The sequence below is a fragment of the Gossypium raimondii genome, chromosome 10 (assembly GCF_025698545.1).
Source record: "Gossypium raimondii isolate GPD5lz chromosome 10, ASM2569854v1, whole genome shotgun sequence".
Classification (NCBI taxonomy): Eukaryota; Viridiplantae; Streptophyta; class Magnoliopsida; order Malvales; family Malvaceae; genus Gossypium; species Gossypium raimondii.
In genome coordinates, this window is record NC_068574.1 from 53,962,193 (window position 1) to 54,034,281 (window position 72,089).

Sequence of the window (72,089 nt, forward strand, 5' to 3'; positions counted from 1 at the left end):
CCGGGACTCTAAAAACGTAAAGAACATTAAAAACGAGGCTTAGAATCACTTACTATGGAGCTTGGAAGCTTGAAAACCCTAACAATGGCTCCCCCTTGCTCATTTCGTCCCAATGAAGAAGATGAGCCCAATTTGCCATCTTTTTCCCTTTTAATTCATTTTAATTACTAGATTACCAAATTGCCCCTAACTTAAAAATTTCCTATTTCACTTATCTCATGCCCATTTTTATCTACCAACTTAACCAATGGTCTAATTACCATATAAGGACCTCCAATTTAAAGTTTCATAACAATTGAACACCTCTAACATGTAGAACTCAACTTTTGCACTTTTACAATTTAGTCCTTTTGACTAAATTGAGTGCCCAAACATCGAAATTTTCGAACGAAATTTTCACAAAATCATTCCGTGAAATCGTACACCATAAAAATATAAGAAAAATAAATTTTTCCTTGTCGGATTTGTGGTCCCAAAACCACTATTCCGACTAGGCCCAAAATCGGGCTGTTACATTGAGTCCATTCCAAGATTACATTGTCGTAGGCTTTATCCAAAGTATTGCACTTAGCTGTCCATGATGCTAAATATTCATATAACACCCAAAACTCGACCGAGAAGGTTCGACTCGAATCTGGCAAGCTACATTAGGAACCGAAGTGACCCTTTGTTAACTCCTAACCTATTCTCCAAAACACTACTTAATAACAACAAATAATGTGTTAAGTTAAAACACAACAGCGAAAATAATTCACACAGGTAAACATGCGAGCTTGCAAGATAAACAAAGGAAAGATTCGCATGTCAAACAATAGATAACTTAAGGGTTCGCATAAATCGTGCACTTAGAGTACATACAATCAAACATGATAATATAAATACTTAAAAGTTATTTTAACGTTTGCACTGTTATAGTATGCCCAAAGACCAATCATGAGATGATTGTAATTTCATACTTATTTTACATTGTTTATTAATATAAGGCATTGCCATTATTATTTTAATTTCTTTTTCTGTATTTAAATAAGCTGAATTGTAATAAAGTCCTAAGAAAAATATTATTATTCTTAAAAGGTCATTAGTCAGGTATTATTGTGGGCTTGGACAACAATAATGCATTAAGACTAATGTGTAGTTGATTCATGACAAAGTGTTGTCATTGACATAAGGATATCAAAACCAATACATGAGTATGTGCCAGAGAACAACATATTGGACTAACCCGCCATGAGTATGTTTCTTGGATTATTATGTAATAGTCACCATATTACTCATAGTGATAACTATGTATTCGATTCTCAAACTAGAGATCATCATTATCCCAATATTGTGAGTCGTATATTTTGATATAGTCAAACGTCTTCCGTAACAGGTTTACTAAAAAGAATGATGTTGAATATGCCATAATCTATGTAGTGGGATATGGTTGATTAATATATGATTTGTCCTTCCTACATAATGGGAGCAATATCTTAAGTCACTTGATTGAGTAAGACTAGAAATGCATGACCATGCTCGAATAAGTTGATATGAGATATCATACTTATTTGTTTATTGTAATCTACTCGAGATATCAAGAAACATGAGATTGGATTATGCAAGTGTAACTATTCCATGATTTGTGTCCGATCTAGATATAAAGGACAAAATGATGTAATACATGAAACGTTTATCAAGAAATGTTATGTCAAATTACAACTTTTTGTAACTTAGGTAGCAATGATGCATTGCTAGATGCCACTCTTTGCTTGTATTATTAGAAATGTTCTAGTATTACTACTAACGTTACAAGAACCTATAGGGTCACACCCTATGGTTAAAAAGAACAAAATCGAAACACGGTTGGTATTGTCTTTACCTATCACATGAATTAAATTAATTATTGAATTAATTTAATACGACAATTAAATATTAAACGAATTAAATGTACAAGCTTGTTGTACACAAATAGATAACGTAGTTAAAATTAATATATGAATTTGATTCATATAATTTTTTTACAGAATATAGTTTACTAAAATTATTATAATAAATTATTATAATTATGACCATGGTCAAACACTAAAACATGGTAGTTATAATTCTTTTTGGAAAGAATATAACATTTTTAATACTTTCCATATACCAAAATCCTAAATTAAGGTTAAGAGTGTTTTTAAAGAAAATAAGTGAAAAAGGTTTAACAACTGTTTTGAGAGATTTTTCTCTGGAAAAGTTACATGAGAGCTTTTTCCGTTTGTTTTAATAGAGGGTGGACTACGTAGAGGCTGAGATGTTTTCGTTGTGGCTTGGAATCAACATCAAATCAGCTAGATCCTTTTATCTTTTTAAGGTATATCTTGAACCTTGTTTCAACCCATTTCGTTCCTCGTACATGGATCCATGATTGAGGATCGTCAAAATAATTTTTCACTACGCCACGGGGTGTACCAATGGTCCCAACACGCACACATCAAATAACCTAAGTTCGCATAACATATACAGTATGAGTTTTCACAAAATATGGGCTCGCAATCAATAAGAGTTTGCACTTTAAACACGTACAATAAGGTTCGCTTAACAGACTAGCATATGAGTTCGTAGTACAATCTAAAACATAAATTTGCATAAAACCTAAGCTCTCGTAATTATAACAGATTACATACAAACAGGCTTCGCAACTAACGATCGTTCATGCATGGGTTTCTTAAACAGAGAATTCATACAAGGGTTCACATACTTGTATTGAGTTCACTAAATTGTAAGATATTCCTACAGAAGGTTTCACATGCATATAGGCATCGCTAATATACAGGGGTCGCAGAGAAATGAGACTTCGTAAATAAACTAGTACACATTTGACTTTGGTAAAATTAAAAGAAAACAACATGGTACACATGCATAGAGAGAATAAACATCAAACTTCATTTATGCTAAAAAGAAATTAATAACAAATGTTTAACTGGATGGTTCACAAAATAAATTAGACTTGTAAGAAATTATTTCCAATAACAGAGTCAAATTATAATAAGACTAAACCCACATAAACAAAATGCCATCGCCTAATTTCTAGGTTCACCAATATCTATTCAGGGAAGAGCCTCGCCAAGTCATCTACCTCGCCACTGCCATCCGCGACCTATTTACCTGCGAAGTAAGAGAGGAGTTGGAGAGTTTATTACGAACTCAGTGAATAATCAAGAATCAACGAAGTATGCTTTTATAAACAAAGTTTTTAAATAGAAAGGAGACATATTAGTTTGAAAATCATTTCACATGCTGAGTTTGCGGGTGAGGTGAGAGATCTAGTTTGTAGTTTTCATTAGAAACGATAAGTTTGTAAAAACAGTTTCGCATGTACACACTGAAAATCACACTTAGAAACTTAGCCTGTGCTTGTTTGAAAACAAATATTATATAGCATAAAACATGCTCGCATAATTGTCTTATTAGATTAGCTGAGGAACATAAGATATGTTCTCGCACTTGTCTTAACACACTTATCTTATCTGTCTGTTGGATATGCGGATCTCCTTACAACACATCAGAATGACTCATAGAGTCTTTATAACATGTCCCATTATTGTAGCGTGGAGCTTTGCACTCTCTTGTACACCAATATATCCCAATGAATGAAGCTAAGCTCGACATTCCCTTACACTACACCAAAACAGACTTTTAGCGGCACTTTTAGCGGCGTTTGGATAAAAAATGCCGGTAAAAATCGAGCATTAGCGGTGCTTTAAGAAAATCGCCCTAAAGATCGAGCATTAGCGGCGTTTTTCAAAAAATGCCGCTAAAAATGAGCATTAGCGGCTTTTTTTTTAAAAACGCCGCAAAAAACCAAAGCCCAATGGCGTCGTTTTCTTACCTTTGGGGGCTTTAGCGGTGTTTTCGTAAAAGCGCCGCTAATGCTGGGGTTTTTAGCGACGTCTTTGGAAAATCGCCGCTAATTCTGGTGTCTTTAGCGGCGTTTTTGATAAAGCGCCGCTAATGTTGGGGTCTTTAGCGGCGTTTTTGAAAAAGCGCCGCTAAAAATATTTTATTTATTTATATTAATTAAAATACAAATGAAATAATTTTGGTTCAAAATGACAATAGTGGCGTTTTTTTAGAAAACGCCGCAAAAATCATTTAACTTTATAAAATCCCGCCATTTTACCCCAATTTTTCCCCCTGAAATCCCTAATCTTCAGACTTTTCTTCACTCCCGTTTTCTTCAGACTTTTCATATCCAGCTTCCTTCTCATTATCTCTCTCTCTCTCGGTTTCATTTCAATATTTCCCCTCATTCTTTTTCGTGAGGGGGAGAAAACCAAAGATTTTGTCTGCCGTTTCTTTTTTTTTTGGTGATATTGAAATCCCCTGTTTTCGATATTTGTTTGAAATCTATTGTTGTCGGCCTGTCTGTTTCTTTTTGGTTTTTTATTTGTCTACTTTCGTGAGGGATAATCCCTAAGCTTTCTATTGCAAAACTCACAGTTTCACTCTTTGTTTGAAATCTATTGTTGTGGGTCTGTCTGTTTCTTTTTGGTTGCTTTGTCGAAGACTGATTTCAGGTATGAATCTTTACTTGCGTTTGCGTTTTCATTTCTGTCTTTCTCTTTGTCTTTTGCCTTTTCATTTCTATTTTTAGTTTTAGACCTATGTTTTTTTTTACTTCTAATTCAGTTGGTTTACTTTATGATTATTAGTTTTCAGGTTTAGGCATCTGAGCTTTTGGAGCCGTTCTACCTTAACTCTTTGGATTGTAAGTACAATCAGATGAACATTTGAACTTTTTTTCATATAATTGGAGGCCCGACTTCTACGAAAAACTTGAGTATTTCAAGAAAATGAAAATCCGAGTCCCTTCTGTAAAGAAGTCCAGCAACCATTGAATTTATAGCATAGGATTCTTTTTCTTTAGGTGACATTTTATGTTTATGAATTCTGATTCGATTCTTTATTTATAGGTCTGTTTCTTTAGACAATTCTTTGGGTCAGTCACAAAGGTTGATTACCTGACATTGAGGCATGGATTTATCATGGTAAGCTAAGCCATGGATTTCTATGGAGTTTTATGCTATTTTATTTTTCCTATTTTCTTGTTTCTAATTGAAACTTCAATCTGCAATACTTTCAGGCACATTTGGCACCTGAAAACGAAACAAAATTCGATTTCCAGAAATACATCAAGAGATCATTAGAGGATGATTTTAAAGTTGTTGTAGGGATCAGGTTGGTAGTCTCAAGCTAACCAAGAGTTCTTCAGTTTTATTAGTTAAAACTTTACGATGCTAAGTTAATGATTGTGTTTGCAGTCCAATCATCTGGTTCATTGCTGTCTTGTTCTTGCTTGCCTATACACATGGTAAGTATCTCATCATATTCATAAAGAATTGAGTTCAATAGTGTCATCATATGAACATAGTGATGGATATTTTTGAGCTTACTAATGATTAATGATCAATTTGCTCTTCATCAACAGGATGGTATTCATATTTATGGCTACCTTTTATCCCCTTAATTGTAAGTACAATAGCATGTTTGATTCATTTGTACATGTATTTCTGGTTTGGGATTATGAGCAAATTGTTTGATATGCAAATTTGTACATGTAGTTCTTTCCTTTCTGTGGCGTGTTTCATATGCAATTGTTTGATCACCTTATCTAATAAGTCATTTTTTCATCAAATTTCAGTATGAATTTACGATAAGATCTTGCTACCATGAACATATTGAACAGTTTGAATAAATGCTTATTTTTGCAAAAAAAAACAAAAAAAAACTGTGGATATAATTTATCCATGTATTTTCTACTTTAGCATGGCCTTGCTGTCATTACTTTCATAACAACTAATTTACTTGTATTCCATTCATTAGTTTATTTTTCATAGAATGTTTTAGTACTTTCTTCCCTAGTTCTAGGTTACTACAGATTGTTCTTTGAAGCTCATTGCTAAAGCATAATTGTTGGATCTTTTTCAGCTGTGGATTTCTTCAATCAGGTGAATCTGCTCTATGGTACCCTCACTAAGTTTTGTACTCCTGAGAATTGCCCTACAATGACTGTAGGACCTAAGTAAGAGATATAAACTAGATTCCTTTTGCCCTTTTCAATAAATTAGGCGTACAATTCCTAAATATTATTGTTTTCCCTCGTGACCTCTGTCGTGTTTGGATCCATTGATGGTATTGAAACCTTTTCTCTCAAACAATGCATGTGTTCAGTCTCTAAGGATCTAGATAAATCGAAACTCCCTCAACTTGAATTTAGGCTCTTTATCTCTTTGAGCTAGATGATACTGTATTAATTTATTTTTGTTAAAGTTATATATATCTGCCTTTTTTTTTTGAATTTTGATGTCAAAATATATCATATAATCTTGGCTGATTAGTGGGATAAGAGTTTGACTTTATATCATGTTTTCTTTGATTTGATAGTCCTAGGTTATGATGAGATGATGTTTATTATTTTTATTATTATTATGATTTGCCTTTGTCTTTTGTAATAATTTGATTTTTGCCATATTTTAAATGTCAGTAGAAAGACATCAAATATGTTAAAGCTAAAGCTATTATATTATTGATATTTAAATATCTTTTGCTTTAATTATGAAATTTTCAAACTTAGTAAATATGAGATTCGTATTGATAGCTTAGAATATTTGTCTTGTAAAGAAGAGTTTATGTATTTGTATTCATATTTAAATATTTTTCTTGTAAAGCAGTGCTTCGTGTGACAACAAACATCGCTCGGGAAGGTCTCGTTATTGGTTCCTAATGGTGAGTTTTATATTGACCATATATCAGTTTGTAGCTTTCTGTGCTTAAGAAATAAATTCAGTTAGTTACAGATTATATGTTGTTCTTTGAATCTGATCAATGAAGTTAATATAAACCATGCTAAGCAGTGGAATAAATTCAGCTAGCCTTGTGCAGACCCTTTAACCTTCTTTTTCTTTTTTACTTTGTTGTTTAATACAGTTTATAGGACTAATGGTTTTGGGTTTGACGCAGTTTTTGCACTTGCAAAGCTTATGAATGTCAGTGAAGATGAGTGTCAACTTTCTGCTATAGCTTGGTATGGCCTTTTTTACTTATAGAGATGCAAGAATTTTAGTTGTAATTCAATTGATGATTTATTGATTTTTTAAAAATATTTTGTAGGCAAGGTTCAGGTAGTGCTTGTCGGAGTTTGTTTGGTGGATTCGTTAAGTGGATTATGGGAAAAGTAAGTTCTTTCTGTATGTGTTGAGCGGTTCATTTCTGCATGTATTTAACAGTTCATCTTTCATCAGGAAGGGTAGTACCTTTGAGTAACCAATTCTTATATTTTCTTCTTTTTTAATACCTCTAGGAGGATGATGGAAGTGATAGTCTTGCAGTTCAACTAGTAGATGAAAAACACTAGGAAGATCTCTTCATCATTATTGCTGTGGTGAGTATTTTCTCCAATCCTCATGTTTTACATTTTTCCAACTATAGGTTTATAGTTGCTACTCTGCAGGAGATAATTTTTCCCCACAAGAACATGAAATATACTTACGATTAGATTTTGCAAGATTCTGTCTCAATTAATCTGCATCCTTTCTCGTGGTTTGGTATTATTGATTGCTAAGAGATTGACTTGCAGGAGAGGTGCAGAGGGATAGAGCTGCAGAGCTTTTGGGTTTGGGTGCATGCAATTTTCGCCACGACACTCAATCAAACTTGGAAATGAGTTTGGTGTTCACAAACTATGACCCTGGGGAGAGATTAGGAGGATGGGAGCAAGAACAATAGGTGCCTTTTTCTTGCCATCGTTTGCTAGGAATATTTTCTCATGGATGAGCTTCATGCAACCTAATTTTATCCATTATCAAGGCATTTCCAACACTTACCCTTGGAAAAATTAACCAGCCTTTCTGCTAATTTTCCCAGAGAAAACATGAAAACATGTAGATGAGAAAACTTCCAAGCAAGTTCATCCTCATATTATGCATTTTGGTCTACTTTTTTAAACTAGTGCAATTTTCCTCACTTGTGTAGATTTCGTAATACATAAAACTATTTAAGGTTGTTTAAAGTTGTACTGACTCATGCCTACTCATTGACATTTTGAAATGTAATTAGGAAGTTGTTCCAAAACGCACAATACAGATGGAAGAAGCCATACAAGTTTCTCATATGTATTATTTATTTTAGTTTTGATTCTAATTTGTTATTTTTACTTTAATATTTACGACAACTTGAGTTTTAACTTTTGTATTTTAATTGTGTTATTAATTTATTATTTTAAATTCTAAAACTAAATTCATTAATTTTTATATTTAGTTTTAAAGTTAAAATTTTCATAGAAAATTTAATTTAAATAATATTTTTTTATTTATGCTTAAAAGTATATTTAAAGTTTAAATTTAGAAAATAAAAACATAATATAATATTTATCATAAAAATAAATATAATTTGATTAAAATAAATTTGTTTAAAAGTTATATTTTTAGCAGCGTTTTTGTGAGAAGCGCCGCTAAAGGTTTGATCTATAGCGGCATTTTTAACAAAAAGCGTCGCTAAAGGTCATATTCTTTAGTGGCGTTTATGGGAAAAGCGCCGCTAAAGGTCATGGTCTTTAGCAGCGTTTGTGGGAAAAGCGCCGCTAAAGGTCATGGTCTTTAGCGGCGTTTGTGGGAAAAGCGCCGCTAAAGGTCATGGTCTTTTGGTATACCAATTTATGCAACATAAGGGCTTGCAAAGGAGCATGCATAGAAACTTATCATAGAGAGCTCGCATAGGGAGCTTACTCGAAAATACTTGTATAGAGCTTGCACAATAGCTCATGAAAACACAATTTATAAAACCATACTTTAAAAACATTCTTAAAAACATAGGCTCACATAAGAGCTCGCATAAAACATATATTTAAAAACACAACCTGAAAACAAATTATTGAAATTAAAAATAGGATTTCATCGAATAAGCTTACTTTTGGAACTTAGTTTTGAAAACAAAGTCCTTGGAAAACATAACAATTAGCACACTTAAGGCAATTCTTAACCACTCACTGAAAACTAAGAATTAAACAAGCTTGGCTTTGCCTTTATCCTTGCTGGTAGATAGTTTGGCTAGTTCACAACATACATAAACATACACATAAATTACTTAAACAGACAAAACTTACAGAATTTCACACATGCAAGTGAACCTAGCTTTTGGGACATTCACAGCTGATAGGACAAAGACTTACCCTGGGAGCTGCGAACTTGATTCAGAATAAAGTCTTGACGACAAAATATCAATGAAAGAATTTCATGGAATTAAGGGTCGTATTTATAGACTTAAGTGTCATGGTAATATTAGGAGACTCTACTTGACTTAGGAAATACATTACTTTCACATAAAGTATTCCTAGATACACTATATATTTATTTCCTAATTTGAGTCTGACTCTATCTTTGACTGGTGAACCCTCAGTTCACAACTCAACTGGCAAACCCCAGTTTGCCAAATAAACAGATGAACACCAGTTCACCAACACACTGGCGAACCTACCTTGCAATGAATCTGGCAAACCCTCTTACCGCCTCTTTTGGCGTACACTACTACTGGCGAACCTCTTGCTGATACTCTTTTGGTGAACCCTAGCTCGCCGAAGTACTGGCGAACCCACCTGATAATGTGAGATAATGTGTGATAGTTATATAAGGGGCACAGTCTAAGGGGTGTAGTCAATATTGGACCTCAACCCAACTCATTCAATGACATCCCAAACCCAAAGCTTGTTAATGATAATGTTGGTGACTTCATTTAAGCCGAAGCCCAAGTCTAGAAAGAAGTAGATGCTGAAGGTGTAAGTGCTACTGAGCCCAAGCTTAAGGATGGATCGATTGTTCCTAGTTGAGGGAGTTATAGTAATCGTGCATACAAGCCCTTAAAATGTTATCAAACGTTAGGTGTCTGCATTTGTAGGCATGAATTTATGGAATATGCTTATGAACTGCTGGATTTGAATTACCCTTTATTCCATCACAATGTTAACCTCATACTTTGCCAACTCTTCCTGACGAAAGATGTTGTGTAGAGCCAAACCAAGGAGTACAACATTAGGGAGTCGATGGACTTCGAGGTCATGAAGTCCAATTGTTATGTTTGTGTGTGTAAATGCATAAATTATCAAAAGAATTTCATGTGATTGGTTCGGGTAGCCTATATCAAAAGCAAACATATGTGGGCCATTAAAAAATATAATATCCCTCGATACTTGTTTCAGTCTTGATTGTGGAGATCCGAAATTGATTCCAATATTCGGTCTTGTACAAGAAAGCACAAAACACGAGATAGAAGGCCATGAAGCATTGTACGAGGACTGGGAAAAATCATACAATCAACTACATAGACAGGTGTCTATGGCTCAAGAATATGCTCTCTAGACGATATTCAACATTGAAATGGTTCCAGCGTATGACAACACAAATTTAGTCCGGGGGACACACTTCTTCCAATCGTCCAGTTTGGAGATTCAGGTAATTTGTTCAAGGGTTTAGACATTGCAAACCCATTGTCCGAATAGACGGTACATTCTTATATAGGAGGTACAAAGAGAAGTTATTGATGGTCGTTTACTAGGATGGGACAAGAAAAACAGTTTCGCTTGCGTTTGCTCTAGAAGAGTAGGAGATGGAGGAGGCCTGGGCATTCTTCCTACAACGTTTGCACATGTACGTGTCTTTGAACATAGATTATGTCTGATATGTTATCGAGGGACGAGGCTTGTACCAATGGTGCGAATGTAAAAATTCTCCAAACCCAAATTAATATACCTATCATACAAAATCCAGGCCCAAACAAAATTCCACTCAAAATTATAGTACTCCCTGAACCCAAAATCATTAACATTAAGAAAAATGAAATCTATTAATATTCCTTTTTTTTTTTGGGTTAAGCCAGTTAATTGATTGACTTAAACTTGTTTGATTATCATGTTTTTTTTAAATGGTTCAGTTACTGGTTTTCTTTCATACAATTTATGAAGTTTTTTTCAAAATTCTGAATCCTCAACTAATTAATTTCATTTAAGGTAGACATTATGTGGTTAGTTCCACTTAGCTTTTAGAAGTTTGTAACCAAATATAGCAAAATAGTAAAATATGACAAGTTATATAGCTTGCAAGATGCAAACTAAGTTGCATCGTGTCCATCTAACTAGCACTAACAATAAAATAAAATTCTAAAAAATTAATTTGTAGAAAAATAGTGAAAACAAAAATTAAATTTATTCAATTTCATTCCCAAAACCCCAAACTTTTTCATCAAATGCAACGCAAGATGTTCTCCCGATAGGCTTCTCCAATGGCAATCCAGCTGACCAACCACCATTTCTCACCATTTCTTGTTGAAAACTGAAGCAGCTGACCAAAAACTCCAAGCTATTTCTTTGTTTGCGAATCAAGATCCTTATGATCCCTCATCCCCTTCTTCCACAATTTCTTCAATTTTCTCATCTTTGCTTTTTCAACCTTGAACAACACTTGAAGATGAACCATGCTTGAAGATTACTACCATGAAAATGGGAAACTCTTTGTCATTGAAAAAGAATAAAATATACATTTTGAGATTTTATTCGTTCGAAGTGTCCCATATTTTTTTTAACGGTGTTATATTTTGGGCCAAAACATGTGACGGAATAAAACTTTAGAGACTATTTATGACAAAAAAAAAATCTTTAATAGTTAATTTGAGAATTAATTAATTAATAAAGCATATGTATAAACATAAACAAAAATGCATTTAAAGGAAGACACAAAAGGAAAAGATAAAAGAAACAAAATTAAATTCTACTCGTGTACATCGATCAACATTATATTTTGGTGGCCATGAAATATTAATTTACTTTATATTATTTTTGTACTATTTTTAACTTATTTAAGGATTCGGAAGGGACTATTAAAAAAATATGAAAAGTTTTTTCTTTTAATTTAAGTTAGTTTTTATTTTTAAAAAAATTAATAAATTTTGCTATGCCAAAAGGGAAAAGGGATCCATATTAGTTAAAAGACAAAATTTGGAGGTAAAACATTTTTATTAGTTTTGCATTATGTATAAGTTATTAATTTAATTTTTGTATTTTAATTTGGTCAATTTAGTTATTGTATTTTTTTAACTGATTAATTTTAGTTTATATGCTTTTGAATTTTAAAATTTAGTTTTAACTTGAACGATAATGATTAAATTCGTTTGGTTAAATTTTACTAGTTAAGTTTTGTACTATCGTAAAGTTATAAATTTAGTCTATTTTCTCTAATTTGGTCGACATTCCTAGTTTCTATACTTTTTAAATTTTAAAATTTTAATATTAATGCAAATGATATCCTTAAATTCATTAAATCTCTTCTTTGTGAATGATACGTGATATTATAAATGTGATAATATATATGTTTGCCACACAACTTAACAAATACAATTTGGTTAGGAGTGAAATTTTAAAATTTAAAATTTAAAAATAGAAAGACTAAAAATACAAAAGATTAAACTAATAACTTATGTGGGCAAAATATTTTTTATCCAATTAATAAAAGGAAAAAGAAATAAAAAAGTAGATTAAAAAATCTATATTTGAAGAAGAAGGGAAAGTAGGAACAGCTGCTGTAAAAGTGAATAGGAGAGAAAAGTCTGAAGTACATTGATTGAAAGGCATGACATTCGAACAAGTATAAAATCTTACTAAAATATCAAGAATGTTGAGTTGTCTACCAAAATGATGAAATCTATTAATATTTCTTATTTTGAGGGAATCCACACACTACTTCTAACCTACGACAAGGGAAAAGTCAATATGATAGAAAAGTCTCAACTATGATAAGGATATCCCAGACTCTACACAATTCTGTCTTTACCCAAAATATCTATTTCATGCTTTTATGAAATGAGGGTTTTTTTATTATTATTTTAAATGTTTAAAATGAAAGTTTTTTTATATAATTTATCTTATTTTTATATCACTAATAAATTTATTTTTAAATATATAGTTTATTGTGACAATATCTGAGCTTTATGTAAACAAAACAAAAGATAAGAGGTAAACGACTTGAAGACAAAAAGAGAAAATTTTATTTAGCGACGGTATCAACCTCCAGGTTAGTTGTCTCCCGCTTATTTCCACTCCCATCAACCCTTTCTTTCTTTCTTCTCATTTACTACATACATCTTTTCTCTTTTCAGTTTGAAAATCTATTTTGTGAGTATCTTTGCTGTCTTTACAAATTGTAATAGATAGATGACGGTGCCTGTTGTTCGCTAAAATTTCACCTGCCACCAGTAGTTTTTCTTGGAAAGTGAGTGGCTCTTCGTCAACTTCTTAATTTGTTTCTGGTTTGAGAGTATTTCAGAATAATAAATAATTTCACTTGTCGATTTGGACCCATGCTGTCTTAAGTTTTATATTTTTTGTTTGTTTTTCCATTGTTTAATAAGTCTTTAGTTTTAGAAGTTTTTGTCTGCTCTTGTACCACGATTTTTAGTCTTGCTTAAGCATGTAATTTTAGGGATGATTTTGTTGTCGGTTCTCTCTAGTTTGGTGAATACTCAATTCTCTTGTTAATTTTTGCTCGCTACTTTGGACTATCCTGGGCTGATTTCATTATTGTATTAAGTGCTTACAATCACTTCAAATATGTCGTTCTTGAGTTGTGGCAAAACCAATTGTCAACGTATCATAATGTTCTATTAATGTTGAGGTTAAAGCCTTTATTGTGTTGATGGTGCTTGTCTTTCACCATCTACGACGAGAGTTTGCTATTTTTTTCTCTCTGAATTAATGAATTTATCTTTTAAAAAAATTAGATTAAAGCTAATTAATTTATTAAGTTCCATTAATTTGATTTTGCTTATGGTCGATTGAGTGGCTCAGATAAAATATGTTTAGTGTGACCGATTGTTAAATTAAGTTATTTTATACAATATTAAAATAAGAAACAAAATCATACAATTTAAATTGTATCAAATAAATATTTGAGAAATATATTAATCATTACTCCACAAAATTAAAATCTTTATATAAATTTATCCAACTAATGTATTTTTAAACAATAATCCAAACTCATTATACTTTTCAAAATCAGAATCACTATCATGTGGTCCAAACTCAAACTAAAATATCCATCTTGAGCTACCTAAAAAATTCCCTCAATCCAAATCAATTAACATTTAATTAAGGGGTTGTCAGTACTGTTTTGATAAGCACACTGTTCTCATACGTAGTAGTATCACATATTTTGATATACTATTTTAAGTTTATTAATAATTTTAAATATTTTTCCCATATATATTTTTAGTTTCTTAATAAATTATATATATTATTTTAAATAATTTTAACTGTAATTATAAAAAAATTAAAATGATTAAGATAAAATTTTTAAAATTTGATTTAAAATTTAAAAATGTTGTATCAACCGACATGTAACACCTCTTATTCGTATCCAACACTGGAATAGGGTACGAGGCATTACTAGAACACATACACTTGTAAACGTATTTAACCGAGTTATAAAATTTCATCTAAATTAAAACTTTCAAAATTATTAACATGCTTTTATAACTCTTCACAATATATCCTCAAAATATTATAATCTTAATAAATAGAGTCTACGAGACCCGATATATACTCATGCAATTCAATGCTTCATTTCCATTTCATTCAATTCGCAATTTCTCATGCTCACAATTTAGATCATATCACTAGCAATTTCCATTTAATTCACGTACAATTCAATGTCACTAAGTTTAACACTAATACGTATTTACCATTTAACTCAACGTTTATCGATTATACCATTCATTAACACATTTATGAAATTCTCAATTTTGCAATGAAGATATCACTTTAGCTTAAATAATAGCATCATCCTGGTATAAATACACTACCACTTATCCATTTGCTTTAATTCTTTTGGGCCCATTTATCACTTACAATCCTTAAACAAATTAGGGAACGGTTACGAAAAATTGAGTAATTCACTTCCACTTTGCCATAGTATAACTATGGTCTTACTTATGATCACTTATCACTTGTCCCTGATCAGATAAGTGTAGCTAGACTACAACTTATCACTTTGTCACTTGATCAGATAAGTGTAGCTAATGCTACCACTTATCACTTTATCACTTGATCAGATAAGTATAGCTAATGCTATCACTTATCACTTTATCACTTGATCAGATAAGTATAGCTAATGCTTCCACTTATCACATTATCACTTGATCAGATAAGTGTAGCTAATGCTACCACTTATCACTTTATCACTTGATCAAATAAGTGTAGCTAATGCTACCACTTATCACTTTATCACTTGATCAGAAGTACTCAAATCCGGCGTTTCGCTCAATTTGATAATTTATTCAGTTTTCGCATTTTTATTTTATTCTCATTTCATCAATAAATATATATTTCATCATACATTATATAATTCATGAAATTAACATTTAATCATTAAATTTCAGCCATATGAACTTACCAGGCTAATTTGCAGAAATACCAAGATACAAGGGCATTTTGGTAATTTTCCATTTTCTCGATTTTCTACCCGATATTGATCTAAATTAATTTTTCATTTAATAAAACAACTGATTTCATGCAACTTGGTCATTTTGACATTTTTTCCAAAATTGCCCCTAAAGTTTTACTTTTATTCAATTTAGTCATCGAGCCCAAATCATGCAAATTAACCATTTGAAATGCAAATCCATGCTAGCATAATATTCATAAATTTATTTTCCTCCTCCTCCTCTCCATTCCACATCCTTAATTTACATAACATGCTTATAAGTAACATTATCTATAATTTCAATATTTTCTTGTAAATTTATTCAAAGCTGTCCATTTGAGTCATAGTCACTAAATCATTTATATCTTGAGCTACAGAAATCCAAATTAAGATCCGTTAATTTTACCTGAAACTAGACTCACATATCTTCTTGCCATAAAATTTTAATAATTTTTGGTTTAGCCAAATAGTACAGTTTATTCTTTAAAGTTTCCCCTATTTTGCTGTCTGACAGTTCCAACCACTCTTCACTAAAAATGAATTATCTAATTGTACAGAATTTGGATGATGTTCCCGTTTATTTAATTTGAAAATATGTTAATTAAGAATTCTAATCATATAAATTCTAACTCATAATTATTTTTCTTCAATTTTTGATGATTTTCCAAAGTCAGAACAGGGGAACCCGAAATCATTCTGACACTGTCTCACAAAATTTATTATATCTCATGATTTGTAATTCTATTGCCTACACTGTTTCTTATATGAGAAACTACACTCAATAAGATTTAATTTCATATTTTATTCATCTTCTAATTCAATTTCCACAATTTTTGGTGATTTTTCAAAGTTAACCTACTGCTGCTGTCCAAACTGTTTTAGTGCAAAATATTGATTACTAAGTTTATAACACTCTTATTTTCTTTCTCTACACTATTTCTCATCACTTTCTCTTATTTTCTCTTCACTAACATACCAAGAACATAAAACCTTATATAATAAAACTCTACATTAATATCAATTTCATACCTTTTCAATAATATCAAACTCAAAAATATATTGAAATCTTGATGTTCTTACTTTGCTCAATTGATTTCAATCTTTAACTTGATTTTCTCTCTCCTTCAGCTTCTATTTCTTGAATCTAACTTGATATTCTAGCTCCCCATAGTCTCCTTGTTATCTTTCTCTCTTGATGGATATAGAAATTCTTTTGATTTCTAAGCGAAAATGGTGAATTTTTGGTAAAAGGACCAAATTGTAAAGAAAAGAAAGTTTCTTTCTTTCTTTCCTCTTCATACGTTGGTTGCATGGGGAAGAATATGATAATTCCTCATCTTTCCTTTCATATATATACTAAATAGAATAATAATAAATTAATAAAATATCATTTAAAATCCTATTAAAATATTAATAAACTAATATTTATTTAATTAATTAATCTAAAATATCACCCACATCATCATTTCCTTCTAGATTTCTCTCTCTTCTAATTGACCATTTTTCCCTTCATAATCTTTTAAAATTCCATCATTGAGTCACACTTAATTTGGTAAAATTACGATTTAGTCCGTCATAATTCTTATCTTATTCAATTTGGTCCTAATTCATCCATTTTCCTTAGTTTCTAGATCATTCCACCCTTAAAATATTTACACCTTTGGTCCTTCAACTTTTTCATATTTACACTTTAACCCCTCAAATTTTGAGTATTTACTCTTGGGCAATAATACTTTTCTCACTTTTGCGATTTAATCCTTCCTTGCATTAATATGTCATAATAAACTTCTCAATGTTGACATAACTTAAAATTTCCCTTTTTGTTACTTTATTTCCTTATTTTACTATACCAAGGATAATATCTTACTGTAGAAATTTTCAAAATATTACATTTATGGTCCCGAAACCACTGTTTCGACTAGGCCCAAATTCGGGCTATTACACGACATGGGCTGGTACAAGCTGATATTGCTTGAAACCAACTGAAACACACCGAAATAACTAAAACAATTGGAATTTTGATTAGAATGAAATATGAACTACTCAGTACTAGTTTAGAACTAAAATGGTATGTACCAACTAATACGACCAATACTAGTATGGTACCAACTACCATGTATTTAACAAAAATGAGTAAATCTATTAATATTTCTAATTTTTTTGGTTAAGTTGATTAATCAACTAAATTAAGTTTGTAGTAATAGCGAAAGGCAAATAAGCTAGTATTTAATCAACATCAATCTTATATTGATATTTGTATAGACAATAATCAATATAGGTGGAGCCTCGCATTTCGTCCAAAACAGAGTTGATGTCCCCACGAGGAAGAGCCGACGTCCCAACGATGCAACACATAATGTCTCGACGAGAAGAACCCGTCGTCCTGATGACGCGACAAGTGACGTCCCGACGAGCCGATAGCGACGTCATGATGTGGCTATGTGTTCTCTACTCAACCAAGTTTCTTCTCCTAGTTAAACTCTATTATCTTTTCCCAATTGAACTCTAATAACTTTAGGATATTCAAATCAGGTTAATCATGAATTTTAACCTGTAAATAGTGCTTTTAGCAATCATAGAGAGTAAGATTTAACAACATAATTAAGAGAGAGTTTGTGGAAATTTTCGAGAAAACTTTATATTTTTCTAGTTAGGGTTTTATTTGTTTCTCCATCTTGTACTCCTCTTCGATTTTTGCAGGTTTATTAAGGTTTTCTTTTCCTTTGGTTTTATATCCTCTTCGGAAGGGTTTTTCTATGTAAATATTTGTGTCCAATTTTCTTGTTTTTCATTTTTGTTTGTTGCATAATACGGGTTTACCCCAACAAACTGGTATCAAAGCTTGGTTCAATTTCCGCATACAACCCGTTTAAAGACAGAAATGAGGTATGATATCGAGAAGTCTGATAGGATCACAAAATTTTAGTTTGTGGCAAGTTCGGATGACGACAAGTCATGTTTAGAATGATGTGAAAAATGTCGTTACAGGGCTAAAGCCCACAAATGCGAATCAAACAAAATGGGAGAAGCTTGATGAGAAACAACTATCAACAATTTAGTTGTGCCTCACTAATAATTAATTGCAAGAGGTAGTTATTCAGAAAATGTGTAACACCCCTGTAATAGCCCGATTTTTAGTGGTGTCAGAAACAATGGTTCGAGACCACCAAATCTGATGAGTAAGCATGTAAATTTTATTATCTAATATTTACGAGTCAAATAGGATTTTAAAAATATTTTTGAATTGGTAATTTATGTTTTATAATGATTTATTAGGTTTAAGTGGTAAAACCCTAGGTCAAGTGGTTTTAGAAAATGAGCTATCGAGATCTTGTTTCTATAAACCGAGCCGTAAATATTTTATAAATATTTAAGAAGTGTCATTAAGGTACTATTAAAGTTTCGTTGAAAAATTTTAATGTTTTGATAGTTAGTTAATTAAAAGGACTAAATTGAAAAGATACAAAACTTACAAAATTTAATAATTAAGTGATTAAAAGGCTTGATTAATAAATAAAGAAAGACCTAAATAGTAAATATACCTAAATGAATAGGATGAGGCGCAATAACAAGGAAAAAAATAATAAAAGGCCATTTAATGGCAAAATGGTAAATACATTGAAATTATAAATAAATAAATTAGATTTTAAGGTTTCGCATTTCTTCTCCCATTTTGGTTCAACATCTGGCTTTTACATATTTGCTTCATATGAATTCAATTCTTACCCGTTTCTTATAATTGTTATATTTTGAGATTGTTATAATGAGGTCTAATTAAACATTACCTTAGTTTTTGATTTTATTAAAAATTTGAAAGTTGCCATCGATGAAACTTGTTATTTTGATGTTAAATGATGAATTTGAGATATTAATTGCTATTTAAAAGTATTTTATTAAGTGATTTTTGATGAATTTTTCGATTAGGGATTAAATTATTGAAATAGTAAAAATACAAGGGTTGTTGTGAAATTATTGCAAAATGGGCTGTATTAAATGCCATGAAAATTTTGCTATCTTGGATTTGTATTAAAAAAGGTTAATTTGCATGTTTTGGGTTCAGAGACCAAATTGAATAAAAATAAAACTTTAAGGGCAATTTTGTAAAATATAAAATGACCAAATTACATGAAATGAATTTTTATTGTCTAAATTAATATTTTGAATGAAATTATTAATTTAGATCAGGATCAGTGGAAAATCAAGGAAAATAGATAATTACCAAAATGCCCTAAATCTTGGTATTTCTGCAATTTAACCATGTAAGTTCGTATGAATTGTATTCTGTATAATTTTGATTAAAGTAAGTGTTAATAGGTGATTATATTGTGATCAAATTAATATATATATATATATATATGTTAGTATGCAAGTTGTTGTGTTATGAAACGACGTAACTTTAACGAGGTATGATGATTACCGAGTCCTGTTTGAACCTTAGAAATTTAGAGGATACAAATGACATGTCATTAGGGTTCCCGATTTGGTTGTGATCTTGCATGTGTTGCGAACACACCACAGCTCTCTTGAGCTTCTCGATACTTGGCTCTCACGATCTTTCAGATTAACAGCTCTCTTGAGCTTCTCGATATTTGGCTCACAAGAGCTTTCTGATATACAGCTCACATGAGCTTCCCATTATATAGCTCAGAAGAGCTTCCTGTTTACATCTCGTATGAGCTTACATGCATATAAATTGACGAATTACAGTTCAGTACACTTTGTGTGTACTACCCGTGTATCAATGATATTCTAAATTGTTCAACGAGAAATGTTCTGTTACGAGACGATATGAGTTGATACGAACTAATATAGGTATATATATGAAATGTATGGAAATGATGGTACATGATATATGGATATAATGATATGGATGATATGTGACGGTAAGAGAATGATATGTATCAAGACATGTATATATGTGATTATCTTTACATGTTGATACATGGAATTACGTAAGTTGAGATGAGTAATAAACTCAAGTGTGACATGTTGAGAAAATAAGTTTATCAATGTTAAATTTATATAAAATATGTTCAAGTACACTAACAAGTGTTGTTGTTTGATGCTTAGGCAAGTGCTAAGCTAAATAAATATACATGTAATCAGGCATCAGCCTACAAAGTCCACTAAAGGGGGTTTATATTTGTTGAAAGTATAGGTTACATTAACATGGTTATTATTATGACAATTACTCAAATCTTAATATTTAAAAAAATATTCAGATGATGAAAGGCCTATCATCTGCCTTATCTTGGTGCATAAGAAAATGTATGATCAATAATCCATATCAAGTCACACAAACACAAAGATTTAAAAAGAAAACTTCTAGTTAGTTTATGCATGGAAGACTAAAACTATTGCCTGAAAAGTCAATAGGATAGAAAAGTCTCAACTACATAGGTTGATGGTTAGCTTATATAATAGGGCTAAATGAACAAGTAAAGAGAAGAATAAATGGCGAAAAAACAGTTGGTAGGGTTTGGTGGCAGCGGCCCGGGGGAGGAAGCCGGAGGAGGTTTCATCATTGATACCTCAACAGGGTTGCTCTTGCTTTGCATGGTTATTTTCTCCCTCTCTCTTATATCAATGGTTATTTTTGCTTGTGGTGATGACAACTCTGGAAAGTCTCGCAGAAGTTCTGGAGGTGGAGGTGGAGGTGGAGGTTGTGGGGGTGGGGGTGGAGGTTGTGGGGGTGGAGGTTGTGGGGGTGATTGAGGGTATCTTAAACACGAGCTGCTTTAGGATACCTACAACATGGTTTGTTTGTCATAATGAATCATATCCTAATACAGTATATAATTTCGTTAAAAAGGATATTGTTATCACTTATTTGTAAAATACATACATAAATAATTGATTTGATATTTGGATTAATACATACATACATATATGTTTACAAGATTCATTGAAAAATAGTTGATTTGACTTTTAGATAAATGCAATTTGTCAACATGGGTTGATTTTAAAGCTTTTGATTGATTGACCTCTATACTTGCAACGAATATGTAGAATAAGTTCAGTGTAAAAATATTTTAATTTTATATATTTATAATTATGGCAAAATAATCGGTGAAGTACTAAAAATTTGATATTTATTTTATAATTTCATCAAAAAATATTAACAATTAATTTAATGTGAAATATGAACTAGTTTTTAACTGGTTTAATTAAATAGAATTGCAGCAAAAGAAATTATAAAAGATAATATTAGTAGTAAATTGGGTTACTGTCCCACAAAATTATTTTAAAACACCCTTAAAATAAAAAAAAATATCTAAGTTTTTTATTTTATTTTCTTTCAACATTCATCATTTTTCTCAAAATTATCTTATTCCTCGTACTTTCTTCATAATTTTTACAAAATAGATTATCAATCTTTCAATGTTTTTAAGTAGGTTTTTTAATTTGGTAATTCTTCTTGTTTAATTTCTTTTCAAGCTTTAATCTTTAAAAATTTAAATTTGTGGCTTTACTTGTTATAAATTGGGATTTTTATGCAAGATTAAGTTTTTTATCAATAGAATGATTTTGGGATATTGATTTTGTAGAAGCCCAAATTTGCTGGCCCAGTAAAAATAAAAGCAAGTACCAATCTGGGAGAAGTGGATAAGTTTAGGTACCAATCTTATATTTAACCCTTTAGAATTTGATTTGGGGCTAAATTATAAATACCCAAAACTGATTTAATAATCAATTATTTAAAAATAGGTAGCGGTCCCCAAGAAATGGATATATTATATATTTCTTTTCCATTCCCATAGAGAGTTATACTAAGAGATAAACTATTTTATTGGAAGATTAAAACCCTTTGGGCAATCTCCAACAATGGAGTCAGATATGTTTCCGCGTATAGTTTTGTTCTTAATGATCTGATATGGTAGATCTTAGTTTAGTAATTTTATATCAAATCTTATTTTATGGTTCTAACAAGTGGCATCCAAACCTCATCATTTCGAATGATTTAGAATGAAACTTTTAGATTATGAAATCAACAGTACATCATTTATGTCACATGTTACAATCTTATTCTATCATCTATCCTGAACTTAACGATGTTAGACTCGAGTACTAATTTAGTTGATGGAGAAAAATTTCGGGTACTAATCTGAGATAAAAAAATCATAAATACCAATCTGAGAGAAATGAACAAATTCGAGTACCAATTTTATATTTAACTATTTAATTAAATATGACTAACTACATAATACTAAACTTAAATTTTAATATATAACTTTTAACTATCTTTCTATATTATGCTACGGATTCTATTGAAGTTAAAACTTAATTTTACGTAAATCCTTTTTTTTTCTTTCAAATTACATTAACTATTGTAAATTGTACTTATTAATAAAAATATGAGGTATTATCATTAATAGAAACCTAAAGTTATAAAAAAAGTTGTGGTATGATATACAATATCCCTTTTGCATTAATTTAAATAAACTCAAGTCCTACAAAGTCCACTAAGCGGGGTTTATATTTGTTGAAAGTATAGGTTACATTAATTAACGTGGTTATTATTCTGACAATGACTCAAATCTTAATATTTTAAAAAATATTCAGATGATGAAAGGCCTATCATCTGACGCCACAACTGCCTTATCTTGGTGCATAAGAAAAGGTATGATCAAGTCATATTCCAGCCGTCCAGGAAACTTCTAGGTAGTTTATGCATGGCAGAGTAAAACTATTGCCTGAAAAGTCAATAGGATAGAAAAGTCTCAACTACATAGGTTGATGGTGAGCTTATATAATAAATAGGGCTAAATGAACAAGTAAAAAGAAGAATAAATGGCGAGAAAACAGTTGGTAGGGTTTGGTGGCAGCGGCCCGGGGGAGGAAGCCGGAGGAGGTTTCATCATTCATACGTCAACAGGGTTGCTCTTGCTTTGCATGGTTATTTTCTCCCTCTCTCTTATATCAATGGTTATTTTCGCTTGTGGTGATGGCAACTCAGGAAAGCGTCGCAGACGTTCTGGAGGTGGAGCTGGAGGTTTAGGTGGAGGTTGTGGGGGTGAGGGAAAGCGTCGCAGACGTTCTGGAGCTGGAGGTGGAGGTTGTGGGGGTGAGGGTGGAGGTTGTGAAGGTGGTGGTGGAGGTGGAGGTTGTGGGGGTGGGGGTGGAGGTGGAGGTTGTGGGGGTGGGGGTGGGGGTGGAGGTTGTTGAGGGTATCTTAAACACGAGCTGCTTTAGGATGCCAACAACATGGTTTGTTTGTCATAATGAATCATATATAATTTCGTCATCAACTTTATGTAAAAAGGATATTGTTATCACTTATTTGTAAAATACATACATAAATAATTGACTTGATATTTGGATTAATACATACATACATACATATATGTTTACAAGATTCGTTGTAAAATAGTTGATTTGATCTTTGGATAAATGCAATTTGTGAACATGGGTTGGTTGACCTTTATACTTGCAACGAATATATAGAATAAGTTCAGTGTAAAAATATTTTAGTTTTATATATTTATAATTATGGCAAAATAATCGGTGAAGTACTAAAAAATTGATAATTATTTTATAATTTCATCAAAAATATTAATAATTAGTTTAATGTGAAATATGAACTAATTTTTTAACCGGTTTAATTAAATAGAATTGCAGCAAAAGAAATTATAAAAATAATATAAGTAGTAAATTGAGTTACTGACCCACAAAAGTATTTTAAAACACCTAAAAATTCAAAAATATCTAAATTTTTTATTTTCTTTGAACATTCATCATTTTCTCAAAATTTTCTTATTCCTCGTTCTTTCTCCATAATTTTTACAAAGAGATTACCAATCTTTCAATGTTTTTAAGTAGGTTTTTCTAATTTGGTAATTCTTCTTCTTTTCTTTTCAAGCTTTAATCTTTAAAATTTAAAATTGTGGCTTTACTTATTATATATAAATTGGGATTTTATGTAAGAATATTAAGTTTTTGTTGATGGATTTTATGTAAGATTAAGTTTTTTATCAATGGAATGATTTTGGGATATTGATTTTGTATGGGATCACTAATATCTTGATTATTGATTTATATTTTTAGATAACATTAATACAAATCATTGAAGAAATTAGGCTTTATTGTTTGTATAATCTTGTATTTCGTAAATGTTTAAAAATTATTATTGTTGGTGTGATTTTGTGCATCTTGTGTTTTACATATTATGTTCTTATGGCACCAAAAAGCACTTAAGTAGCTTTTATTGTTGTGAAGGGAATTATATTTTATCTTGTAACCATTGGGTTAAAACCCTCAATTATGGACACATGTATAATGCATGATGCTATTACAAAGTGTGATACAAAATTAAGTGATCAATTATGTTAAAGTGTCAAAGGTATTAAAGTGTGATTAAAATAACGTGTAGATACCATAAGTTGTATTTATAATTGGGTTAAATATAATATTGGTACATTAACTTGTCCACTTCCCCTAGACTGATACTTAAGATTTTTTTTTGTCCTAGATTGGTCTCGAACTTTTTCTCCATCAACTAGTTTAGTACCTTTTTTTTAATGCCGTTAAATCTGAGATAAGTGGCACAACAAGATTGTGACATGTGGCACGATGACATCATCATGATGCCATAATTTATAGTATTCTTTCCCTTTCCTTTTCCGTTCTCGTTCTAGTTTCCATTTTCTTTTTTTTTTTCCTTCTTATTCTCCTCCTCTCTTTCCAAACCCTAGCCGTCGCCGACATGCACCACAGTCGCACTCCGACGTTGTCACTGAAATTCGTTCTCCGGTCCAAATAATGGCACCAGTCAAAAATTTCCTCTTGCTCTTTCATTTCTGATTTGTTTTCACAAAGAACTCATTGAAATCTTGTTGGGATTCTCCTCTGCCGATCACCTTGCTCCGATGTTGTCACCTCCTATTTCAATTTCCTCACCAATCAAAGAAGTATTGAACAATTTTCCTTTCTCTCTACAGCTTCTAATACTATTTTTTTCTACTTTATTTTTGTTTTCAAAGCCTTTGGTCGTCACTCCATTGTCGCTGCTCTTGGACGTCAAACCGAGCCACCACCATTGAATAATAATGGAACTTTGATTGTGGCTTCTCCTCACCGCGTCCAACATCTTGACCATTTGGATTTTATCGATTGTGTCCTAAATTCCCAAAAACTTGAAATGGGTCTTGGTTTTGATTTGTCTCTCATCATTTTCTTTTTGCTTGGTTGTATTTTTATAGATTGATGGATTTTTGTTTGTTCTGTTAATTTTTTAATGGATTTTGTTTGTGATGTTAATTTTCTTAATTTTTTTAATGGACTGATGGATGTTCTAATATGTTTGTGATGTTCTGGATTTTTCGTTTTAATGGATTGATGAGTTTTGTAATTTTCTTTTTAGTGCGAGAACTGTTGAATGAACCAGCAATATTTTTTGATTACAAATTTTTATTGTTGTAATGTTTTGGCCTAGAAATGTTGAATGAACCTAGAAAAAAAAAAGGAAAAGTGACGAGAGGAAGAAGGAAGAAGAAAGGAATTATCGAAAAAAAAAGGAAGAAGAAAAAAAAAACCTAGAAATGTTCTTAAATATTTTTTCAAAGTAATTCAGAAATGTTGAAAGAACCCAAAGCAAAGCGACAAGAGGAAGAAGGAAGAAAGGAGTATGGGAAAAGGAAGGAAATAAGAAAAAAATGAAAATATTTTTTTTGATTTATAATAAATTTTTTAGATTATGACATCATGCCATTTGTCACAATCTTATTGTGCCACTTGTCTCAGATTTAATGGCGTTAAAAAAAGAGTACCAAACTAGTTGACGGAGAAAAAGTTTGGGTACCAATTTGGGGCAAAAAAAGCCTTAAGTACCAATCTAGGAGAAGTGGACAAGTTCAGGTACCAATCTTATATTTAACCCTTTATAATTTGATGAGGGAATAAATTATAAATACCGAAAATTGATTTAATAATCAATTATTTAAAAATAAGTAGCGGTCCCCAAGAAATGGATATATCTTGTATTTCTTTTCCATCCCCATCAGAGAGTTATACTAAGAGATAAACTATTTTATTGGAAGATTAAAACCCTTTGAGCAATCTCCAACAATGGATTTAGATGAAAACCTTCTGGACAATCTCCAACAATGGAGTCAGATATGTTTCCGCGTATAGTTTTGTTCTTAATGATCTGATATGGTAGATCTTAGTTTAGTAATTTTATATCAAATCTTATTTTATGGTTCTAACAAGTGGCATCCAAACCTCATCATTTCGAATGATTTAGAATGAATTGATTTTCTATTGTTTTTAGGTTAATTCGTTGTTGAGATTTTATGAATTTAATTAGTATATGAATTTAATGTTAAATCTTTCAGGATTTATGTTGAAATTTTGGGTTTTAATTTTAGTTTTTTTATTTAAAATTTTGATGCTTTTCGATCGAATTCCATACATATTAAAATTGAAGCTGATGGTTTTGGTAGAATTACATAAGCATATATCATGCCGAAATGTAATTGAATACTTCGGTTAAATTATGTTTCTCATGCGATGGGAGTCAAAACGGCAATACCAATACTTTATTCATTAGGAATGCTTGGTATTTTTATTTATAAGAATATAGAATTCTTAAAAGACAAGGATTGCTAATTAGTTTTGGAAGTGCATTCACATGATATTGAATGCTTTTTTTTTTTAAAACACCTAAATCTTATATATTTTGAGCATATAGTTTGGTTTATGGAAAATTTTCTATTTATATATGTTGGATGCTTTGGTGCAAAATCTAATTGAATTATGTTCTGTAACCATCAATCATGGCATCGTAATGATGGAATTATCTAGTCGGTAAAGGAATTGTTTTCGTTCTATCACTAATTTATCATTATTATTTTTTAGTTAAATCAGCCAAAAATTAAAGTTTTCAGTTCTGATGGTGGCAATAAGGCAACCTTATTTTGGGATAGAGTAATAAAAAAATTAGTTTTGACCTTTATTTGGTATGGAAATTTTAAATTTGAATATTGGTATATTTATATAATTTTTAAAATAACTTAATTGAAATAATAAGTTGTCAAAGTTACCTCTGTTATTGAAATTATTTTGTTTTAAAATATAAAAGGTTGTGTGCATGTAACTTAAGCTACATTACTATTGATTAGTCAAAAGGAGGGTTAATATGTAACAAAATTACATGTGCAATTGTGGTAATAAACATGTGACGATTATTCGGTTTTACGTGTGAGCAATAAATTGGTCCTATATGTTTTTTTCTTGTCAGTCTTTGATTACTACAATAAGATTTCACTTACAAGTTAATATTTTTGTTCAAAGATGAAATATTAATGGAGTTCTTGGTATCATGGGATGGGGTTTTCCTTTATTCAAATTATTTTGGTTTAAATTTGAAGTCTTATGTGAGGTTCTTTTGATTTATTCAACTATTATTATACTTGCTAGCATCATTGTATGCATTGAAACATTCAAAGGTATTATGTCGGATAAGATTACCATGACTAAAGAATTCATGGTTGACATTGAAAAGAGATTTGTCAAAAACAAAAAGGCTAAATCTAATTTCAATGTGATATATAAAGAAAAATAAGGATGATTATTTATTTTTAGTATATATAGTTCGATACAAATTGTATATTTGTATTATATTTAACTTTGATGTATGCTATTTTGGGATAAATATATGTATACATAAGTATACATTATCTTTTAATTTTGATTGAAAGATGAAATTAAGAGAAATATTTTGAAATAAGTAAATTCAAATTTTGGCTTTGAGTTTTAATTAAGGATGTTTAATATTTTAAATAGATTAGTTGGAACAAAATGCCACCAAAGTAATCTTTTTTTTTTTGCGTAGATTAATTTATTTAAAATATCAAGATGATTATATGTATTTGTGATTCATGCATTTATTAATTGACCCAAAGGCAAGTTAATAATTGATGAATTTCAACGACATCTGTGGTGATAAATGTGTGATAATTATAAGGTACTCTATTTGAGTAATATGTTAGTCCAAAGATTGATTTATAGTTTGACATAATTTATTGTCAATGTTTAATTGCTACAACAAGAGTATCGCTTAGTATTAATATTACTGTCCGAAGACTTGATATTAAGGTTGTGTTTGGTACCTTGAGATGGAATTAGTCATTATTTTAAATTTATTGTTTACTTATGAATGTTGATATGAACTTGTTTTAATTAATTTATTTATGTTCTATATTAAGTTAGCTCATCTTCTACTGCCACAATATCTGCTAATATCAATTTTATACTCATGCTTAATGGGACCAATTTCAAGGAATGAAAAATGTACTTACTTATAGTGTTTGGTTGTATGGACATAGACCTTGCACTAAGGAAAGAACAACTTGCACCTTTCACTGCTGCTAGCACCCCTGATGCTAAAAGGGATTTTGAGAGGTGGGATCGTTCAAATCGCATGAGTTTAATAATCATGAAGCACATCATTCCAAAACCTTTAGGGGCATATAATTTGAAGAGATTACTCAGGCCAAGGGTTTCTTTAAAAGACCTCTTAGTCATTTTACCTTCCAAGCAAGATTCACATTGTGGAAGACTAACTTCCTTAAGCATACTTAAGAGACCATCTTTCACGAGTCTAGTGATTCTTTCTTAGTTAATATGACCAAGTCTTAAGTGTCATAGGTACCTCTCATTAGAGTGAGAACTTTTAAGCTTTTTATTCACTATTTCAGTTTGAAGTATCGAGTAGTTATTTGGTTTGATAAAGTTGAGATTCTTTTCCATCCATCTATTACAGATTAAAGAATGATTTCTATGAATAGCAATCCCTTTATTAAATGTCACAGTATAGCCGTTATAAAATAAATATGCTACAGAAATTAAGTTCCTCTTAAAATGAGGTACATAAAATACATTGTTTAAAAAAATATTTCTAAAATTATCAAAATGTAAAATAATTTCTTCCAATGTTTCTACTGAACCATAGCTCCAATCTCCAGTCCACAACCAAAGGCTCCTATCATGCAGACTTTTCATTTCGCTGAACCCCTGTAAAGAAACACACATACATGGTTAGTGGCTCTAGAATCAATAACCAGTTGTTAATTTATTCTTCTAGTAAGTAAGCTTTAGCCACAAAGAGTTTCATACATTTGTCCTTTTTGGCTAGGTAATTCAAATACTCCTTACAGTTTGATCTGAAATGCCCTTTCCTATTGTTGAAGAAATATTTGATCATTTTAGGATCTTTTCACTTTTTAGCCTTCTTCCTATCCACACAAGGTGGAATCGAAGACTTAGTCGATTTCTTTTTTCCTTTAGTTTTCTGCTTTCCCTTAGAGGACGAGTTTCTCTTGAACCGGCTTACCACCATTCAACATCAACGCATAACATTGTAATTCCTTCATGAGCTGAGTCAAGGTAAGCATCTTGTTCCCCAAGTTGTAAGCGGCCCTAAAATTAGCAAACTCCTTGATTAAGGATTTGAACACTATTTCTGTAACACTCTAACCCATATCCGTTGCCGGATTAGGGTTACAAGGTATTACTGAACATAACACAGATCAAAACAGGCATTTACTATTTATTAATTTTTTTAGTTCAATCTATTAATACACATACAATTTAAATTTGAAACAATATAACGCAATTTAAAAATCATAACACATGCAAATAATTATAATACATATAATTCATTTAATCAACTAAAGCTCAAATAGAATTCACAACTTAAAATTCATACTTTAAAATTTTAAGCATGTCAATGTTTATTATTTACTCACATATTTGAAATAACTAATGAGCAACGAAAACCATGTTACAAGCACTCAATGCATATATAATTCGAATATGATAATATAACTTCATCAATATTAGCATTTGCTTCTTAAATACATGTTCAAACATATATCCTTATTTGTCATACATCGAATAAATATCAATGCAATTAACTTATAGGTAATCTGCAAGTCATATTATTTTATAAATTTCTGAAAATGCACAAAGTCACATATAGCAACCATGTTACATTAACTAGATTTAATTTGTTCTTTTATAATAATATACAATATCCAAATATAATTTATACCATATTAAATCACATATGTAATCATAGTAATATAATAAACTATTAAGATAATAAAAATATAAAGATACTTTCCATAAATCCTTATGCTCAATAATATACCTAAATTTTATTTTTTATTAAACTTAAACGAAACCTATAATGAGACCTAACAATCAAGATCATAAATAACATACATATAAACTTGCATTTCCTTCATTTCCAAGGTTGCATATTCATATACACGATTTGACCATTTTCAAATTACCACATTTCAATACCATTACTAAATTAAACTATGCATTTTCGGTTATGTATATAAATATATATACACCATTCATTCTATAATATATATTATGCTATAAAATAGAAATCATGTTTATCATTATAGGCCATTCTTTTAAATAACAAAACATAATTCATAGTTCCATACATGCCCAAACTTACAATTATTCAACTACCCAAATAGTAACCGATTATATAGTAGGTACCAACCATTACATCATGTTTCAATTTATAAATCCTATCCTATACTTACTTAATTGCTAAAACAAAACACACCATATATATCACTTATATATATATACCAAACATATTTAGACCATTTACTTTAATGCCGAAAACTCATAAATGAAACCCTACCAAATGCATATATGTACTTTACCTTATAAGTACTATCCATTTAAAGTTAAATGATGATCAAAACATACTCAACCCACAATTCAACCAAAACCTAACATAGATAACAAATTTAAGCCATTCTCGCATGGCTTTAATACATACATTTTCAAATTTTAAGTTAAAACCAAGGCTAACCTATACATGCCATAGTTCCAAAAGAGAATTCATCTTATAATATACCATAGTTAGTCGATAGTGTGATAGGCTTCACTGACGAATCCCCTAGCTCGTAACGACTTCAAAATTTATAAAACAAAGGTAAACGAATATAAACACACAGTAAGCTATTTAAAGTTTAGTAAATCAATAGCATAAGAAATATTTAACTAATAAAGATAAATGGCACATAATTTATTTTATAAATATATTAAACATTACGTAGTCACACTTTGATCACATATATCATTTATAACCCGAATATACCCTAGTATAATTATGTATAAAATCTTCACCTTTAGCTATATAATTACCAACTAAACCGAATTACACCTATATATAAACATGATAATTTTCAAACTTATAATCACATACTAATATAATCCCAAATAATCAACTTACCTTATTTCCATATATTCATTTAACTAATATGTACCTGCACATATAACTTATTTACATATCCGTCTTCGTTTGACATTGCCCGTTGAACCGTTCGAAATTAAATAGGATACGTGAATAGTCGGAAGGTTTGTACAACGACAACGTCCCATACGTGGTCTTACATATAATCACAGATCGATGTCGCTATCCTAGACAGGGTCTTACACGAAAACACAAGTCGATGCCAACGTTCTAGACGTGGTCTTACACGAAAACACTTATTATAAAATCCCATGTATTTCTAGGGTTCATACGGGCTTTCAGACATTAATTATCAAATGAATCGAACCAAATAACTTACCTATTTCAACATATACAATCGGCCAAGACTTTTAATGCATTCAACAATTCAATTTATCATCTATCTACAATATATTAATGAATTTAACAAAATTTAAATGCGTATCGACTTACCTCAGATATCAACGGACGAAATCGACTAATCGACTAACTTCGACTTCCCTCGATCTAATTCCATTTTCTTCGGTTCTTGATCTAAACATATTCAAATTAAATCTTTTTATTCATCAATTCATTCAATTTTCTCTAAAAACACATAAATGGGAAAATTACCATTTTACCCCTAATATTTTACACTTTTTGCAATTTAGTCCTTATTGCATAAAACACAAAACACACAAAATTTACATATACTATGCTTAGGCCGAACATCACCCTATTCCATACAAATCCATATATTTCATTTATTTCGCATTTTAGTCCCTCAAAAATTTATTTTCACAATTTAGCCCTAGTTACTCAAATTCACCAAAAATTCAAAGACAAAACATGTTAATCTTTCACATATCTTTAATATTTCATCATCAAACAACAAAAATCACAAGCTATCATCAATGACAAAACAAAAAATCATCATCAAATTCAAAAATTTAGACATGGGCTTTGAAGAAAACTTAGCAACGATCTCAAAAACTTAAAAATTATCAAAAACCGAAGCAAAATCATACCTTAATCAAGCTAGTTTAATGCTGAACCCTAAGAAAGCTCGAATGGTTTTCTTCTTTGTTAAATTCGGCCAAGAAAGATGATGATAATGGCCATTTTTTTATGTTTTAACTTAACATATATTAATCATTTACTATATTACTAATATAACCTTTAATATTTAATAAACAAAACATATATACTAAGGTCATATTAGTCCTTTGCCGCCCACTATCTTTGTTTTGGTCTTATTGCATCTTTAAACTTCCCATTTATAAAGACAACAACAATTAGGTGCTTTTAGATTTAACCCCTAAATTTTTATTTTACGCGATTAAGCCATTTTCTCTAATCGGTCATTCAAACGACAAAATTTAAACACGAAAATTTCAAACAATCAAATTCACACATAATAAACACACAAAATAATATTAAAATATTTTTTGACTCTAATTTGTGGTCCCGAAACCACTATGTCTGATTAGGGTCGAAATGGGGCTGTTATAATTTCAATCTGAGTGTTCACATCTAGTTCATCCCCATTGTCTTCCGCTTCCGCAAAGAATCTCATAAGCTTAAGCATATGTTCTTTGACTGGAGTGTCAAGTTTTTGCTAAGAGTTCATCAAAGTTGTAATAGCGGATTGTTGAGCCAATACGACTTGGCCTCCAAGTAAATCCTCTAAATTTGTCATGATCTCTTTGGTAGTACAAAAATTCTCGTGTTGCTTTTGCAACACACTACTCATGCTTGCTAACATATAACATCGAGCAATCGAGTTAGAATCTCTCCATCGATTTCTCACTTTTTGCTGAGCTTCAGGAGGACACATTTTGTCAAGAACGAATTTGTGTTTCTTACAGATGAGAACTATTAGCAAGTTCTGTTTCCATTCTCGAAAGTTATCCTTATTCAATTTATTCTCAATAAGAATGCTAATAAGAGGAGTATGAGACATATTTGAACTGAAAAAAATAAAGATTCACTAATTATTATCTTTGTATTAAGCAAATATTTTCATTTCAGCAACATATCAAGAATGCAGTATGATGCATGAGTCTTGTATTAAAACCTTGAAAAAACATTTTTCTATTACTAGGATAATTCTGGCACCCATCAATCATGTAGCCTTGCGGTCCCATGATTAACTAGTAAGAACATGGATTACATCTAATTAGTTTGTGACTCTTAATTCTTAAGACTCCACACAAACCATCGACTGTTTAATGTCCGGTCATCATATCTAGAATAAATATCATTTCTTAGGAAACTATTTAATAAGAGAATATGTTGAGTTTGTAACCATTGACTTAACACCCATCATGAACACGCTTTCATTTGTGAGTCATTTTCGGACTATCTCACTAAGAATCAAACATGACTAGTTGTCTTTTAAATGAAATCTCATCTAGTGAACCCACATGGTAAAGTTTACCTTGGGGTGCGGCCAAGGTAGGAACTAGCTCGAAACTTTATCATGCTATCACTTAAGGACCATTAATGAAGGTCGTAGGTCTTATTCAAGGATCTTCTCCCACTCAATATTTTAAAAAAAACATGCAAGGTTTTTTTATCCCATATTTCAAGTATGTTTGTACAATATTCCTAATGACATTCTTACCTAATCTATATGACATGCTTCTAATATATTCATGGCATGCTATGACAATTTTATAATATTCACATTCATTTATTCACAAAAATCCATCAATCATAAAACAAACATTTTTTATTCTCCAAAGTTTTTCTTTTGAGGGAAAAACCGAAGAAGTGAACGTGAACCGTGTACCAGGTAGGGTCCCAGGAAAGGGAAGTGAGTCAAATTTTACCACTTAAAAACCAAACCTTTCCTAGCTGGTGTGAATCCTAGATATGCACCTTCTCATTACCACACTCCTCACAATAATTGAATAACCTAAAGAAATGAATAGAACAATACAATGCAAGTATTTTCTCATTACCACACTTCTTATTTTTTAATCGATCAATTGTGGATCATCTCATATATATATATATATATCACAATTACAATATTACATAATATAAATATTATAAAAAATTATAAAATAGATATATAAGGAGATAGGTAATTAAAATAAAATTGTCAACCAAAGTTTCCATGGTTCTATTTCTAGAAAATAAATGAAAAAAAATTACATAGTTTTTCCCCACAAGACATTTCTTGGGTCTTCAATCGCCATTGTTCTATCTTCTCTTCGTCGTTGACTTCTTTTGAAAAAAATTACATTTAAGTATGATAGTCCACGGTCTATTTCTTAAGAGCCACAACATTGGCAAAAAAAATTATATAACAAATATATAATATCGCATCGATTCCCATATATAACTCAAAATATGCATAAGATCTAAAAAATGTCACTTTCTATGTAATCAAATCATTCAAGAAGAAGATAAAATTATTATGATTATCATTTATATTTATAGATAGAGTACAACCTAGCTCTGATATCAAATGTTAGAAAGTCTGGTTTGAAAAACGCAAAGAAAAATAAATTTAGGGAAAAATCAAAATTTTAATTTTTTTTTCAAAATAAAAACTTGATTGTGATATCTAAAGTAATAAACTATTAATCAAAATTTTACATTTTCGATTCGTTTAGGATGAATACTTCGACCGCGTAATCTTAGCTATCCTTAAGCTCACGTTTACCGAGTGTGGCCTCGCTTCGAATTAAACAAAATTCACAAAAATTACTAGTGGGATAATTTCACAATTTCTCTAAACTTTTGGGTCAAGTTGTAAATAAGAAAAATATCTCCAGAAGTTTTCTGAAATAATTTCTTCTGAGAATTTTCTTTCTATAACTATCTCTTAAATTTAAGTGTATATAAATAATAACTCAATGTTCTCTTTATATAGGAGAGTTTAGAGAGTTTAAATATGTTTAAACTTAATCACTTTAATATTAAATTAATATAATATTTATCAAGATTAAATTTAATATTAAATCTTATTAAATTAATAGAATATTTATCTATAAGATAAACATTAAATTAAATTAAATATTAAGATAATCACTTTAATATTAAATTAATGAAATACTATTAAGATAAGTATTAAATTTAATTTAACATTAAATCTATTAAAATAATATTATTTTTGGAATAGTTAATCTGAAATTAAATTCTCTAGTAGAGTCTCAATAGGAGTGTAATTCTTCCACTATTCAACCACTAAAGAACCATTGCCGCCGACCATTTTTAGGCTGCTGACTATTTTTAGGCCATCGAAATGTCGCCGCCGACACCTTGAACAGGTCCGGTTGTTGGCGATTTGGTCTGATCCAACCACTGGTTGGACCGTCAGCTCGATTTCACATACCAGGCCCGGTTCAACCAATTTTTGTGTCTTGGTCTCGGTTTTGGGCTCTTGGGCCCAATTTACGATCTCAGGTCTAATTTTTAAGTTCAATTACCCATTATACCAATTATTTGACTTGAAAATTAATTTTTAAAAATATCATATTAATTTTAATTAATTTGATTAATTTAATTTTACTTTATCAAGATTAATTTTCCCAAAAATCACTTAGATTTTTCAAATTAAATTTTCAAGAAAATTCTTTAATCAAATTCTCTAATTGAACAATTCTTACGACCACCCACTTTAATTCTACATCGAATAAATCGACTCAATTAAATTATTTCTAAAGTCGTAGAATTTTCTTCTAATTCAAATATAGTCCAATCGAGCTTTTGTTAAGCTAGCGGAGGGATTAATCGGGCATATACAATTAACTTCTAGTAAATGCAAATATGTCTAGTAGCATCGTTTTGATAATTCGCAATTACTTAATCATGAAGTTAGTCCACAATAAGTACCATGATTGAAAACTCTTTATTGTATACTTTTTACGAAAGCAATTCATCCAACTGCTTTGTCCAATGACCTCGTCATGTGTGTGTTACCTTCATATGATACCCTTAATTCCTTTGAGTTAAATTCGTTCACTTAATATAATCATATTTTATCTTATTGTCACCTTTGTGTCTTCTTAATGATTAATATGATCATTGTCAACAAATGAATGTGATAAATTGGTCATTCTAGAACTAGTAACACGTGGCCACATTCCATATTTATCAATCCATACAATGCCAATGAGAGGATATCGTTAACTCTTTAATTGAGCTATGAATTCCACTGTTGCTAGTAAAGCCATGTCATACACTAGTCATGTACCCAGCATATCGGCTATCGACTCGATCATCTTTAGAGCATAAGCCTCCACTTATATCAAAACACACGAGTTACATACACATGATTAGTGACTAACTCAAGATTTAGGTAAATCACACCGTGAATGTCACAAGTGAATTAATTCACAAACAGATTCAAAATTAATTCATCTTAGATCCAGTCCAATATATCATTCTGGCAATGAATACATCTATGTCTTTACACATGGAGTCAACTGCTCAGATAGCCAAGACTAGCCATCTCCTTAATTGGAATTGTAGGCGACATAATAATCTTTCTCAGTATTTGAATCAAATGCTCACTTTGATTTTTTTATGGAATTATGGACTCGTTTAGATTATCGACTAAAGTAAGTTGTCTTTCTCACAATGTAAATGTTCTTACAATGACACTTATTATCAGTTTGAACTTAAACAATCAATGAACTAATATTTGCTTGTCACAATTTCGTTATGCATGCAAAATATGAAATACAGAAATCCAAAAGATATAACAATGAAATGTGAGATTTATTTATTCATTGTTCAAATACATAGAAAACAATTACATGTTTACTATAATATGAGCACATTTCCCAACACAATAGAGTTTGTAGCATGCTATGAGGCATCAAACCATGGAATATGGTTGCGGAACTTTGTCATTGGGCTGCCATTTTGGAGAATTTAGAAAGACCACTCAAATTATTTTGTGACAATAAGTTAGCGTTGTTGTATTCCAACAACAACAGGAGCTCATCTAAGTCAAAGCATAATGACATAAAGTTCTAGTTGTGAAAGAAAGAGTGCAAAGTGGACAAATATCCATAGAGCACATTGGGACAAACTCCATAATAGCGGATCTACTCACAAAAGGTTTACCATCCAAGGTCTTTCATGAGTATACTGCTCATATGAGTGTTATATTATTTGATGACATCGTGGTTTAAAGAGAGTTTGTATTTTATTTGCTTCATGTTTGTTTTCAGACATTTACATATTTGGTTATTTTCTTATTAGAAATGCAATATTCTCAATTATGGACACATATGTATAATGTATAACGCTATTATAAAGTGTGATACAAAATTAAGTGACCAAGTATGTGAAAAGTGCCATAGGTATTAAAGTGTCATGGAAATAATGTGTAGATACCGTAAGTCATATTTATAATTTAATGACGGGCTAATTTATAAGTACCCAAAACTAATTTAATAATCGGTTATTTAAAAAGAGGTAGTGGTCCCCAAGAAATAAATATATCTCATATTTCTTTTTCATCCCTACTAGAGAGTTATACTAAGAGATAAACTATTTTCTTCGAAGATTAAGACCTTTTGGGCAATCTCCAACAATGGATTTAGGTACGCTTCTGCATATAGTTTTGTTCTTAATGATCTAACATGATAAATCCTAGTTTGTTAAGTTTTATATCAGATCTTATTTTACGGTTCCAACAGTAACTACTTGTGAGAATTACGAAATGAGATTTTCTTATAATAAAAATGGTATGCATAAAATCTAATTTTATTTGTCTTCGGTGATTAGAAGATTTAGCTTGTAGAAATTGCTATTAGTCTAATCATATCACACACACAAATATATATATATATATATTACAAGGTTCTTAGGTTTTAATGTGTTCACACTATAAAAATTTACCATGCGGCAAGAAAAAGAAGAAAACAATTGTGGCGGGAAAATTACAACATAAACCTCGCCTCGTTTTTTATATAATTTTTAATGGTGTTTTGTAAATTGTTTTGATAATAAATCCTTCCATTTTACTTAGATTCTATAATTTTTGCAACTTTTAATTTTTTTAATGAATCCTGCAACATTTTAAAAAAATTATATAATATATTCAATATTTCATAATAAATTCTCCAACATGCTTTTTTATATTTAATTTTTCTCACATCTTTATATAGCAATTTAAAAAATTAAAAATACTTTTTAAAATTAAAAATTTTAAAACGATTTAACTAGTATATTTTAAAAAATTGTTTAAAACAACTCTTTTTTTCAAATTTTATAAAAGTTTAAAATATATTAAAAACACTTTACAATTTGTTAATTAAATATGTATACAAATTAAATAGATTTTTACTGTACTTTAGTTAAATAAAATTTTCATTTAAAAGTAAAAAATTGAAAAATTATTATCGTACTAATTAGCGATTCAATTGGTCCGATATCAGGCTTTGGATTCATACAACCCACTCAAAGATCATTGCTGAAAATAAAATTGGATGGAACTACCGAAATGTTGGAAAACCAGAAATAGTGAAAATACACAGTAATCTCTCCAAAGGCAAACCAAAACAATACCAAAATAGGCATACTAGAATAGACCATACAGCATCATCCTACCAAAATAAGACAATGCAAGATGGTAATGGCCCTCAAACCTTCACCCCCACCAAGAACGTAAAAGCCAAACCTACTGTGATCAACATTGAAGCGACATACAAACCAGATGATCGAAACAGTATCACAATTGCCTACAAGCGAAAATCGATAACACCACCCAAACAGCTGTCGTGAAGGGACTGCAACCAAACCCTCTTAAAAACACAGACCTCAACACACAAACCATTCAAATTAAACAAGTTGAGGTTGAGACACCCTCTTTAGCAGGTTGTATTCTTTTGAAACTCTTTAGGTTGCAATTTGTGTTCCATGTGTGTGTACAGATTGCAATAACGAAGGACCATGACAACAAGCACAAACCCCGTCTAAGCTAACAACTTTGTACAATAAAACCTTTTGTTCTTAGCAACGATCGTCTCATGAAAGCCTCCCTTAGCTTTTATAGTGTCGATGATTTGGAAGTGAACTATTCAACTGCCAATTTTGACTGAGATTCAATCATCTTTTTACTCTAATGTCTTCTTCCTCCATTATTAAAATTCATTTTCTTAGCAAATGAATAAATAATTTCTAATATGTTTGTTTATTTATTTTTATATTTTAATTATTTAATACTTTTTTATTTCTTTATGTTTTGATTTTTGAGTTTTTTTTCTTTTTATTCCAATTTTGGTTTTTATCTGAATTTTTTTTAAAAAAATTTAATAAATATCTGCTATTCAGGAAGGATTAGGAGACCAAGGGGATCCACACTAGTTAATTAAAGACAAAAATCATATTTGAGGAAACCTTTAAGCTAGTTGTTGCATGTAAATTGTAATACAAAAGTCTCGAGTACATTTATTGAAGATGGAGGCATTGCCGTTTAGTAGGTAGCATTATATTAAGTTAGCGGATTGTATGTTTAGATTAAGGAGTAAATTAGTTATTTTGTTAAAAAACTCATTCATTTTTATTTTTGATTGATGATGTGATTGACGAAGCAATCAAATAATAATACATTGTATGTAATGTGTACCTCATGCTAGTGTGACACATTTTGGCACAACAAATATTTAAAATTCAAAAAAATCTAAAAATAAATAAACAAATTCTAATCATTATTTAAAAATTATGTCTAAATTGTCCCAGTTCATCCTATACATGGCTTTTTAAAATAAGTATACAAACATTATAGAAAATTGTTTAAAAACTATTAAAGTTTATAAGAATTTTTAAATTATTAAAATTATTTAAAATTATCAAAAGCAACATCTAGAATGAATTTGGACAATGGTTGTCCAGGTTCAAATGGACCTAGACAACCATTTGTTTAAGTTCATTTTGAAATTATTTCTTAAATAATTGTAAAATATTTTATACATAATTATAGAAAATTATTTAAAAGTTATTATCAACTATAAGAAATTAACAAAATAGAACTCATCCATATGATTAATTAAAATTCAACTTGATTAAGAAGAAACATATGTGTATGGGTATATTTAAATTCTTTAAATATGGTAAATGCGTATATATATTTAACCTTTTAGAAATTAATCAGTATTTATAATTTTTAAAATTCTTAATAAGTTTTAAAGGTTCTTCTATAATTATTTAAGAAAATACTCTAAAATAAACTTGGACAAATAGTTGTCCGATTCATTTAAGATTGGGCAACCATTTGTCTAGGATCATTTTAGATGTTGTTTTAATTGTTTTAAACAAATCTCTATTTTTTAAATTATTTTTGGAAAACCATATCCAGGATAAAATGAACTAGGACAATCATTTGTTTAGGTTCACCTTGGATGTGGTTTTTAATAATTATAAAAAATTCAGGATTTTAAAAATATTATCACGTCAACATGAGATATACATGACATGCCACATGTTAATGTATGGTTTTCTATTAGCTACAAAAGCATTTAACAATAGAAATTGATAGAATTTTAACAGAAGGATGAGTTTGTTCTTTGACCTATAATGATTAATTTGCTCATATTTTGAGTAGAGGGATAAAATGCAACCTAACTCCTAATACAGTAACTTTTATAGTACTTTTACCTAATCCTACATATCCTTTAATTCCAAGTCACTTATTAAAAAAAAAAGGCAAATCATCACTTAATAGCATTTATGAATGAAATTTTAAATGAATTAGTCAATTTGTACTTTTTTTCAAACATACAAAAATTAATTTACTCATATTTTAATAGGATGAGCAAAATACAATCGATTTTTTTAATATATGAGCTTCTAGTATAGGTTGACCTGCTATACCTAAAATTAAGGTAAGAGAATTAGAAAAATAAAAATAAATGGTGATGACTTCTCTCTCTTTTATGAAAGCTTATTTTCGCTTGTGGTGTTGACTACTCTGAAAGCCCTGGTTTTATGTATACTGGTAGCGGCGGTGGAGGGTGTGGGGCTAGGGCTGAGAGTAGAGGTGGAGGTGGTGGTGCCAACGCCCAACAGCAATTTTCTTTTATATAATGAAAACAGCATGGTTTCTTTGTAACATAATGCAACATGTCCCTTGCCTATTTTGAGAATGATTTCGTCAACTTCATGTAAAAAGTATATTGTTATTTGTAAAATAAATAAATGTTATATGTTTAAAAGATCCAGCGTAAAATAGATGAGTGGATATTTGAATTTTATGATACGGTGATTTATGCAATTTGTCAACATGGCATCCATACTTACAGCCAATGTGTAGCACAAATTTACTGTAAAAATATTTATAAATAATAAAATTTTAACTTAAATTATTAGTAAACAATAATTTTAAGCTTTATTTTTAAACAATTTCGTTGTTTTTTTCAATAATAATATATGGCCAATTATTCCGACTAACAATCGAGCAGAGCTTCAACAGTTTCAACCAAGCCTACATAAAATGGATAATTATTATCATCTACGATCATACTATTAGGGTCACGATATACCACTGATATACTTGTAAGCGGGTTATCCGGAACCATAGATGCATCATCATGGTCAAGCGATAAGAGTTAAAATACAATCTTATCATGCGGGACCCCAAGAACCTTGTTATTGGAATAATTAGGATTAGAGGGTGCCCTAGTTATGTTCCAGAGATTCCGTCTTCCAACGCCCTCTTGGACAACCTTTAACTTTATACATGTTCGTCAATTGATGATAAGTTTCTCAACAAAATGTATACCCGTGGTGATAAGCTCTATGCAGTTAGAACCGTGAAAGCATCAAAGTAGGACGAAAAGCAAGGAATTTTACACGCAATGGCAAGCGTGAAAGCCACAAAATACTTTCAAATTTTGGAAGCGATTTCAGCTGAAGCTTACATCATAACCAATATTTTCAGATTAAAAAAATTCGATTCAGCTCGGTTTAATTAATTTTTACCAATTTTTAAATTAATCGATATGATATTTCTTTTCAAATCAATATCTCTATTAATTCTTATTTTAATTAGTCGATTCAATCCCATTTAGATAACCATTATTATATTTTTTTACCAAAGTTTAAACACTGATTTTTTCAATATAAAACCTCTATTAATTATTTAGTTGAGATGTTCGCTTTGGTTTTTTTAGTTATATACATAATATTTTGAAAAAGAAGAAGGCATTTGACTTGTTAATACAAGGCATCATACAATACAAATGTTTTAATTTGGTTTTATTTTTATATTATATTTATTATTTATTGAAATAGGTGAGAGGGAAATTTATTTATCAAAATATGTATTTTAACACTACCTGAACAATAATGTTATCGAATCAACGTATTAAGGATTTCTTTGGATGGGCATTTTTACTTTCAGTGCATGCGTTTATATTTCTTTTTGTCTCATGCTATAGTATCGCCAGAGTATCTAATCTCACCGTCACCACTGATTATACATTAATCACAGATAAACGTACCACCCATCTAAAGGGACCTTAAGTCAAGTCATGTACAGGATATCTGATTTTAGTAAGGGAAGTATGTTAGAAAATAATGGATATTTTGGAACTTTGAGGCATGTTATTTTATTGATAAAATTGAAGGTTTGAATAATAAATTATGGATTTATATACTATATAATATGCTCAAAATTGTTGAGTGATGAATGATAAATTGATGCTCAAATTAAACAATAGTTCTTTCTCTTGATGAACAGTTGTATCTTTTGAACAATTGTATCTCTTGATGAACAGATTCATTGCTTTTGGTTTAATATTGCATCTTTTCATTTATTGTGCCTGTTCACTTATATCTATTAACTTTATAACAAAACTCTTCATGAATCGGTCTAAATCTCTTTATTCATTTTCTCTCCTCTATATAAAGCCAAGTTAGGAGACTTCCAAAACACATAATCAAAAACCATCAATATAAAAAATTCCTTCTAAATTCATTCCTTCTGGTGATAGAGAAAGGCAAGATTGTGTTGGATTGATCACTGTTTATGTGCTGCTACTATGATCATTTGTTGTTATATCTTGAGAGACAAACATCCAATGTTACTCAAAACACCGAGGAGAGGTCAAATCTATCTTAAGGAAACTGTTCATACAAGCCTCAACAAAATTCTTCTTCTAATTTTCAACTCTGTCCAATTACAGGTATTTTGTTGTGTTACTGCTACTGCATTGTATTGCATTATTATTGTTACTGACATATTAATACTACATACGATATTATATTTTCTTACAAAGTGTACGTCCGTCGTAAGTACTATGCACAATAACTCAACAATAGTTGTTCAGTTTAAGGTTGTAAGTTTGATCAATGTATTTATTTCATACTTGGTTCAACTAATTGTAATTAATAAATGTGAGTCTATTTTAATGGTTGTTAACCTCACTCTATGAAAACTCCCACCTATCCTTCTTTTTATTTTATCCACATTTTTCTAATACACTCAATCTCAAGCTCTTAAGATATCTAACCTATTGGATTTTTTTTCTTAGCTCTCGATGAGAAAATGGTTGGCCACATAATCAATTAGGTTAATTTATGTATATACGCTGAAAAAAATTTAAGTGACAAACTATGCTAAAATCTTAAAAATTTATCGATCTACATTATTTTTGGAATGAGAAAGGAAAATGTATCTTACAGGGCGCGTTTTCACTGCCACATTAGTGAAAATGTGCCTTGTAAGACACGCTTTCACTTAGGTAAAAATTGTTTTTCTTTTTTTATTGCGTTTGAAAATTAGAAGTTTGTAGATTTAATTTTATCCGTGTTTAAGATAGACGTGATTATAGTTTTAAGGAATGTTTGAATTTATGGTGGTGTTGTGGAGCTGGGTGACCTACAAATTTCATTTGTCATGTAAGTATGGAGTCATCTCATGGGAAGCCAGATCGCGTTGCAACTCAAGGTTCCAATTGACAATGATTATATGGTCTAGGGTTGAAGTGTAACCAGGGCTTCAAGTTTACAAAGGTTACGTTGTCAAGGGATGAAGCATAAATGGGGTCGTAGTTGATGGTGGTTATGCGAGCACGATAACGAGTTTCTCATCAGAAGAGAATACTTTATAAAACTCAAACATAAATACAAGGAAAAAAATGCAGTGACATTTCAGTACAATCAAGTAATGCATCTTATCCACCACCATTGAAGGCGGTGACCCCGTTATTATAACCTGTGACAACATTGGGGTGTAACAAGTTATACTAACAAGGTCACCGCCTTCGGTGGAGATGGACAACACGAATAGCTCGATTATATTGAAAGACCCCTTGCGTTTTCCTTCCTCGCACTTATTTTTGAGTTTTATAAAACATGCTCTTCTGACGATAAGACTTGTTGTCGTGTCTGCATTAGCACTGTTAATTACGGCCCTATTTATGTGTACTCCCTTGACAACATAACCTTTGTAAACTTGAAGCCTTAGTTACACTTCAACCCGAAACGGTATAATCACTGCTAACTTAGACCTCAAGTTGTAAAGCGATCTCGACTTCTCAGGTGATGACGCCATACACATACGGTGGGTGAAATTTGTAGGTTACTGAGCTCCATGAAATCATCGTGAACCATAACACAACTTAAAACTATGACTACATCTTCCTCAAAGTGAGAGAGAAATAAATCTTTAAACTCAAAAAATTCAACATGCAAGAAGAAGAAGAAATGATTTAGAGGAGATTGAGATGTGGTAAATAAGGGGATGGGGGTGTTTATATAGGGGATGGGGCGGGTTCCAAAAGGAAAAAAATTATCCTGGGAATCTTAGGTTATAGGGCTCAGAAGCAATCAAGTTGGGGTGGTTGAAATGGCTAGAGAGAAAACGCTCCCTGCAAGGGCCGTTTTTCTCTGATATGTCAGACATGTGGCTTGAAAATGCGCCCTGTAGGAAGCGTTTTTACTGTCATGTCAGATGAAAATGCCTTATGCAAGGAGCTTTTTCTCTTTGGCCATTTCAACCACAAAACTTGATTACTTTTGAGTCCCTACAACCCAGGATTCCCGGGATAAACTTGATCAAAGAAAATGTAGAAATCGTACATGTCCTATTTTATCATCCTCACTTGATCGAATTGAGTGAAAAAAATTCGAGTTAATTGAGTTGACGTGTCCTATTTTATCATCCTAACACGACTTAAATTTTTTTTGAATCGAGTCAAGTAAAATGAAATTCGAGTCGAATCGAATCTAATCAAGTGAAAGTGTTTGAGTTAAATTAAAAACTTAAACATGTCAAGTTAAAATCTTGTGCTAGTATAACTAATTCCATGTTAGAGCACATAAATTTGAAACAATATATATTTGAAAACTTTTCCAAAGAAAATAAAAAAAACTTTAGTATGATAAACTTGAATTGTTAATTAACCCGTTAGGTCCCCAAAATTATTATTCTAGAAAGTTTTAATTTTTAACTTTCTTTATATATTTTTAGAATTTTTTGAATTTTACATATAAAATCATCATTCGAATTATTCAAGTTATTCGATTTGTAAAATTCAACTTGAATTGTAAATTTTAAACTCACAACTTGATTGCATATAAACCAAACCAATTTAATAAATTTATTTCGTACATCGTAAATAAGTGTACATTTTGGATGTAAACAAAGTATATAAAAAATTACAAAATTACAAAATAACGTAATTATGGGAGTCTCGAATTTGTGCTACAAACTGGGTGGGTGTGGGGCAGGCCTAAGGTTCTGTCGCACTATTGCATTTGGTAGTTGCTCGTCGACTTTGGCTTCTCCTTGACATGTATGTAGGGGCGAAGCCAAAAGGGGCTGGCAGAGGCCTTGGCCCCACCCTAAAATGGAAAATTTTACCTTTAGTCCTTTTATAATTTTAAAAATTTTAAATTAGTATATGGTAAAATTACACTTTAGCCACCCAAGAATGAGAAAAAATTGATTTAATCCTTTAAAAATTATAAAGATATATGCTATTAAAATGGTGAAATTCTATTTTTTCTATCATAAAAATATACAACTTTATTCCGACCCTCCTTAAAAAATTTTCTAGCTCCGCCCCTGTGTGCACATTGGGGTTGATCACTGACTTCTTCTCCTTCCTCCGTGGTTAAAACCAATCGTGTTCTAGCCGCCCATCGTGGATCCCTAGGTTGAGTCAGCGATTGCGAGGATGACCCACATCGGTAGAACAATGATGTTGGGGGTGTTTGCGACACTATCAAAGGGTTATTATATGGTGTCGTTTGTCCCAATTGCGGATAGAAGGTGGGAATTGAAAGTAGTATCGAATGCGTCGGTGTTTCTGGTGGGACCGACATGTAATATGACATGGTGGGTGATGATTGTGCATTATATATTCTTGAATTAGGTGTTGATGCAAGGAATGAGAGGGTGTGCTCTGGTGCTTGTGTAAAATAAACTGGTGCTGAATGTGTTGATGCATGGAATGATTGTGCATGTTGTGTTGGTTTTGACAAAACAACTAGGTCGGAAGAAGAATGTTGTTATGCCTGAACCAATCCATGTAATCTGGAGACGTCACCAACTCCAGAGTGAGAAATGGTTCACACATTGGCAATAAATCGTACCTACACTCCCACATCTCGATATACTTCTTGTAGAATATTGGTCAATCTTCCTCGAGTTTACCCCGTAAGTCAAATGTCATCGAGCTCCTAGGGTGACAGCGGAATATGTTGCATACACCCGAACAGTTGCATGACTCAATCGGATTTGTACATCTTGATCGTTGCAAAAATGATCAATGGCACTTCGACGTGCCAGATGTTGCGATTGGCCAAAAATTCAGTCGGGACGCATTCTTGAATCATCAAATACACATATGGCATCCATACAAACTGCATTACGAATTTATAATTTTTAGAACATGCGTAATATTTTATTTCAAGTGCTAGAATACATATTATATAACTTTGAAATTCATAAGCTAACCTCCTCTTCGATTTCTTAATCTAGGCTAGTCGGATATCCTCGAGCTCGGTCGGTATACTTCTGTGTCTTGCGGGGTTCTTCCACCTACTCAAATAATATGTTATTTCAAAATTACAACAATGAAAAATAAAAACGGTAATGATATTATTGAATGAATTTTACCATATGACGAGTGGAAATTCGTAAGGGAGTTCCACTTGGGGGTGTTAAAATGGTAGTCGATACCATATCCATGATTAGAGAAGGAGCATGCAACCGTCGATTTTGGCTTTATCCGATATCATGGCTCAAAACATTTCTTAGTTTAATGTTTCCAGCATCACTAATCCCCAACTAAGTCGTCTCGATTCCTTCAAGTCGGCTAGTAGTAGTAGCCACCTCAAATGCATCAGATTGTGAGATTTATCTGGCATTAATAGACCCCAAATCAATCTTAAGATGAATGCGGGCGTGAATTGTTCTTTTCCGATGTCGCTCGTTGAAGCATCGATAGTTTGAAAATTGTTCTCCAATCATTTCATCTCGATCCGGCTACCCCTAAACTTGTTTGGCACCTTCCCTGGCAATTTCTTGCATGTTGTACTCCAATAGGCACTAACAATTGGCCCCATAACGGCATCCCGATCGACTGGTAGACTGAGTTGTAAACTGACGTCCTCGAGTGTAATTGTACACTCGCCGCAGGAGAGATGGAACGTTTGCATCTTCGATCTCCATCTTTCGATTAAAGCACTGATGAGTGGGGGAATCAATTTAGTCCCCCAAGCATGCGAGCTGCATATAAAAAGTCTACATCTCGTAAGTGTCCATGAACGACCTCCAGTGCACCTTTGCTTAAGTTGTTTATGTACATCTCCAAAACCCGATCTTCGGGCTAAGTATATAAACATAAAAAATTAATAATCTAAACAACATAATAATTAACTATTTAAATTTAAATAATATAATAAATTTACTTACCATTTATAATTGAGTGTCAAAGATATGTTTGTCATCCAAACGAAAAAGTTGATTTGCCATTTAAAATTTTAAAAGAAAAGAATAAAATCGAAGAGAATAAAATTCAAAAAAAGAATTAAAAAAATTGAGGATTAAAAATTTAAAATTGAAAATTAAAATTTGAAGATTGAAAATTTAAATTGGAAATTGGGGATTGAAGAATGAAGATTGAGAATTTAGGAAGAAAGAATGAGTATGGAGTATTTAGGAGGAAAGAATGAATGTTTGAGGGGTTTATATCGGAATTTTTATGGTTGTTGGAATCCTACTAGTCATTGGAAAAGTTACCGTTGATATAGTACCGTTAAAGGAAAACGCGTCCTATAAGGTGTGTTTTCAGTACCACATCAGTGAAAACTCGCCCGGTAGGACACGTTTTTGTTCTCTCTCCTAAAAACGCATCCTACGTGGCGGGTTTTCATTGATGTGGCAATGAAAATGTACTCAGTAGGATGCGTTTTTCATTCTCTCTCCAAAATTAGCGTAGATCGATAAATTTTAAGAAAATTAGCCTAGTTTTTTAAAATATTTTTTGAGCATTTTCATATAAATTAACCAATCAATTACGTCTTGAATATGGTAAAATATCTAGTTTAATTTATTTATAATAATTGGTTTAGCACAAATTTTTTTAATATTTTTTAGTTTTAATTTTATTTATTTATTTTGGAACCTTAGGTAGATCTAACTCTTCTGTACTAATAGAACTTAAAGTTCTCAACTCCCAATGATTGTATCCAATGATGCTTGAAGGATATCGTTAAAATGAACAAATTGAATATCATTCATGAATTGCTTGTTGCCTTAGTTAAGAGATGAATGTTAAAAACTCAGTTTAAAAGATGTCACGATAATAACAGGCCTTTCAATCAATGGGGTGGTAGTGACCGAACCTAGTGCCATTGACACAGAATATAACTGAGGGTGTTTGTTGGGTGTTGTGTCGTCAAGGGAGAATCTGGTGGAATTAAATGGGTGCCAATTAAAGTGCACATGGTTGAAGAAGAATGTAGTAAAAATAATAACCCAAATATATTAATTAATCAAATGCTTTATAAATACATGAAAATTTAATTTAGTTTAAGACAATTATAAAAAGATGCATTTTAGTTACCAAAATATTCTTAATTTAATTTTAGAAGTAATTATTAAATAATAAAAAGAGGAGTCCGATGTCGAAAGCAAAAACCATTTTCACCTACCTATTATATAAAAAAGGTTGGGTCATATTAAGGAAACCTACCCAAATATCTTATGTTTCTTAAAATGGGTAATTTACTAAAATAGTCTTGATTATACCCCACGTGTACGGTGAGAGATTGCAGTTCCACAGAAAGTCTTTAACACCTGACCTTATTGTATCATTTGGCATAGGGATTTCCCTAACTTTCCAGCGAAGGAAGTGACGCGACCCTAATATTTTGTTCGACTAAACAGGTATTTTGTTTCAGTCCTCTATAACCCAATTGATTAATTTTACTTTTATGCCCTTATATAAAACACCTGATTTATATTTAAATGGTTATATTTGTCATTTACTATTTTAGAAATTTGAAAAATCTAAAAATTAAATATATTATTATTTTTTTTGTGGTGGACCCAGTATCTTTTCTCCTTTTCCTCTATCTCGCCGTCAAAGTGAAAAAGGAAAATTTTGATTTACATATAAATAGAGAGCTGAAATGGTTGTAAATGGTGTGTAGGTTATACAGTGTATCTTAATCGGCGTTCGTTAGTAACTGTCCGGTGATGCTTGGTGTATTGTGCGCACGACCTCCCAAGCCTTGGATCCTCAACTCCCTATCTCTGATCGCCCACGGTGGTTCAGCGGCTCACCATCACGAAAATCGTTTATTGCACTGGCCATCACATTTCGCCGATTTATCTGCCGCTAATCGGCGCTGCCGGCACCATTCAACGGCTTGTCGGCTTGGTGGCGGCTCAGAGGGTGGTGCAGCTTCTATATGGCATGCGATTTTGCCATGCGGAGGAGACAGAGGAGTGAAGAATAGAGGAGATGTGTGGAAGAATGTGGAGAGGAAAGGGGAAGGTTCCTGGAATGTGTCGTGGGATGCCAGACCGGCTCGGTGGCTTCGATCGGATTCTGCTTGGCTTCTGTTTGGGGTCTGCGCTTGTCTTGCGCCGATGCCGATGGATGAATTTGATGACGTTAACCTCGATGCTGATAATAAAACCGATGCTTCTTTAAATTCAGATGAAAATAGTAGTAATCATTTGTCTTCAGTTGCTGCCGCTGATAATTACAAGGTTACAGGTTAGTTGTAATTCATTAACTAATTTTAATTACTGCAAATTAGTTTTTAATATAAAAAATGAATGAGTTTGAATGTATATTTGATATACAGGGATTTCAGCGGAGGGCGATACTCAGTTTTCAATATTAAAAAATGAATTTGAATTTATATTTGATATGCTGCAGGGATTTTAGCGGATGGACGATGTCTGTTCAGAGCAATAGCTCATGGAGCTTGTTTGAGGTCTGGAGAAGAAGCTCCTGATGAAAACCGTCAAAGAGAACTTGCTGATGAATTGAGAGCTCAGGTAATTACGAGGAGGTTTTTTTTTTTTTTTTGAAGCATTTGATCAAGATACACTATTTTATGTATCAAATTTCGTTTCTGAATCTACAAATGGTAATAGGAGTTTTTCCCTTTTTATATGTTTAATCATGTAGGTTGTGAATGAGCTTTTGAAGAGGCGTGAAGAAACAGAATGGTAAAGCTTTGTCTTTATATTGGAATGCCATTCACTTTGATGGAATTTTTAATAAGCATAGGGCTTCATATGATATGATAACTGCAGGTTTATTGAGGGAGATTTTGATGCTTATGTAAAGGAAATTCAGCAACCTTATGTTTGGGGTGGGGAACCTGAATTATTGATGGCTTCTCATGTTTTGAAGTGAGTTTCTATTTCTGTTAAAAATTTGACTATGAACTGTTTTGTAATACACCTTTTATGCGAGCTCTTCACTTCCTACCTCATTTTACTATAATCTTGCAATTAGCCTATCAAAATGATGAATAATTTAAGTTTCCATGACTTATGAGTTGCACATAATATTGTGATCGATTCTATGTAATACTGCAGGTGATTTGCTTTTTTCTTTGCAAACAGATGAAAAGTTTATGCTATTTCTTAAGGTGCTAATTACTAACCAAGTTAATGCCTCATAAATATTAGTGATTTAAGTTTTCAAAGAACGCATAATTAGAATATTCATGAGAAGATATAACTGAGTCCCCTGCCACACTGAAATCACTTCATTTTTGTGTGATGATGCTTTCATTTATTTTGCATATTGGTACAAGCATTTCAATTTGCCTATTTTGTGAAGAAACTAGGTTTAAAACCACCGTTTGATAATTAGTGCTCGAGCTTTTGGGTTAGTCTATACCTTATGCATGAAACTCTGCTGATGGCTTATGGAATGATGTCAAAGCAAAACAGTAACTGTTCTTTTCTTATGCATTGTTCAAATTGTATTCTAACCAAAGCCTAAACTTGGAATTTGAATTCCATGTTCTAAATTCCTATCTATTTTTCCTCATGTTTTACTTGACTGCTGTATTTGACACCCCATTTTGATTGACAGGACTCGAATTTCTGTCTACATGATTCATAGAAGCTCTGGTAATTTAATAAACATAGCAAAGTACGGTGAAGAATACCAGAAGGAGAAGGAGAATCCTATTAATGTGCTTTTTCATGGGTATGGTCACTATGACATACTGGAGTCATTGCCGGAACTAATTTCCACCAAATAAAGACATAGAAGTTTGGTCTTGTTATATGATTATGATTGCATAAAAAGAAATAAGCTCATCTTATTTTAAATGGAGGAATTCCATTGAACCAAGAAATAGTCTGAGGTTGATAAATTAGTTTGCACCTACCTTGGCTCTTGCAATAAGCTCAATACAATTTTGTAGTTTCTGAGAGTGTTTCTTGATTTTTAGAACTCAAATCAATACTTCAGATTGGTGAAGCATTATAGTTATTTTGGTTTTTCTTTTTTTTTTTTTCCTATAAAACCAGTGATGATTGTTTCTTTTATTCAGAATGCCTTTGGGAAATTGAATTTGTCGAAATTCTTTTTTGAAATCGACTTTTTTATTTTAAAATGGAAAATGGAGTCGCCACCAATCACTTTCAAGAGGTGTGATCAGGCAATCTCGTAATTTGATCGTTTTAATAAAAGGTTTGATTTACTAAAATAATGTTTTTCAGTCTATGAAATCTAAAAAATAGGTTCGGGAGTCGGTTACGCACGAAGAATGATTAGTGCCCTCGTTACACCCAAAAATGATACATAATTGATTACTTGATTTCTTAATGTTGAAAGTTGAAAATTTGAAGAGAATTTAAAATGCAATCCCTTTGTATTAAGATATTTTAATAGAAAATGTTTTATTTCGAATTAATCGAGAAAAAGGATCATGCCCCGTGAGTTAGGACACGACGCCTTTAGTTTTTGAAAACCAGAATAATCGCCGTTTTAATCGTTACTTAAATCTCATTTTTATATTTTTGAAATCGTTTTTCGATTATTTCGGTTTTAGAAAGAAGCCATATTCCGTAAGTTAGGAACATGACTCTTCTAATTCCAAAAATAATGAATGTTACCTCGATTTTGAATATTTTATACGTTATATAAAAAACGAAGATAACCCTTTTTAAAACGATATATGTTTCTTTTAAGAAAAACGAATGAACATATTGTGATATAATACATGAAATAATGATAGTAAAATAAAACGAAATAGCCATATAGGTAAAAATGGAAGGACGATATTAGGGTAATAAACAAAAAGATAAAATAAAAATAAAATAAATAAAAGAATGTGTTGTTAAATGATGATAGCAATGCCACTACAATAATAATGAGAATATCAATTTAATGGTACTAATCATAGCATAATTATTATCATATTAATAATAAAAATTAATAAAATAATGATAATGATGAAGGTAGAACAAAAATAAAATGTATAAACGAAAAGGAAACGTAAATAATATAAATCTAAACGCTAAAATAAATGTCATAGTAAATAAAATGGCAAAATTAACCAAATTAGGGATTAAATTGAAATTTAAATTATGTTTAAAGAAAGTATTTCAAAAAGGACATAAATAAATGGGTAAATGAAGAAATAAAAGAAATAAAAGGATAAATAAAAAACATAACAAAATTAACAGTATAAATCATAAAGAAAAAGACACAAAAGGACTAGATTAAAATAGGATGAAATATAAAGGGACTTGAAAGGCAATTTCCCCCCTCAAAATTCACACGTGTCCTTCCCTTAATGGGTCCACAATAATCGACGGACCAAATTGCACAAAAAATAGAATAAAAGGGTGAAATTAAAAGAAATAATAAACAGCAGTAGGACGAAATTTAAAATAGTGAAAATGCGGAAAGACCAAAGAATAAATTAGACCCTTCCTTGTCGAAAACGCGCGGATCCTGCGCGGTTTGAGTCGGGTCAGCCTCGAAACGCAACCATTTTGGGTGTTTATTTCCTAGAAATGGCCCAATGACCAAAATAAAATAAAATAAAATAAAGTGGTAAAATTAAAAGGTAAAAAAGGACTACAATGTAAATCACCTAAAAAGGGGAGGGACCAAAGACGCAAATAGACCCCTTGCATCAAAAACATGTAAATCCTAAGGGGGTCGAGTTGGGTCGTGAATCAAGTCGGCCCCAAAACGGCGTCGTTTTGGGGCATTTCGGAACACCTTGAAATGGTGTTGTTTTGGCGCCCTATTTAAGTAAAAAAAAAAAACTCCAAAAAATTCATTTTAAACAGTTTAAAAAAACACATTGTTTTCTCTCTTTTTTCTCTAAAAAGGGTCTGGGTTCAGTCATTGGAGCCGCGACCATCGGTCGCCAACGATGGTGACCACCGTCTACGGTGGCCGAAAATCGCCAAAAAAATTATTTTAAACCTTTTTTTTGCGTAAAACTCCGATTCAGAGTAAAAAACACCTGACTAAAGTCGAAACCCCCCAAACAAGAGGAAAACCTTTCGATTCCCAATGCCCTCTGCCGTTGCCTTGGTCGAATTCCCAGGGACTCGATAGCTTTCTAGGCTAGAGAGGACCACCAACTATCGCAGCTCAGGTAACAACGATTCCTATCTTTTTATTTATTATTTTTTAAATAAAAAATACCAAAAAAATCACCTTTGAAATTTTCTTTATACTCTATTTTTTATTGCTTTTTTGTTTGTATTTTATTTTTTTTCTTTCAAAAAAAAGTCCCCCCATACAATCTGTTTTATGGCTTTGATAGCCATTTCATAAATTTTTTTCTATTTTTTTCTACTGTTCTTGCGTATTGTCCTTGTTCTTCTTTTTGTAGGTGTCCCTGGAGTCAATCGACGGGATGGAGGCAGTTGATGGTGGTAGACCTCGAGGCGCGAGCATGCTGACGTGGCAATGAGCGACGTGAGAGAAGGATTAGGGTTTCTTAGTTTTCTGAAAAAAATTTGGTCGTTGGCCTTAGGGTTTTTGTATTTGTGTCGTGTGGGATTGTAAATTCAGGCCTGATATTTTTTTGTATCTGGACTACCTTTACTTTAGACTTTATTATTTTTGGTTTAAATTTTTCTGTTTTATTTGTTTGTAATCTGGGCTCGGGCTAAATTGGGCCTCTACAGCTGCTCCTCTTTGCTCGTTGTTGTGTAACGAGAATGAAGCAAAGACTTTTAAGAAAGACCAATTTTGACTGGTCTCGCCGAATCTCGACCTCTTTGGTGCTCCTTTTTTCAAGTAACTTCATTTTAACCCACTGCAACTTTAGAGGTATAAAATTTGTTGGTTCAATCTACTCCACTTCAACTTTAAGGAAATAAGATTTGTAGCTTCAACCTGCTCCACTGCAACTTCAGGGAGATAAGATTTGTGACTTGATTTAATCTGACCCACTGTAACTTTAGAGGTATAGGATTTGTCGCTTCAACCTGCTCCACTGCAACTTTAGGGAGATTAGATTTGTAGCTTTAATCTGTTCCACTGCAACTTCAGGGAGATAAGACTCGTATCTTCAATCTACTCCACTGCAACCTCAGGGAGATAAGATTTGTAACTTCAATCTTCTCCACTGCAACTTCAGTGAAATAAGATTTGTAACTTCAATATGCTCCACTTTAACTTTAGGGAGATAATATTCGCCACGGTGACCTCAATCTGTCCCACTGCAGCTTCAAGGGTATAGGATTTGTGGTTTCACTGATCTGTTACATTGTTATTTGGGAAACATGACCTATAGAATCCATTTCATGGGCCTATATTTATGCCAAGAGATTAGGATGTTATGATTAGAATGAATCAAATGCTCATAACTAGATGTATATGAATGATATTTGCGTGCATGCAGAATGTCATTTTTTTAGAATGATTCCTTTTTTAATGCTTAGGTTGACATTGCTCGTTGTCTGTCAAGGTTCCATCACTGATGTATTGTCAGGCCTTCTTGTTCAGATCTAGTATCTTTGACAGAAAATTTGAAGAAGCAATCACAATTTAAGTATTCGTTCCCCGATATTTCTAACCCTTAGATTTGGCCAGTTCTAACTAGTGGTCCTGTTTTAGGTCCTTGTACTTTTTAGAAACCTTTCAGAGCAACAAGCAAAAACCCTTTTACTTGAATATTATTAGTCCATTAATCATTATTTCATTGAAAAAAATGCTTGAAAAAGATTGTAACAATGGACAAGATTGAAATTTACTGGGATCAAAGTTCGAAATGAATAGATTAATCAAAATAGCAAACACTGCTAAAATACAAAATGAGTAAGATTAAAATAGGTGCCCCAAATATCGTAGCATGAGCTTCTCTGCACAAACTTCTCGAGGACCATTTTGAGCTTGATATGTGTTAGGAGATCTAGAGTACTTTGTTGATGCCCCAAGATGTAACATTTCTCCTTCTGAGAAGACCCGACTATCACATGTTCAATCTTCAATCAAAATTTGAGCTGCCTTTTCCCAGGTTTTCAACTCAAAACCCCTTTGGTCTCAAAGCGCCCTTTGCGAGTTTTCGCCTTGGAGTCTCCCTATTTTTTTTAGGTGAAGTATTTCTTAACTGAATTTGAGTTCGTAGGATTAGGCAGGTTTTTGCCATCCATCTCAGTCAAAATTAGTGCTCCTCCAAAAAAGGTATTCTTTACCACATAAAGTCCTTTTGTATGTGAATGATCTTTTTCAATACCAGGCCCCTCTCATGGAATTCTCTGGGGTAAAACTTTTTGTCATAAGCTCGCATCATTCGTTTTTGGTACATTTAACCACGACGGATAACTTTCAACCTTTTCTCTTCAATCAAGTTCAGCTAATCATCTCGGGATTGGATCCATTCTACTTCATCTAACTTCAACTCTGACAAAACTCGGAAAGAAAGAATCTCAAATTCAATGGGCAAAACCGCCTCTATTCCTTAAAGTAATGAGAAAGACGTTGCCCTAGTAGAGGTCCTGATAGATGCTTGATAAGCATAGAGGCAAATGGTAACTTCTCATGCCAATCTTTATAAGTTTAAGTCATTTTCCCCCGATCTTTTTATGTTTTTATTGGTTGCCTCCACCGCACCATTCATTTTTGGGCAATATGGTGACGAGTTGTGGTGGTTGATCTTGAATTGACTATAGACATCCACTATTGTGCTATTGTTCAAGTTCAATGAATTATCAGATATAATCATTTCTGGCATCCTATACCGACATATGACCTCTTTCTTCAAGAATTTACTGACTACCGACTTCGTGACATTGGCGTAAGAAGTGGCCTCTACCCGCTTGGTGAAGTAATCAATGACTACGAAGATGAATCGATGCCCATTGGAAGCTTTTAGTGAGATCGGCCCAATGACATCCATGCCCCACATAGAGAAAGGTCATGGAGAAGTCATAACATGAAGAGGTGAAGGAGGCACATGAATTTTGTCTCCATAAATTTGGCACTTATGCGTTCTCTTGGCATAACTGATACAATCCACTTCTATGGTAGACCAATAATACCCAAATCTTATGATTTGTCTGGCCATTGTAAAACCACTAGCATGCATTCGACAAACACCCTCATAGACATCTTCTAAAATCTTCTTGGCCTTAATGGCATCCACACATCTTAGTAGGATCTGATCCTTTCTTCTTTTATACAGGATCTCCCCATCTAAGATATAGTTATTGGCCAGTCTCCTTAGTGTCCTTTTATCATTCTCGGTCACCTGATCAGGATATTCACGATTCTTTACATATCGCTGTATATCGTGGTACCAAGGGTGATCATCCTTTTCCTCTTCCTCGATATTGTAACAATGAGTCGGAGCCTCATAAATATTCATCTAGATAGATTTTAAATCATCTTATTTGTTCATTTTGATCGTGAAAGCTAAAGTAGCTAAGGCATCAGCCATCTGATTTTCGTCTCGCAGAAGGTAACAGAAGGTGATGTCATCAAACTCTTTAATTAACTCCAGGACCAGCCTTCTATACTCGATCAACTTGGGATCTCTTTTCTCCTATTCACCTTTGCGTTGAAAGATCACTAGTACAAAATCCTCATATACCTCTAGTACTTTGATCTTGCATTCTATGGCTGCACGGATACCTATGATGCATGCTTTGTATTCTGTCATATTATTCGTGCAATCAAAATCTAATTTACTAGTGAAGGGATAATGATCTCCATTTGGGGATACCAGGACTGTCCCGATTTTGTTACCCATAGCTTTTAAAACTCCGTCAAAATTTAGTTTCCAAGGATGTCCATCTTAAGCATATTCTTTAGTGGTTGTAACATACACATATCTTCATTTGGAAAATTGAAATTCAAAGGCTCGTAATCTTCTATTGCTTTATTGGTTAGAAAATATGCTATTGCACTCCCTTTTACTGCCTTCTGGTTCACATGGATTATATCAAATTCAAAAAGCAGAATCTGCCATCGGGCCATTCTTCCATTCAAAGCAGTCGACTCCATCATGCGCATTAGAGGGTCTATTTTTAGATTAGCCAAGTTTTATGATACAACATGTATTATCTCAGTCTCTGGGTCGTCCAGATTAAGGGGAGTATCTTGTCTCACATTCAGTGAACTTCTTACTACGGTAGTATATCGCTCTTTCTTTCCTTCCTAACTCATCATGTTGGCCCAGCACGTATCCCATAAAATTCTCAAATATTGTCAAGTACAATATCAGTGACTTATCTGGACTAGGTGACATCAGCACTAGGGCATTTGACAGGTAATGTTTGACTTTGTCGAAAGTTTTCTGACATCTTTATCCCATACACCTGGATTATGTTTCTTAAGCAGACGAAATATGGGGTCGTATTTCTCAGTTAGTTGTGAAATGAACTAGGTGATGTAATTTAATCTCCCTAAGAAACTCTAGACCTCCTTTTGAGTGCGCGACAGAGGCAACTTCTATCTAGCCTTGACTTTATTCGGGTCAATCTCGATCCTCTTTTCTCTAACTACAAAACCTAACAATTTTTAGAACCTGGCTCCGAAGGTGAATTTTGTTGGATTGAGTTTCAGCTGAAATTTCTCAACCTCAAGAACAATTTCCTCAAGAGTTGTACATGCTTCTTTTCTGTTTGAGATTTTGCAATCATATCGTCGACATAAACCTCGGCTTCTTTATGCATCATATCATGAAACAAGGTTACCATGGCTCTTTGATACGTCGCTTCCACAATTTTTAGTCCGAATGGCATCACTTTATAGCAAAATATTCCCCACATGGTTATGAATGTAGTCTTTTCCATATGTTCAATACGCAACTTAATCTGGTGGTATCCAGGGAAACCGTCCATGAAGGAGAATAGTGAATAACCTGCCGTGTTGTCCACTAAGGTGTCAATGTGAGGCAACAGGAAATTGTCTTTTGGGCTGGCTTTGTTTAAATCCCTGTAGTCTACACACATTCGTACTTTTCCATCTTTCTTAGGGACGGGGACTATGTTGGCTACCCATTCCAAATATTTAACCACTTGTAGGAAACCAGCGTCAAATTGTTTATTGATCTCTTTTTTTATTTTTAACAGAACGTCGGGCTTCATCCTTCGGAGTAATAACTCAATGAGGTCTCGCTTTGTCTCTGCAGTGGTGCTAGCTCCGATCTTTACCTCTTTATTTTCTTGTTCGTTTCCTAAGCTCACAATTTCTACTGACTTTTTGTGAGGTAGAATCTGTTTCTCCTCTTGTTCTACCATCCTTAACAAATTAGGAGATAGGTTACAATCTCGATCATCTTCAAAGTTCTGAGGTTCCTCTAAACACATATCTTAATCAAAAAGAGATTCTGAGTTAGTAGCAACATTGCTCATATCATTGATATCTGGAGACTTATTATAAGAATGAATGAAGACCCAAAGGATAAATGAATCTAAGAATAATTATCTGTGTGGTATGAGTATGAGTGAAATGGAAAAAATAAAAGAATATTTGCCAAAATGAGAAACAAAGATACATTTTATTGAAATAAAAATAATGGAAATATGCATTTTTCACAAAAGGATTCTTATTGCTCCAATCTTAGAGCAATAAGTGTGTTTTGAACATTACTCTGAATTAGTCCTAAAACTTACAGGGATCTCTTCCCAAGTCAAATTGTTCAGAATACTTTTGGGGATATAAGGACAAATGTCTGATAAGTTTTCCCTAATTCCTTCTTCCGATATAGAGTTGATGCTAAGATTTTCCAACATTTCTTCCACAGTTTCATTTATTGATGTCTTTCGTTCAGGATAAATGGTTTCTTCTGACACGAACGTTTTGGATATATGGGGAAAGGTCATTGGTTCCCATTTGACCTCTCCCTTACTCAGTCGAGCTCTTTTCCTTTCTTGCTTTTTCTTTAGCTCTTTCTTCTTTTGCTTCACATCGGGCTTATATCCTAACCCAAAGTGGTCTTGATTATCCATCAGTATTGGTGCCTCGACCCTTCTTTGTAGGTATTTTCCAAGTCCCTTCCCAAGTAAGGCTCATTTCTCAATCGTCAACTGTAGGCCCATCCTCGTAGTTTTAAATATTTTAGGCACTGGTATCTTGTTTCCTTCAACAATGAATGTTGCATTCACAAACTCTAGTGATTGAAAGCATCATTCTATTACTTCTTCACCCACTCCTATGTATGGTCCGTCACTAGTTACGGATGCAATGATATATTCTTCAGCGTTTATTGTCACTAGTCGACCCTCCGTTACCAACTTCAATTTTTGGTGTAGTGACGACGACACTACCCTAGCCAAGTGAATCTAAGGCCTACCCAATAAGCAATTATAAGATGGCTTGATATCCATCACCAAAAAGTCTACCTCATATGTGTTTGAACCAATTAAGAAAGATATTTCAATCCTTCCTATCACCCTCATTTTCGTACCATCGAATGCTCTCACTATATTCTGGCACATATTCATGTGCGAGCTATCCACTGGAAATCTTTTCAATGTGGATAGAAGTAAGACATTCAGCGCAGATCCATTGTCGATTAACACTCCTGGCAAAGTATATCCTTTGTAGCGGGTAGTGATATGTAGGGCCTTCGTGGATCCCATGCCCTCTGGAGGTATTTCATCGTCATTGAAAAAGATGAAATTTTTAGTATTTAGATTGTTAACCAGATAGTCTAGCTTATTCACAGAGATATCATCAGTGACATAAGTTTCATTCAACACATTCATCAACGCTCTACGATGTGTTTATGAGCTCAAGAACAAGACTAGTACTGATATGCGAGCTGGTTGTTTGTGTAGTTGTTCTACAACATTATACTCGTTATGCTTCAAGAATTTCAAGAATTTTTTAGCATCGTTCTTAGTTATCGGCTCAATAACCGATGATTCTAGTCTAGCCGTATTTTCTTTCTTATGTTCTATTACCAGGGTTTTTCCTTTAATAGGCTCAGTTCTTGCATTTGCAGGGTCATAGCACCTCCCACTACGTGTGTAGAAACCAATATTCTAGCACTCTTCTGAAGTGCCAACCGAATTCTTCTTTCCTGGGATCATCACGTTGCAGTCATAATTCCATAAAACCCTTTTGCTATCCTTATAGGAAAATGTCATAGGTTTCTAAATTATGACTCTCGGTGCAGCTTGTGTTCCTACTTCATTATTTTTCGATCATGAAATAATCACCATCGGGTGATTGACCTTGTCGACATTCTCCATTGATCCTTCATCTGAGGTGAATATGTCTCTTCCTTCCGAGCTTTTGAAATTTTCAAAGAATTTTAGCTTCTTGTTATCCATTAGACTTAGCACCAAAGCTCTGAATTTAGTGCACTCTTGGATCTCATGACCTTCTTCAGCATGGAACTCATAGTAGCTCCTTATCCCTTTAGGTACCTCCTTCGAATCTTGAACTATTAATCCTACGTCTATCATCCATTGCCAAACCCATTTTAATGGGGTTTTTACTTCCATCACATCGGTTTTGGTCCTCTTTCCTTCACTCTCAATTATCGCGTTTACCCCTTGATTTGAATGACTGGGTAATAGATTTCTTACCACATTAGGTCCCAATAGATCATCGAATCTTATGATCCCCATCTTAATGAACCTTTCAATGAGCTTTTTAAATACAATGTAGTTTTCAATTGAGTGTCCCATTATTCTTGTGTAGCACTCGCATTGAGCATTCGCATCACGCCACTTTGAGAACAGAGGTTGCATGGGTTTCAAGTAAAATGGGGATACTACATGAGCATTGAACAAATTTTGATATAACTCCCTATATGTCATCGGGATAGGTGTGAACTGTAGTTTTTTTGTGTTTGGTCTTGAGTTAGATTCTTGCCTTAGGAGCATTGATGACTTTTTGTTACGGTCCTTAGTTGGCCTACAGTGATCGGTTTTGAATAACCTTTATTATACACACTTGCGGTGTTCACTTCATTTTCCTTATTTCTCGGGGCTGATCATTTAGCGTTCTCCCTTGCGTCTATTTTCTCACTCTTTACTGCATTTTCAATCATCTCTCCGGACATTACTATATCTGAGAAGCTCTTAGTAGCACTTCCCAACATATGGTTAATGAACGAGGCTTTCAGAGTATTTATGAAAAGCATTATCGTTTCCATTTCTAGAAGAGGTGGCTGAACTTGCGTTGCGACCTCTCTCCATCTCTGAGCGTATTGCTTAAAGCTTTCACTTTGTTTCTTCTCCATGTTTTGCAGCGTAATTCTACCGGGTGTCATGTCGGTCACATGGCTATATTGTTTCATGAAAGCTTGTGCCAAATCTTTCCACGAGTTGATTTTGGCACGGCTTAGCTGGTTGTACCATTTGGCAATCGACCAGATCAAACTATCCTAAAAGTAGTGGATTAACAGTTGGTCGTTATTGACGTATCCTGTCATTCTTCGGCAGAACATTGTGATATGGGTTTTAGGACAACTAGTCCCGTTGTATATTTTGAATTCTGGAGTTTTTAATTTTAGGGGGAGTACTAGATCTGGGACTAAGCTCAGCTCATTAGCATCAAGCCCACAAAGTTAATCGGCACTCCCCATAGCTCTAAATTTCTCTTCCAACCACTTGCACCAATCTTCTAACTATTTCACCAATTATACTCTTGCTCTATCCATTTCCGCCATGTCGTCCAAATCTTAAACGACGAGGTTGGTCGAATTATCCCTAGGATTGGAACCTGAACCCGTAAGGCAATTCAACGGTACCGAGGTGTCGACTTGATATTGTTATGGTCTTACTGTCATAATTTCGATTAATTAGGGTCGTTTTATGAAATTTAATGCATATGATGAAATGTAATGCGGATGAATGAAATGAATGCAAAAAAAGAGGAATTGATTCTGATTCAATTCTATTAGAATAACTTTACTAGAAAACAAATCTCTTTACATAAACTAGATATATTTTACATATACGGCTTTGCCCTAATACTCAAACCCTTGACTTTCCTAAAAAGCCAAGCTAATTCTCATCCCCAATCTGATTCTGATTCGTATTTTAAACTCAACATATCATGTGGTTGGCTACTTCTCGTACTTGAGTCACAGTTTCGCCTATGATGTGATCTCTATCCCTATCTAACCTTGAGACTGTTGGAGTTGCTCTTTCCAGTGTTCATTATTCGTTTTAAGAAGCTCCACTCGAAGTTCACAATTTTACAGTGCGATCTCAAACTCTTTTATCTTTCTCTTCAACTCTTCAATCTTATTTAGGCTTGCTTTCAACTCAATTGTAGAGTTGCGGTTACGATATTGATGCAGTTACCTTTCTAATTCTGCTACCTGGGCTCTTAATCCAACCTTTTTATTTTGGCTTTCTAACAAATCCCTTTCTAAAGCATCTTCTCGAACTCGAGCATCTTGGAATTTTTTTTCCACTGATCAGCTCTAACATTTTCTTCTTTGATTTCTTGCCGCTATTGTTTTGATGTTTTACCCAACCCGGCAGTTCTCATCGACAAACGCAGTTTCTTATAATCTGCTTTTAGACTATCCAAGTCTTCTTCAGCCTTGTTATTTCCTTTTCTCATTTTCTCGACTCTTACAAACGCAGTTTATCCAACTTCTAGACGTCGACATCTAATTCTAGCTGCAACTTTTCCTCTTCTAACTGTTTTATCTTTTTCCCAACTCTGATCTCCTCTTTTCAAAGTCTTACTTTATGATTTCCAACTCAGATGGGATCACTTGTAAGTGCTCTTTTATCGACCGAGTGTTTTCATGACTTGACTTAAGGACATTGTCATTGACTCTTTTACCCTACCACCAATCATATTCGGGGGTCGTCATGGGATTTACATCAAATCTTTTGATTTTGTGAGTTTGGTTCCAAGTGTTCGATATTTCACAAACCTTTTTCTTGTAATTATTACCCTTGTACGCAAACTCACATTATGTCAACCCTTGCGTTACCGGTATGAAATGCCTCGATCTATACTGTCTCAATACAAGTAGAGTGACATATCCAATAGCTCCCCATATCTTGAGTTTCTACATCGGTACAAAATCTTATCTGGGATCATCTAAGGGGCCCTCCATTAAACGTCGTCGTCTTGGAGACTCTGGAGAATTGCCATCCATTTTTCCTCTGAAATGTCGTCTCGCCTTAGGGTAGCCACTAACTCTTTCAACGGAGAGTAGTTCTCGGAGAACACTCGATAAGAGGCCTTTTCTACCTTCCAAAAGTGGCTATGGAACCGTGTTAACAAGAGTTGGGCACACTCGATAAATCTTCCCTCACCTGCTATCTGGCATGCATTCAAAGATCTGAAAGTTTCGACCAAAATCGCTGGGATGGGCGTGACCTTTTTATCAAGTCAGGCAAATAAATCTGAAACTGCCTTATCTATGTGCCCTAGTGTTTTGGGTAAGATGACCAACCCTTAAATACTCAAGGTGAAGACGTCGACTCTTTTCTTCGTATCCGGATGCGCCAAGATCAAATCCCGCAAACTTTTCTAGGGGACACATTTGCTATCTCCCTTTTATTTAATCCTGGCTGCAACCCATTGTTCGCTAATCCTTGTGATGCATATTAGTCTCTTTAAGAAAGTCGAGACGTTGGCGGCTCTAGAATAAGCTTTGTCAGCTTAGATCCTCGGGTAATGGAGTAGAGTTGTATACTCTTCTATAGTGGGCACCAAGTCTACCTTTCTAAAAGTGAAGCAGCTATAGGCAGGATTCCAATACTAGGCAAGAGCTCGGAATAACTGCTTATCCATTTTGACATCGAGTTGATAAGACAAATCACCATAGTTATAATAGAATAACTGCTTAGTTTCGTCATCCCATTGGTCCTATATTTCTTTCAACCCTTGGAGATTATTCTGAGTCACACTGATGCGAGTGAAATCCCACAATTCTGACATATATCCCTTCGTTAGGCTGTCACATTTCTTTTGTTGTGTCTTCTCAGACCATATCGAGATAGCCGTATTATCTTCCACTTTATCAAGAAATTTATTTTTCATGACAAGCTCTCTATTTAGCAACTGAACATGAATCAACACCATTTTCTATGATGAAAATGCAATGCAATCACAGCTAAAATAAAACAAAACAAGTCAGTACATTTCATACAAAATTAGAGTTCAAAGCAAGAAACAAAAAAATAGAACGCCTATTCAGGTGACCACTAGAGGTTTGGTATGGTTCCACCTAGGGTAGGTTCTTAGGGCTCATTATATGCGGTCTGATTCTAAAGTAAGGGTACCAGAACCAGCAGATTCCTCGATCCTCACCCATGATAAGCTCCTACTAGCCGAGTTCAGTTCAGGGGAATACGTTTCCCTATGGCTATACGAAGATGAAAATCTCAAGAAGACATAGGTACGAATGTATCCCGAAAATGACCCACTATCCTATACGGAGGTGAAGACCTCACGAAGGAATAGTTTCTCACTCCCATTTAAGAAGGGAAAAATCGAACGATTATACAATGCAATATGCGAAAAACACAAAAAAAGAAACTTTCAAACCAATAAAACAGATATACTAGATCGCTATACAACCCGAGATATAAAAACATAAAGGATGAAATGCAATAAAGGGATCGTAAATTTAAACCAAATTATCAATTTTCTACAAAAACACCAAAAAGCAATCAACTCGCGACTTGACTCTCTTATTTTTATCCTAAGTGGAGTCGTCAGGCTGTCGAAACCCTTTTTTGAAATCAAATTTTTTTATTTTAAAATAAAAAATAGAGTCGCCACCAATCACTTTCAAGAGGTTTGATCAGGTCATCTCGTAATTTGATCGTTTTAATAAGAGGATTGATTTACTAAAATAATGTTTTTCGGTCTACAAAATCCAGAAAATGGGTTCGGGAGTCGGTTACAAACGAGGAAGAATTAGCGCCCTCGTTACGCCTAAAAATGGTACCTAATTGATTACTTGATGTCTTAATGTTGAAAATTGAAAATTTGAAGAGAATTTAAAATGCAATCCCTTTATATTAAGATATTTTAATAGAAAAGGCTTTATTCCGAATTAATCAAGAAAAAGGATCATGCCCCGTGAGTTGGGACACGACGCCTTTAGTTTTCAAAAACCAAAATAATCCCTGTTTTAATCGTTACTTAAATCTCGTTTTTATATTTTTGAAATGGTTATTCGATTATTTCGGTTTTAGAAAGAAGCCATATTCCATAAGTTAGGAGCACGACTCTTCTAATTCCAAAAATAATGAATGTTACCTCAGTTTTGAATATTTTATACGTTATATATAAAAATGAAGATAACCCCTTTTTAAAGCGATATATGTTTCTTTTAAGAAGAAACGAATGAACATATTGTGATATAATACATGAAATGATGATAGCAAAATAAAACGAAATAATCGTGTAGGTAAAATTGGAAGGAAGATATTAGGGTAATAAACAAAAGATAAAATAAAATAAAATAAATAAAAAATGTGTTGTTAAATGATGATAGCAATGCCACTACAATAATAATGAGAATATCAATTGAATGGTACTAATCATAGCATAGTTATTATCATATTAATAATATAAATTAATAAAATAATGATAATAATAATGATGACGGTAAAAATAAAATAAAAATGTATAAACGAAAACGAAACGTAAATAATATAAATCTAAACGCTAAAATAAATGACATAGTAAATAAAATGGCAAAATTAACCAAATTAGGCATTAAATTGAAATTTAAATGATGTTTAAAGAAAGTATTTCAAAAGGACATAAATAAATGGGTAAATGAAGAAATAAAAAGAAATAAAAGGCTAAATAAAAAACATAACAAAATTAACAGTATAAATCATTAAGAAAAAGACATAAAATGACTAGATTAAACTAGGATGAAATATAAAAGGACTTGAAATGCAATTCCCCCCCCAAAATTTACACGTGTCCTTCCCTTAATGGGTTCACAATAATCGAGGGACCAAATTGCAAAAAAAATAGAATAAAATGGTGAAATTAAAAGAAATAATAAACAATAATAGGACGAAATTTAAAATAGTGAGAATGCGGAAGGACCAAAGAATAAATTAGACCCTTCCTTGCCGAAAGCGCGCGGATCCTGCGCGATTCGAGTCGGTCGGCCTCGAAACGCACCGTTTTGGGTGTCTATTTCCTAAAAATGGCCCAAGGACCAAAATAAAATAAAACAAAATAAAAGAAAGTGGTAAAATTAAAAGATAAAAAAGGACTACATTGTAAATAGCCTTTGCAGAGGGACCAAAGGCGCAAATAGACCCCCCGCATAAAAAACAGGTGAATTCTAAGGCGAGTTGGGTCGGTAATCGGGTCGGCCCCAAAACGACTGTCGTTTTGGGGAATTTTGGAACACCTTGAAACAGTATCGCTTTGGTGCCCTATTTAAGTAAAGCAGAAACTCCAAAAAATTCATTTTAAACAGTTAAAAAAAAACACTTTGTTTTCTCTCTTTTTTCTCTAAAAGGGGTCTGGGTTCGGCCATTTGAGCCGTTGCCGCTCCGCCGTGGCCGTTGGTTGCCGACGACGGTGAACACCGTCTCTAGTGGCCGAAAATTGCCCAAAAAAAAACCATTTTAAACCCTTTTCTGCGTAGAACTCTAATTCGGAGTCAAAAACACTGGACTAAAGTTGAAATCCCCTAAAAAAGAGGAAAACCTTTTGGTTCCCAACGCCCTTCGCAGTGGCCTTGGCCGAATCCCCAAGGATTCGACGGCCTTCTAGGCCAGAGAGGACCACCGACTATGGCGGCTCAGGTAAAAACGATTCCTATCTTTTTTTATTTATTATTTTTTCTAAAATAAAAAAAACCAAAAAAATCACCTTTAAAATTTTCTTTATACTCTGCTTTTTTGATTGCCTTTTTGTTTGTATTTTTTTTTCTTTAAAAAAAAGTCCCCCCATACAATTTGTTCTATGGCTTTTATAGCCATTTCATACATTTTTTTCTATTGTTCTTGCGTATTGTTCTTGTCTTCTTTTTGCAGGTGTCCCTGGAGTCAATCGACGAGACGGAGGCAGTTGACGGTTGCAGACCTCGGGGCGTGAACATGCTGACGTGACAAGGAGTGGCATGAGAGAGGGATTAGGGTTTCTTAGTTTTTTGAAAAAAAAATTAGGTCGTGGGCCTTAGGGTTTTTGTATTTGGGCTATTTGGGCTTATAAATTCAGGCTTAATATTTGTTTGTAATTTCGGTCCGGGCTAAATTGAGCCTCTACAGAATTCTCTTAGTCTTTCTTGTCAACTCTCTTGAACTCTATAGCCTATGAAATAACATTTGAGGGATGTGTTACAAATAGGTACTTGCACCCTTGTTCATTCCTGCTTATTGGATCTGCAAAATATGCATGGGAATAGGATAAAAGTTCATTCGTTTGGTTGTGTAAATTCATCTTGTTGCCGAGTTTTAAGAATATGTCGGTAAACTGGCATGTAATCCAGTTGTGTTTCTTTTCTTCATATTTTTACTGTACTCTAAATTCCTTGGCTGTTTGTAAAGATTTGGAGCATTTATTTCTTTGTACTATAACTTTTGTTTTGGTCCAACTTTTAACAAAGCATATGCCATGCTTTTAGACAGATTCCTCTATCCTTAACTGCAGGATTGAAATAGCAATCAAGTTGAGGGTGGAGGGTATTTGTTTTGATTCGAATGGTGAAAGATTTAAAAGGTAGCATATTTGCTCATCTTTACCACCCCCCCCCCCAAAAAAAAAAAATAGCTAGGAAAAAGCAGTGGTTGATGTGGGAAAGTTGAATGTCAGTAAGCATAGATATAGTATGGTAACATGCATATGTTGTTAATGTGATAAGGTTTTTTTGGCCTCAACTTGCTAGTGACACAATGTCTTGTAGTAATGAGGGAGACAAAGGGATTTCTCACACTGTTTCCCTTAGTTGGCGTGGAGAAGAGAAGTAATAGTTGATCATGTCATCTTTGGATTTCAATCCCTTTGACGCTTGCACCGTAGTCTAATTGGTATGATTGAAGTGGAAGAATTGAAGGGTTGTGGGTTTGTTTGTTTGGGATTGGATTGGATTGGATTAAAATCCAAAATTGGGATTGGAATCTAGGAAAGAGCTGTAAATCCTCCGAATCGTGGTTGGAAAAGTGAAAGGAAAGCATAGGGTCTCTGACTTTGGTGTCATGTGATTGTTGGTTGAAAAGAAAAAGTATGCACTTTTTTGTTTGGCCATGGCTTGCCTGACGTCATCTCGAAAAGGATGTATTCATTGTTTTTTAGTATCACTAGCAATACCTATTCTATTGTTATTCATTTTACAAAAAAAAGGTATTATATTTGTTAAAAAAAATTCAACCAAATAATAAACCATTCTGTCATATAAACTTAAAAAAAAATGTTTTTCTAATTCTTTTATTTTCTTTATTTATTGTTTCTAGTTTTTCCTCCTCCTTTTATGATATTTTGCAATACCAATAATGTTTGAATTTTACCCTCTTGAGGTTGAGACACTAGCAATTAATTTTGTACTTTACTCTTTGTTTGCTCAATCTGACGGGATTGAAAGAATTATTTTATTGATCAAAACTAGTGTTTTCAAAATTGGACTAGACCAATTGATCTGGATATCGATCGAGGTACAGGGCCATCAGTCCAGTTCTAAAGAAAGAAAAAAAAAGAAAAAGAGAAAATTATATAAGAGAAAATAATATTTTTTTGTCTTCTTTTGTCATGTGTTAATTTTTTTAACTAGACTTAACGGTTTAACAAACTATTGAACTAAGAGATATCAACTTCGGAAAAAAAGTAGTTTAAGTACCACTTGTGTCTAAGAAAATGTTTAGATACCAAAATGAGAAAAAAATACATAATTTGGGTATTAATTTGCGGGTTAAGCATTTTCTTAAATAGACTTAACAATTTGACTAATGGAGGTACCAACTTAGGTGGAAAAAGTAATTTAGGTACCACTTGTAAAAAAAAAATGTTTAGGTACCAATATAGAAAAAAGAATATAATTTAAGTGTTAATTTGTGGATTAAACTTTTTTTTATTTATTTAAAACTGACAGATAACAACATATCATTGGTTAAAAAATGCAAGTCATTTCTCCATTAGATGTTAAGGTAACATACCAACATATTCGAACTATAGTAGAGGTGTCCATGGGCCGGGCCCAGAAAAAAATTTTGGCCCGCGTCCTAGGCCCGGGCCCGGCCCAAAATATGGGCCTAAAATTTTATCCAGGCCCGGCCCAAAAAAAATTCCTAAGCTCGAGCCCGGCTCGGCCCGACCCATTTTTTTAATAAACACCAAAAATTTATTTTTAAAAAAAATAAAAAAGTATTTTAAAATAAAAAATATATTTATTATATTCAGGCCGCCCCGGGCCAAAAAAGTGGTGCCCAAGGCCCGACCCGTTTTCTAAACGGGCCTCGTTTTTTGCCCAAACCCATATTTCGAGCCTATATTTTTACCCGAACCCTCCCATATTTCGGGCGGGCCGTCGGGCCGGGAGGCAAACTATAGGTACCAAATTGAAAATTGTTTTCCTTTAAATTTTGACGTCCCGTTCTCCGCCTCAAAAGGAATAATAGGTAGAGTGGTGTCAAATAAAATTTACTTGTAACCCCGATTATAATTAAGGGCGAAACTAGAAAATTTGTTTGGAGGATAATAAGAGTGAAGTTAAAATTATGCAAGGTTGGAATATATATATATATATATATTTAAAGATGAAAATAAAAATGCATAATGTCAAATTTAGCTCTCAAAATTTATATCTTTTGTCAATTTGATCTTTATTGTTTGGGGTTAAATTTGTCCTTAACTTTTTAAAAATAGTCAATTTGACTATTATCCTTTTAAAAAGAGTTGAGTTGTTGTTTTTAATGGAAATACTTACTAAAACGTTAAAGATTTCAACATATTAGCTCACATGACAATCATAATATATTTTATGCTATTTTTAAATTTTATGAACTTTTATATTTTTAATGAATTTTATCATTTTAAATTATTTGTTAATACAATATATAAGACAAATAATGTCATATCAACATAAAGTATATGTGGTTTGTCACGCAATTTGCCACACTAACATCATTAAAAAGTTAATATTTTAGTTCACATATTTAATTAAAAAAGCGGTTTGACTCTTTATGAAAGGTTAAAGAACGAATTTTGATAAAAGAAAGAATAATAGTTAAATTGACAAAAATGTAAATATTGAGAATTAAATTTAATATTATGTAAAAAACTTAAATTATTTATCTAATTTGATGACTCAATCTGATTTAAAAAAATGATTTGAACTTGGCTTTATTTTATGATTTAACAATATTTTAGTTAATTTTAATTTAAAATATCTTTAAATTTCATACGAGCTAGATTAAATTAAGAAAGACAAAATTTCACCATATAAGTATGTTCTAACTCGTTTTGTGGATGACTTTATTAGGAAAGCATCATATTTAAATATTAAAAATATTTAAATTACCA

At 32.4% G+C, this 72,089-nt stretch overlaps 2 protein-coding genes and 2 long non-coding RNA genes across 5 annotated transcripts; all 4 read left to right on the forward strand.

The window, feature by feature from the left end:
* Window positions 1-4,126: 4,126 nt before the first annotated feature.
* On the forward strand, window positions 4,127-5,010 carry LOC128033722 (uncharacterized). The gene is made up of 3 exons (XR_008189734.1): window positions 4,127-4,538; window positions 4,674-4,729; window positions 4,935-5,010. It is a non-coding gene; the product is annotated as an uncharacterized LOC128033722 (long non-coding RNA).
* A 150-nt stretch (window positions 5,011-5,160) lies between these two features.
* Window positions 5,161-8,211, forward strand: LOC105778462 (uncharacterized). Of its 2 annotated transcripts, XR_001128741.2 has the most exons (9): window positions 5,161-5,199; window positions 5,283-5,332; window positions 5,450-5,490; window positions 5,950-6,043; window positions 6,693-6,747; window positions 6,982-7,045; window positions 7,132-7,195; window positions 7,322-7,402; window positions 7,598-8,211. It is a non-coding gene; the product is annotated as an uncharacterized LOC105778462 (long non-coding RNA). The 2 variants fall into 2 exon arrangements; XR_008189733.1 differs by having other exon boundaries at window positions 5,950-6,747.
* A 15,059-nt stretch (window positions 8,212-23,270) lies between these two features.
* LOC105775601 (uncharacterized) lies at window positions 23,271-23,645 on the forward strand. Its single transcript, XM_012598104.2, has one exon. It carries the CDS (start codon window positions 23,271-23,273, stop codon window positions 23,643-23,645), a length of 375 nt encoding a protein of 124 aa, XP_012453558.2.
* A 26,670-nt stretch (window positions 23,646-50,315) lies between these two features.
* Window positions 50,316-52,676, forward strand: LOC105777394 (uncharacterized). The gene is made up of 5 exons (XM_012600651.2): window positions 50,316-50,930; window positions 51,096-51,217; window positions 51,351-51,391; window positions 51,479-51,577; window positions 52,272-52,676. Exons 1-5 carry the CDS (start codon window positions 50,405-50,407, stop codon window positions 52,441-52,443), a joined length of 960 nt encoding a protein of 319 aa, XP_012456105.1. The 5' UTR covers window positions 50,316-50,404; the 3' UTR covers window positions 52,444-52,676.
* The last annotated feature ends 19,413 nt before the right edge of the window (window positions 52,677-72,089 follow it).

Coding starts and splice junctions, on each gene's coding strand:
- LOC105775601 (XM_012598104.2), top strand. CDS start 23,271: ATGGCGAGAAAACAGTTGGTAGGGTTTGGTGGCAGCGGCCCGGGGGAG.
- LOC105777394 (XM_012600651.2), top strand. CDS start 50,405: ATGCTTGGTGTATTGTGCGCACGACCTCCCAAGCCTTGGATCCTCAAC. Junction 51,392..51,478: donor AGGCGTGAAGAAACAGAATG/GTAAAGCTTTGT, acceptor TGATAACTGCAG/GTTTATTGAGGGAGATTTTG. Junction 51,578..52,271: donor ATGGCTTCTCATGTTTTGAA/GTGAGTTTCTAT, acceptor TTTGATTGACAG/GACTCGAATTTCTGTCTACA.